General features: G+C 38.3%; 3 protein-coding genes across 4 annotated transcripts in view; 1 reads left to right on the top strand and 2 right to left on the bottom strand.

Annotated features, from left to right (window-relative positions):
- LOC121514421 (AN1-type zinc finger protein 3-like) overlaps nucleotides 1-8,712 on the bottom strand; it is a 24,781-nt gene extending 16,069 nt beyond the window's left edge. Inside the window, exon 1 of the mRNA XM_041794530.1 lies at nucleotides 8,332-8,712. Within this exon, the coding sequence (XP_041650464.1) occupies nucleotides 8,332-8,414 (83 nt within the window). The 5' untranslated portion in view covers nucleotides 8,415-8,712. The remainder of the gene's footprint in view (nucleotides 1-8,331) is intronic.
- A 24,883-nt stretch (nucleotides 8,713-33,595) lies between these two features.
- Nucleotides 33,596-54,689, bottom strand: slc7a9 (solute carrier family 7 member 9). 2 transcript variants are annotated; one of them, XM_041790708.1, is made up of 13 exons: nucleotides 54,566-54,689; nucleotides 47,814-47,936; nucleotides 46,081-46,228; nucleotides 41,699-41,941; nucleotides 40,713-40,838; nucleotides 40,525-40,624; nucleotides 39,765-39,809; nucleotides 39,443-39,566; nucleotides 39,089-39,192; nucleotides 38,898-38,994; nucleotides 37,444-37,593; nucleotides 33,872-34,046; nucleotides 33,596-33,763 (listed from the first exon to the last, which is right to left on the bottom strand). In XM_041790708.1, the coding sequence occupies exons 2-13, from the start codon at nucleotides 47,928-47,930 to the stop codon at nucleotides 33,702-33,704; spliced, it is 1,491 nt and encodes a 496-aa protein (XP_041646642.1). In that variant the 5' UTR covers nucleotides 47,931-47,936; nucleotides 54,566-54,689; the 3' UTR covers nucleotides 33,596-33,701. The 2 variants fall into 2 exon arrangements, with proteins under 2 accessions (XP_041646642.1, XP_041646634.1); XM_041790700.1 differs by lacking the exon at nucleotides 54,566-54,689 and adding an exon at nucleotides 52,687-52,757.
- A 5,159-nt stretch (nucleotides 54,690-59,848) lies between these two features.
- nudt19 (nudix (nucleoside diphosphate linked moiety X)-type motif 19) lies at nucleotides 59,849-71,823 on the top strand. The gene is made up of 4 exons (XM_041792705.1): nucleotides 59,849-60,694; nucleotides 63,548-63,755; nucleotides 64,970-65,176; nucleotides 71,451-71,823. The coding sequence occupies exons 1-4, from the start codon at nucleotides 59,930-59,932 to the stop codon at nucleotides 71,492-71,494; spliced, it is 1,224 nt and encodes a 407-aa protein (XP_041648639.1). The 5' UTR covers nucleotides 59,849-59,929; the 3' UTR covers nucleotides 71,495-71,823.
- The last annotated feature ends 266 nt before the right edge of the window (nucleotides 71,824-72,089 follow it).

Below are 72,089 nucleotides of genomic sequence, written 5' to 3'. Positions count from 1 at the left end.
GTTAGCTAGGCCCGAGAAAGCTCTCCCCTTTATATCCCCTTATAAGCAGCCTTGTTTGCAGAATAGCTATATTCTAGATATCAATATCAGTATTTAAATGTAGTTCAGACCTAAAACGTTAATCCTTAAATCCTTAAAACACACAATTTAAAGTTTGAGGATGAACAAATTAACACATTTCAAAAATGATAAGAAATGATGATTAATCTAAAAATAAAAAAGGTCTCAGCTGACATAGATCTGTTGATCTAGCATTAAACTCCAATGGTTTATTGCACCTGGCAAATAGAGCTGCGAAAGGAAGATTTTTATAGCCATAATATCAGCAGAAATTTATATATAGATACAATAATTCACTTTTGGAGTTAATATCTGATGATTCTGATATACTCATAATATTGGCTTCCCTAATAATAATTGGGAAAATAATAATTGATAAACCAAGAAAGTACCTCCACTCTTTAAAACAAATAATTCTCTATTTTTGGTTTTCTGTGAATTTTTCACAATAGGGAATCATTGCAAAAAGTTATTAACAAATAAGGGCTGAAACGATTCCTTTAATTATCCAAGTGATTCGATTCAAAAAATTCCTCGAGGCAAATTATCTGCCTCGAGGCTTCGCTTACATCACTCATGTATCCATATATGTCCATGCTGTAGGCTTGGACATCGCACGTTATATGGCGTGCTGTTTCTCACAGACGGCTCTCTGTGTGGCACAATGTAGTTTTCCCTTTTACTATAACGTAACATGCATGATACGAGGCATGAAAATCACAAGGGAAGGGAAGTTGATAAAGTGATGTTTACAGGTACTTGTCCTGTGATTTTACGCATCCACTGCCTGTGGCTTCATGGCACATATGGCGCTATGCTTGCACCAGATCTCCGAGGTTACGTGCTGCCTGCATGACTGGCTGGTGTGAGACAGTGCTCAGTTTGTGTCTGCAGACTTCAGGGAATTTCATAAACTTCTCTGATCTAAACTGCAAACAGTTTTGTCGTACCTTGTATATTGGCAATAAATGATTTTAATTCTGATTGACCCGACACTTTCACAGAACACCGTCAGCCTTCACGATTCAGGTCCTGTTTTGCTGCTTTCCCTCTCTCTCGTGCTCTCTCTCTCTGCATGCGCACGTTATACATTTAATGATGAATTACTTACATTCAGCGTACTGACATCTTGATTGCAGCGTATTTTCAAAAAGTTTCAGCATCCCGAATAACTTGATAAGACTTATATTGACAATGAATTGACACTAAAGTAGAAGCTAAATTAGAAATTAGATTCTTGCCACAGTGACTGAGACAGAGACTACATAGGTTAAAGTTCATCATCATACAGTCAGGATTCGACAGGTCACAGAAGCAGCTTTATCCCTTTAAATGTGTTCTCCATGTCAGTGGATGGTCTTAAAGGTTATATTATTATGGTGGATGAACTCACAAACAAAAATGTGCCAAAATTAAAAGTGAACACCCTTTGAAAAATAGATCATATTTCTGTAATCTAAAGGTTCACCTTTCAGACATCATCAGACCACAGTGTGAAAGATGGAGCTTTATTCTTGCTATAATGTGAAATATTAGATTTATCCTTAAAATAGAGGATTTTAAAATGATTAAGTGTCCCTTTACTTTAATGACAAATTGGAAAATAGATATAAACTACAATAGAAGGATTAAAGGTTTAAGCACCAAACATTTCCTGGGAGAGGGATCCCTTAAACCCCAAATATGGCATAATCTAATATCATTATTTCACTTCTTTTCTTTGTAACTTTAAGAAATGTTAATTGCCATCAGAACGTCATTGCACTTTGTAAAATATATTTTCTTTAGAGAATCTGTTAATATTAATTTTTAATGTCGAAGTAGTTTATTTGAGGGGACCAGCTTTTTTTCTCATTTGTCTAGTACTACTTCTCCTGAAAAAGCAAAAGTGAGTGATAAAAAAAAATGCAATATTTCTTATTAGAGTACTCGATTAATCAACAGAAGAATCAATACAATACTCGATTGCAAAAAGAATCTGTTACTGCAGCCTTATAATGAATTAGTTTGTGTTTTATGAATCAATCCTTCACCGCGTGACTGAAAATACATAATATGATAATGGTATATATGGGAACACATTTGGGTACACAATGCAAATGAAACCGTAAATAGTCAAAGATAAATATTAAAATATTGTAACATTAAATTTATCTAAAGGGGATTATTTTTTATCTGATTCAGTGTTGGGGCACAGCAGAGATACAGCACTACCTTGAACTTACTAAACAAAACAGACAAGTCCAAGATAAGCTGCACTTGACAACCCTGACACAGAGCTACACAAATACAATTGCACAACTTACAAAGACCAACACAAATAACCCACACCTGCAATGAAAATGACTATGACAAATTAACACAAATAACCTGAAGTGTACGTGACTAGTCTGGTATCTGTTACAGCATGATGCAATTAAGCCCCTATAAAAACAGAAACCTTACTAAGGCTTAACTTAAAAGATAAAGACAAACAATTTTTTCACTGAGACAAGTTGAAGGTCAGGTTTAGTCTTGATGAAGTCATCTTTTCCTCATAATGAAACAAAGCACTGTAAGTGAACCTCTGTAAATAAGAAAAGTTTTAAATTTCAGTTTCACCACTTTGCAGCAAGCTCAACTTTAAAAACAGAAGAAGAGCTCTCTGATACTAGATTTTGAAAGAGGGATAAAAGGGATTTTTTTGCCTCCTGTCATAGATCATTTTGAGACAATCAAGCGTTCTGCTCCAGTGAAGAAATCACAAAAGGACGTAAAAGCACCAATCTCTTCCTAAATGTCGGATACAATTATGGTTCATGAGCCACAAAGCACCTATCATAATCCTACATGGAGCACCCAAAGGTCTCTCCAGAACAAAGTTTGAGGCAGAAAGACAAATGTGGAAGCCAGGCTGTAACAAAAGGACACATGACAAGTGTGTGCCCTGACACAAGACAACCACCTAAAGGGATGATGTTTAAGTGACATCATATATCTTGCTGACAAATGTGCAAGGATGACCCCCACATAGTCTTGCTTCTCCTGACATGATGGAAAATGGTTCAAGGTCCCCCACACTAGTCACAAAAGAGCCTGTAAGGAGGGGAATCTAATCCAGGGGAAGACTTCTGCACCAAATCAATCATGTCCAAAAAACAAGACCTTTACCAGTCCAAAGATCCAAGAACTACTAAGAAACTAAGAAAATCAGCTCTATCAACCCCAAAAATCAGTTTCAAACTTTGCATTGCTCTCAAGTCACTTGTTAAGTAAGTCAACAATAATCAGCCATTAAAGTTGGAAAATGATGCATCATATTTCTAAGGAATATTCTCAGAGACTCATTCTTGATAGGTCAATTTATCACCGTTTATCAACACTGACGAATGGAAACTGGGTGAGAGGCGCATCCTATAAACTCAAGATTATCAAAAAATGTATAAAAGAAGTTAATACCATGATGACAACCATTACTACTCAGATCTAAAATATGGGAATTTGTCCAAGGCCATCTTATATGATGAAGTCATATGTGAACAAATTTGGACCAACAGTTGGAGATGGAGCAGACTAGATGACTCATATACATCAACAATCCTTGTGTGATAATGCTCGGTGTGCTTTTAGCTGTGGAAAAACAGACTTTTTTTTCACAATAATATAAAAAAGGAAACCAACTGATGACTTTAAAGTGTACTTAAGCACTGTCTTTGCTGTCTTTAGTGGATGTTTCAACCCCACATGAAGCAAATCTAGCATCATCTAATTTGCCCGACAGTGACAATAATAAACAAAATTAAAATCATTATAATAAAGTCCTGTAACTAAAGGTCAAGATCATAAATTACTATATGTTTGAGGTCTGAGCTTACAAAACATCTTTTTGTAAATAGCACAGGCGTGCCCTTTAGACCATTAAAAATAATGCTGATCAATGCACTTACACCATGGCCTTACTTTTCAGACTAAGAGGCTGGGTCCATTTCTTATGAAGTCTGATGAGATCAACTCAGCACTATAACGTGAGCAGCTCTGATAACACTGGTTTCAAAAAGAATTCTAAAAAGTTTCTTGTCATGTCCTTAAGTTTCACCTAAGATCATCTATGATGTCTGTGAGACAAAATAAACTACCAATTTAAGTATTAGAATAGAATTAAATTTACCCACATAAAATGTTTTTAAAGAAAAAAATAAGGGAAGACAGGCTGGTGTGAGTTATGAAAAATAATATGAATAATGATAAAATAATGCAATTAAAAGGTGAAAAATTTAGGCGCAAAAAAATGTTATTCATACTGGTTTGTTGTAAAGATGACAACATTTGAAGAAACATTTTTCATGACTAAAGTGGAACTTAAGCCTCCTCTTGTCTTTGATACGCTAACCAGTCAAAGACCCATTCAGTTTAGTGTCCACTCCACATAAAGTTGAAACCCTTGTAAATTCTGGTTTAATTGGTCTCACTGGCCTGGCTGGTTGCCAAATAGCTTATGCACTTATGTGACTTAGCTTAAGTTAATGTTTTTTAAGTCCAACAATTTAACCATAATGAGCCCTTAAATTGTTACAAAACTTGCAATGTGACTTCAAAAGGCTTCGTAACTTGGCTCAATTCACCACTGAAATTAGAACCCCATATACAAACAGAGGACAAACTGTTAGGTTAGTGGTCGTACCCTGCAATCGAATAAATCAAAACAATAATATGTATGTTTTAGTGCTGTCAAACGATTACAATTTTTAATCAGATTAATCACAGGGTTGCTGTGGATTAATTTCAATTAATCATGATTATATAACATTAATTTTTAATCTAAACTTAAAACAAAAAGTAAGGCAATTATTGTTTGGTACATTATTTCTTTGTTGTAACAATGCTTCTTGGCAATAAATTTTACACCGTTGGAAAGCCTGTTTATTACTCTTTTAAATGATGCTACATTTGTAAGGAACATGCATTTGTGGGATGAGCAGCAGAGCTGAGTATGTGGGTTGCGCCCATGAAAAATGTGCCAAATCTTCTCTGCCAATGCTAAATAGCTTATTTTGTTGTTGCTATTGACTCTTGTTTTGAGCTTCTGGTACCCCCAGGTGCTGCCAATCAGGCATGATTTGGCAGCACCTGTGAGCATGGGCCCTGCTACAGTGGTCAGTAGATGTCTGCTTCAAGAATCGGCATGCCACGTTTGACTGATCTGGATAGGGCCCGTCGGTTGGGCAACTTCAAGCTGATGTTCCGCAAAACCAAGGTGCAGCATTGTGTGATGTCCATGACATTATGTGATGTTTGGTATTGTCAGCCTGAGTATCTGTGTCTGTGGGTGCAGCTCATTGATTGGAGTGATGTCGGACACCTGTGCTTGGAGTGGGAAGGTTATTTAAACTCCTGCATTCACAGTTTCTCTCGCTCTCTGACCTGGCCACCACACAGGTACACCACAATTGGGTTTAGTTATGTTAGATTAGGTTTAGGTTTAGTTAAGTTTGCATTTTACAACATTTACACATATTATCTTTACTCATGCACATCCTACACTACTGACTTTACTGATTTACACACTTTATGCTGTAAATATTCAATTTGATCCTATTTGAAGTAATTTTGAGTAATTTGGTTTAATTTAGTCTAATTTGTCATTTCTGATTCTTTAGTCTGGTTCAATTCAGTTTAATAGTAAACTGCCTAATTTGATTATTTGATTTGAACGCTTAATTTGGTTTAATTTGGTTTGATTTGACAATAAAGACTTTCTTAAAAACTCTGCCATGGTGTTGTCTCCCTCCTTTGTTGTGACCACCTGAGCCAGGTCATGACAATTGTTTGGAGTGAACCCTAGTACCATCTCCAAACTGAAGGCCATGTTCCATATAACGGGGAATGTCAGAGACAGGCCGCGACGTGGGCATCCCAAGAAGACAACACCCCAAGAATACTGTTTTCTCACCCTGTCAGCGAGACCTCTATCCTCCAAGATGACAACACTCGCCCCCACAGAGCGGGGTTTATCAGAGACTTCCTCCAGAATTTGAGAGTGGAGAGGATGGAATGGCCTGCCAGCAGTCCTGACCTTAACCCCACTGAACACTTGTGAGATCAGCTTGGGTGTGCTGTTCGTGCCAGAGTGACCAACACAACCACATTGGCTGACTTGCGACAAATGCTGGTTGAAGAATGGGATGCCATCCCACAGGAGTGTGTGACCAGGCTGGTGACCAGCATGAGGAGGAAGTGCCAGGCTGTTGCGGCTGTGTATGGTGCTTCCACGCGCTACTGAGGCTCCTGTTTGTTAAATGAATAAATTTTAAATTGTCAATATGTCTTGTTTCTTCAATCTTCGATCATCAAATCCACCAAACACCCAACAAGAGTCAATGGCAGAATCAGCTGTTTGGCAGAGAAGATTTGGCACATTTTTCATGGGCGCAACCCACATACTCAGCTCTGCTGCTCATCCCACAAATGCATGTTCCTTACAAATGTGGCATCATTTAAAAGGGTAATAAACAGGCTTTCCAAGGGTATAAGATTTATTACCAAGAAGCATTGTTACAACAAAGAAATAATGTACCAAACACAAATTGCCTTACTTTTTAAGTTTATATTAATTGCGTTTCATTTTGCAAGCCTGGGCAACGCGTTAGCCAGAGTGCTAGCAGAATCCCCGACAAATGTATGCTTCGCGTTAATGTGGTATTTTAAGCTGGAAGTGCTTCGGTGAAAAGAAAACTCCTTCCTGCAGAATGTGCATAATACTTCATGTCCGTCAACCGCTCCATCTTGTTTTTTTTTTGTACTCAAATTTCCCATCGAGAGGGCCAACGTGCTGTTTAGCGTCTTCCATATCGAGTTGGATGGTCACTACTGGATCAACGGCCCATTTGCACATGCGCGGCGGCATGTTCGACGGTAACCCTACTTGAACAAACTGCCCAAAATGCGTTGTCAGTGAGGTTTCAGGGATTTTGAGTCGATCTGCACCGTAGATGGGTTAATTGCTTTAAATTTTTAATCAGATTAATCATGATGATGGATAAATCCGCTTTAACACGCTAATTTCAAAAGCCACAGTATATTTGCAAAACTGCAAAAATCTTCTTAGTAAAGGTCTTACTATAGTAAAGGTCTTTTAGTAAAACCTAAGTGAAGCTTCTTTCCTACTTTACTTCTTTAATTTATTGTTACCATTTTCGACAGTCACAGAGTTACTCTGATGACCACTCAACAGTCACAGAGTTACTCCACAGACCACTCAACAGTCACAGAGCTACTGTGATGATCACTCAACAGTCACACAATTAATGTGATGACCACTCAACAGTCACAGAGTTACTCTGATGATCACTCAGCAGTCATTGCTGTCTTTGTCCATTCCACTAATAGCCTACATCTTTATTTCCCAGACCACTTCATATACCTTACATTATACTGCTATTTAAATATCTTATTCTATTGCACTACAACCAATTTGTTCACTCAGTAATGGCCCATTTTAAATTACCCTGTATATATATTTGTTTTCAATTGAAATGTTTTGTCTCTTTGCACTACACCCATTCTTGGCTTTCAATATTTACTTTAATTGTGTTATTTAGTTAGTGTATAAAACTGCTGCTAATGTCAGTATCTGATACTTATATTTTAAATTATCTGTTTGCTAACCATTTTGTATGCAGACATACATATACTGTATACATTTTTAAAACTTTTCTTTTTTTTTACATATTGTATCTACAGTTGTGATTTATTGTTAGCCTCCTGCTCTCTCCTCTTTTGGAAAGCTGCTGCTCTACGTGCCTTTAAATGAACCCCCTGGAGACAATTTTGTTTTAATTGAATCGAATTACACAAAGAGTTTGTGAGGAAATGATTGACACTATATTTGCATTTCCGGCTTTAACCCGATTTGAATTGATAAAACTAACTGTTGCTAGTCCACTTTGCGGTTAACAACCATTTGTCAGTATAGTGACGATAAACTACTGGTGCCACTGCTAAACTAAACACTTTCAAACTACTCAGTTCATTAAAGCTCTCACACCTGTCACATAACCCCGTGTGCTTGTTATCCCACATCCGTATCCTGCTCTACCTCCTTAGGAGAAGGTTACCGGGGCCAGCTGGTGTTAGCTAGCAGCTAATGCTACAAAACAATGGGGAGGGGGTAATAACAAGAAAAGCAGCTCATCCCTGTTTGAGCTGCTAACGCTAGTGGCTAGCGACTTAGCTAGCTGCTGACAGATAAAGAAAGCATTCAAAGCAACACATTTGCGAGTTTGTTCGTCTTACCCCCAGAATCCACAGGGGCAGCGCGGGGGTATCACGTTAACGTTACTCGGAGGCTTGCTGCCCTCGCTCCCTGTGTCCCCCATGTCGGTCTTCTGTGTGAGGCTCCGCGTAGCAGGTGAATCCGGGGATGGACTAAGGGCCTCGTATTTGCGTTAAAGACCCCTGACTTTGACACGTATAGAGTCAATACCCCCGGCCAGATTACTATCCGTGACAGTTTATCTAAACAATGAGCTTTTGCCGACACGAGCGGCCCCTGAGTCCATTAAATTAGAACTGTTTGGATCAACGGTGAGACACTAAAGCCGTCAAAGCCAGCGACGGACGGAGCCACCGGGGAATCCTGGGCCGATCAGCTGGAGAGTGCGGAGTGAACCACTGCCGGAGAGGGGAGGTGTTTGAGGAACTGGACGACACAAAAGTTAAAGCGATGATGTTCGTCGTAATTAAAAGTGATATCAAATCAAATAAATGATAATTTAATCATTTGAATACTGTAATACGACTTAAATCCATGAAATGGCCAGTCTTAAACGTTTATTTTGAGAAGTCAACTTGGTATGCTCCTTTCAAAGTATCTTCCTACTACAAGAAAGCCCATAACACTGTGGTACAGTATTTGCAGTGCCGTTGCCTGTTGGTACGCCATTTCTCGTAGATTTATGTCTAGACAGTCTTTGGTTGACACAAGAAAAAACTTAGTTTAACTTTACGCTCATTTCAGCTTCAAGCATTCCAGCAAACAAACACATTAAGTAAGTGTTATTAATATTAAGATACATAAATACATATTGTGTGAGTTTTTTTTATTTTCTCTAACAGAGAAATTATATACTACTGCCGACAAAAGAAATTAGCTTTGCAACAGGTAACACATTGAAATATGACATGTTAACATTGCCTAAACCTTTCAAGGTAAGTTTGTAATAAATAAAAAATATATTTATTATTGATAAATAGTTCATTTAGCTGCTTCAGTTTTTGGACCCAGAGGATAAGGGATTCCTGGGACAGTGCTATTATATTTAATATGGCAAACTTTATTAGCACGCTGTGAACCAGCTGATTATATAGCTCTGAATCTAAATATGGCCCTAAAAGACAAAGCTATTTCAGCTTTGTCTTTCGTTGAAGATTCATTATGAACCCATGCCTTTTATTCATTTAATTTCATTCTAGAATGCTTCTTTCTTTCATCAACTTTAAGTTGTCCTTCCTGCTTGCTATAATGCTTCTGTTGAGTGGCCATAGACTTTTACTCTGAACACCATCGCTCTGAGTATGATTCTCCTGATTTAACCATTGGACATAGAGTCCCAGTTCATACCCTGAATAGGGCCTAATGTTTCGTAATGTTATTTGTTTGTGCAGGATTTATTACAGTGGTTCTTAACTGGTCTAGCCCCAGGATCTGCCACCACTTCCTCTTTGAGAAATTGCAACCTAAATTTCCAGAATGTTTTAACAGCTCAAATGCATTTAATGAAAAATGATGCTGTTTGGACTTTACATGAGACAAAACATGCAATTGAACAAAGACACAGGAAAAAAGAAGCATGTTTGAGAAGTATGTCATTACAAAAGCCTTGGGAGGACATGCATGCATATACATTATTGTTGTGGTGATTTTGAGTTACATTTATCTTATTGTGAAAGACTAGTTTCCATTTTGCTACTGCTGTCTCCAACTTTGCTTCATCTGAGGCTTCCCCCTCCTCCTGCAGCGGGGAGCTGAATTTATCACACCTGCAGCAGATCTTCATCAAGCGCCCTTCTTCACTGCTGCAGCCTCTCACCTCAGTGCCAGTGTATTGTCTGCGGTACAAGGCTCCCTGACTACCAGTGACACTCGCTCAAAATCTATTGATTTATCTCCAGTACTTTTTGTGAACTCGTTGACTTACCTGTGTCTCTTTTCCTTCAACGCCTCGCACCAGCCCTGAAACCCAGCAGCAGCACTCTCTCTCTCAATCCCCCTGTGGAAAAACTCTCACTCACCTGGACTCCTGGATCAGCAGCACTCTCCCTCTCAATCCTCCTATGGAAAAGACCCTAACTCACCTGGACACCTGGATTCCTCCCTCCCTCCTGAGCATGTTTCAATAAATCTGAAATAGTAGTAAATCTAGTAATAAATCTTTAAAAAACAATAAATAAGTCAAGATTTCAAGAAAAAAAAAACAAACTTGTTATTACAGCAGCAGATTAAATTAGAATATATGGATGTAAGTCTGCTTAGATACATACAGCACTGTGCATAATTTAAAGGCATGTTTGGACCAAATATCAAGGCCGCAGTAGGGCAAAGCTGTGGTGAGTTAGGAGGATTGACACAACCCAGGTCATGTTCCAGATGTCCTTGCATTTTACCAAGCAAATAGGGACATAATCTGATGAAAAAAAACAAAGTCTACACCTTTAGGGTGGTGTATAGGGTGGATATAGTGAGAAAGCACAGCTTATGGTACCCCCCTTGTTGTGCTGTGGATGTTCCAGGAGCCCGAAAACATGCTGGTGGTCTCCAGGTGTATCACCAGGGGTGAGAAAGGCCCAGACAAAGAAATGCTGTTGAATGACCTTGGCTGCCCAGTGGCAGACGTGTGTGTCATGTGAAGTGTCAAGCTTGACTCCAGCCTCCTCCCCTCTTTCTCCAACTCTGAGTTCTGGCAAATTGGGTCCCTTGATGAATTCTCAGCGCCCTGCATGCCTAAAACATATGCACATGACTGCGTCCTTGATTTTCTGCCTCAAGCATTGCAGGTACACATTTACCGCCCACTAAAAACTGCTCAGCAACCCACTGATTTAATACATCTTCTCATGGTAAAAAAAAATACATGGCTAACTACTTTAACACAGCTGTTACAGCTGTGATTGAAATTTAAATGATTGCCATGACAGAAATCTAAAAACATTCAAGTTCTATTTAACAAATTTATACAGTAGAGCAATAAAGCTATTGGATAAATGGCCTTATAATTGAGCTATGAACTATTAAGCCAGAGTTCAGTGGACCTGGAATAAGTTCAAGTGCCAGTGTTGACCCCTGCCATGTAATAGAGAAGCACCAACTTGACTTTTTTTGTCAAAGTTAATTTGAGCAAATATCTCAAACTAACAGTCAAATTAATTTCAGCCTTTGTATTAAATCTAAAAGCCTGCTTAAATTCAAAGTGATGCTGTACTTCCACTCTCATACGTAGACTTTCTTCCTTTTGAATAATCACACAGTGGTATGATTCTAATGATAAGCTTTATTTAGGAGCACTTCTCTAATTTGAGGTTATACAAAAGCAGCCAAATAAAATGTGCGGGTCATAATATTACAAGCACACTCCAAGGATTGAAGCAGTGGTGTATTGCAAGGTATAGGCAGGTACAGAGTACACCCATCTATTGTTCTGGGTCCATAGAGTATACCCACCTCTTAATTCCATGATAGCAAAGGCAACAAAAAAGTAATTAAATACACAAGTGAATTGCTTTGTAACTTTGGAGGAATATGGAACCAAATGTGCAAACTGAAGTCCCATTTTTAGGAGAACTAAATATACAACATGGTCCTTCTTTTTTTTTTTTTTTTTTGTCTGTTTGCTCTTATTGTTTATTAATTTAAGTTGTGCATTGCTTTGTTTTCTGCACAGAAATTAGCTTTATAAAAAAGTAGTCTTCCTATTATTATAACACAGCACAGTTATCTTTTACTGGGTGGGCTATATATTAAATAGCCCAGTATCTATCTATAGAGTATATCAAATTCTCCAGGCACTACTACACCACTAATTAAAACATTTTAGAGACCCCTCAGTCCACTCCTTGTAAAGCTCCTTTAAATTCTTGAATCTGCTTTGTCTAACAACCGTCTGAAGGCTACACTCATCCCTGTTGCTTGTGCACCTTTTCTTTTTGTCAAGATATATTAATGGGCTATGCCTTTATTTGATAGTGGAGCGTAGTGGATAGAGTCAAAACAGGGATGAGAGAGTGGGGGAAAGACAAGCAAGAAAGAGAGACTTGAAGTGTGTGCATGGAGCAGACAAACCACTTGGCCATCTGGGGCCAGCCTACCCTTTTAGCAGTGACCTTATGTGACTTACCCTCCTTGTGGAGTGTGTCAGTGATTAACAATAGTAGAGTCAGCAGTCTTCCCCATGATTGTGGTTGTGTGTACTGAACCAGAGTAAGAGGATGAAGGCTCAGGAAACCTTTGCAAATTGGACTCTTTTACAATATTCTAATATTTTGCAATAGAGATTTTTTTTATTTTTATGTGCTGTAGGCCATAACCATGAAGATTAAAACCAAACAGAGTCTTGAAATATTTCACTATGTATGAGATGAATCTTGAATGTATGAAAGTTTAACTTTTGAGGTGAATCCCAGGAAAAAAAATGTACTTTTCTATGACATTCAGTTTTTTAAGATACCTGTATACCGTAGAGAGTGCATTTGTAGAGATCCTACCTTCAAAAGTTAGAATTTATGGTCATTTTGAATGTCAACCTTGACCATTTACTACAGAAAGTCCACCTGTAACTTGTTCTCACAGGAGAGACTTTGTTTTTGGTTGTCTGCACTACTGCCAGTTTGGGTTTGTTTGAAATTCACAGATATGGATGGTGCTGTAGACGAAAACAGAAATAGCATCACTGTTTTCACCCACCTCAACATGACTTTCAGAGAATGAACACTTCACTTCAGAGCCAGGAAATTCCCTAAAGCAAAAGACCTACCAAGAAGGAGCTTCTGTCTGCAGGGAAGGACAAATGGGCCCTGGGTGGAATGAAGATAGATAGCTGATAGTTCATTAGCTAGTTATGCACAGTGAGGGGTAAACCACAGAGGATTGCAGTCTCGTTTTTCAGTGCTGCTAAGTGTCCATATTCTTGTGCAGGGGCAAGCAAAGCTGGAAAGACATAGTTATTAGATGCCTCATAGCCTCAGTCAAGGCAAACTTTCAATCTTTTTTCCGTTGATCTTTTGCTGCCAAGACATTACATTTCTGATGGGATGCAATGTTTCAAATAAACAGATAATTTAGCGTAAAAAACATGGTCATGGCGAGCCCCAGTTTCGACCCCTGCAGCTGTAAAGTGGTTGTTGCTTCTCTCCCCACAGTCTGAGTCCAGCCTCGGGCTCTGCCGTCCCCTAGAGATTTGCAGAAAGCACTTCAAAGACGGATCCCCCTCTTCTTACATGCCGTATCCCCTAACCCCCTCCTCTGCTATAAACACAAGAACTTAAGGAATTAATTAGACACTGGATCAAACACGGGTTAGCAAATTCAGCTCACTGAAGAAACCAGGAATTGTGTAATCACATGTTGAGTGTTGTAGCCCTCGTCATGCCAGGTATCTTTGATATGTATGTAGCAGCCTCTATTTCATTTCAGATTCAGCGTGACAGCTTCCATTGGCAGTCTCTTGACCCCTCTCTTATTCACCAAGGGATGTGGGCAGGGATGTTTCACAGGCTTTGCTTCTCACACAGAGGGACAGTACTGCAGCCCCTGTAAAAAATGCAAGGAAAAATTTGCTTAATACAGCAACCTCTACTCCGAGGCCTTATCTTTACAGAACGCTTCTGCCATGAGGACGCCTCCCAAATTAATTTTCCCATGGCTCACATCAAAGAAGAGGAAACTGATCATCTGAGGAACATCAGAATCCTATTTATGCTATATGGTGGAAAGGTGGAGCAGTTTGAATTATGTTTCATTTATGTTGAGAGTAATCTGGTAGTCAAGGTGTTACATCTTCATCCTCCCATGTCCTGTTGCTCCTGTAAAGCCAAAGAAAGCAGTTCGAAATTACATCTGTAATCTAACCTGGTTTTTATTTTTATTTTTACACAAAGATTCTAATTTGGGGTGTATTGTGTGCCCTCTGTTCCTCAGGGATGAAAACCATTGCACATTTATTTCCTGGTTGTTCAGAAACTAAACTGTCTTCATCTGGTGTCTACAGCAGTCTTAAGAGCATATATCGATACAGCCTCTCATTTACATACAGTGCTTAAAAAATTTATTAGACCACCACCCAAAGTAAGGTTTATGCCACAGCTGCATCATGAAGTGCTTTAATGCGGACTCTTTCATTTTCAGTGAGCTCTCCACATTTTACCATTTTGAACAGGAATGAGGAATTTCAAACTGAATTCACCTTTTTATACCCAAATTTGAGCCGGCTCACTGGGCTTCTTTGAGAAATCAGAAATTAATCAAGCATAACATTCAACCACTAAAACTCATTTTTCTGTTCAGGAATGCAAGTAAATAACTATAATTTGACATATTAATCAAGAAATATTAATCTGCTTTACTATTTTTTCAGGAATTTTTTTGTAAATCAGTAAATTTGAATTTATGGAATTTTTTTGATTTTAGCATTAAAAATATCATTTTGATTAAAGAGCTTCTACATATTGGTGTATTAACCATTGCAGAAACATGAAAAATGATTTTGGTAATTACCAGTGCTGTTAATTTAGGGCAGCTATGGCATAACCCTTACTTTGGGTGGGGGTCTAATAAATTTGTTAAGCACTGTATATCATATAACCTATTTCATGGCTAAATTTGATAGAAAATTTTCAGACAATGTTAATTTTTATGATTATTTTCATTATAATGTGCTTTCACTTGAAAGTGGACAGCATCAACCTCGCCCTCTCTGTGCTTCCTGTGAAGGCTGTTGGGGCATTAGGTGAAAATCCACAGGTGGGCCCTCCAACCAGTGTTCATCACCATATATGTTAGATTACTAACCAAAAAACATCCAGAATGTTAACATTTCATTTATTTCAGAAGCCCATATGTATCACATTCAATATATATACATTTTAAATCAAGAACCTTACAACATGTAAATATGAATGACAACAAAAGAGTACAATAGAAACTTAAATAAAGAGCTTACAATTTAAAAAAAAATGGTGAAAATTATGCCCTACACTCTAAGAAATGAAATAGTGATGTTCATATTACTGTAAAACACCAATAGCCTGGGCATTTATTTGTCTCAACCACTGAGCAGACCAGGCGTTTATCTGGGACCAGGCGGCTATTTGGAACAGGCATTTAATTCCTTTCTCACAAAAATCTTGCTCAGCAAAAATTGGAAAAATATGGTAAATTTAATCAAACGATTTATTTACACCAGTATGAATATCACTTTTACATTTTTAAGACAAGATTACAGCACCATAGCTATACTTTTGTCTTCTTCTGTCAACTCAACACTCTCTAAACACTTTAAATACTGGTAAGGAACTAAACAAACACAAAGCTGATGACAGACAGTTTAAAGGTAATGTCGTACTTTTTATTTTTTGGATGCACCGGGGCATGGCGTTGCTATCGCACTTGAGAAAACGAGCAAGGGACGGGGGAGCCCCAGCCAATGAGGAGGCTAGTACTCGCAGCCAATCAGGCTCAGGTCAGAGGGAGCGTTCCTATTGGGCGCTGTAGCTTCTGTATCTCAGCTCAGTGAGAAGTTGATGGCGGCATTACGGCGGTGTTCGGTCCTGTGTAGAATTTGTTCATGATCAGATTAAGTGTTTTCTTTCCTGTGATTCAGCCATTGATTTCAGTGGAAAAGCAGAGCAAAATAACACCACAAGCGCTTTGCCACCGTGAGTATTTAATTCAGAGGACATTCTCACCCGCGAGGACGTACGTAAAGAGAGGGGCGGAGCTATGGAGCTCAAACAGGGAGAAAAACAGGAGGGGGAGTTGGGAGTTGATTCTATACGGTTCTCATCTCAGTCACATATCGGAGCTGTAAATAAATTACACCTGGCATTTATTTGGAACAGGCATTTATTTGTCAAAATGTACTGCCACACCCGGCGGTTAATAGGGACCCGGCGATTATTTGGTGTTTTACGGTATGTAACTTTGTTGTGTTAAGATTACTCTTAACTTTTTAAGTTTTTACAGAAAACTTAACTAGGTTTCATTGGAATAACTTAATAGTAAGAGATTTCAAGGCTACAAAACACAGTTGATTAAAACGAACATAACCATCTCACTTAAATCCAACACACATGCAAAGATACTCTACTATGACGCATTCTCGGACATGCGCAATAACTACGGAGGAAAACAACCATCTCCACTTGCGCGCCATGTAGCAGCGCAAGTGGTGTAACAGTATTTTTTTAATCACATATTGCTTGTTTGTATAAGGTTATAGGTATAGATATCAAGATGTAGCCAACACCTGGTTATTACTCAAATTCTTTGAGTTTTGACAAATCTGCAGTTTTCCCAGAATGTCTTTGGGCACTAAACATTTATGCACTCAGTTTGCTGCTGCTGTCTTGGCCAGGACACCCTTGAAAAAGAGATTTTTAATCTCAGAGAGGTTTTCTCCTGGTTAAATAAAGGTTAAATAAAATATTTAAATAAAGTGCACCATGAGTGAAGTTGCTGTCTCAGTTAACAGGGGGCAATGTTACTGTTGTTAATATCAATGAATGAAAGATGGCACACTGGCTGGTGAAACTTCACCTACTGATTTAGTGGATGACCAACAGTCATTGCTGCAATTGACTGCACAAGTTGGTCCACCTTAGGTGAAGTGGTAATATAAAAAATCGTTTGTGGAATCTAAGAAAATTTCTTTTGTGCAACTGTTAAAATTAATAAAATTAGTAGGATCAACAAAACATTTTTATCAGTGCATCGTGCAGCCCTGCAACTTATATTGTTTTGATTTAATTTTGTCATTTAACCAGTACAACTAAGGTGTTGTATTAACACAAACCTACCACATTAATGATATTTATCTCTGTTAAGTTAGTTCAACTAAATCATATTAAGTAAACTTAATGTAGTGTCAGTAAATCCAGCATAATGTTGTTGTGGTTATGCAATGTAGTAATATCATGAAGCTTTAAAGTAAGATAATTAAGTTAGATTTACTTAATATGTATTGTTCACATTACTCGTGCTTTGCTTTTCCATTTTAAACAACATAGTTATGTGGAACCGGTTGGCATAACTTAGTTAAGTAAAATCAACATTTCATTTCTTAGAGTGTATTGAAAAAGAGACAGTATTCACAACCTGGGTTTTAATCAAAATGTATTTATTGCAGTCATCAAACATCATAATGGAAATCTAGCGGAAGTTAAGTTATTCCACTGTCTGTGCCCCATAGTAAAGGCCAGAGCAGCTTTTAGTCATTTACCATTATACATATGATAATTCATTGTCATAATCTGCTCTGCCTACCTCTTTCTTGCTTTTATCTGCCTCCTAGCGGCCTGATCTGATAACTCATGGTCATCCCTTTGCTTGTGAGCATATCTCGAGAACATTTTAAGGGATTTTCTCCTAACTTGCAAGGCAGATGGATTGGCCAGTTTCTATGTCTTTCATCAGACAAATCCATCTTGCAAAGCTCCAGTCTGTAATGACTGTGCCAGGTCTGTAAATGGATCGAACCAATCAGTGTCATTTAAGAAGAATGTGGTGGTAGCTACAGGAGAGGTTAAGCTGTACTACACCGTTTTCCACATTATTATGCAAATGACATTTTTCTCTGATTTTCCTAAATATTAATGCAAATGACAGAATATTTTTCAAGTCATCAGCCATTACAGCATAATTCAAATGTTTTTGAACAAACTTCATAATGATAACAATTATTTTAAAAAAATAAAAAACCTCAAAATGCACTGTTCCACATTACTAAGCAAAACAGAGTTTTTAAAGATTTTATATACACGTGGACAAAATTGTTGGTACCCCTCTGTTAATGAAAGAAAAACACACAATTGTCACAGAAATAACTTGAATCTGACAAAAGTAATAATAAATAAAAATTCAATGAAAATTAACCAGTGAAAATCAGACATTGCTTTTGAACTGTGGTTCAACAGAATTATTTTAAAAAACAAACTCATGAAATAGGCCTGGAAAAAAATGATGGTACTCCTAGAAAAGATTGAAAATAATGTGACCACAGGGACATGTTCAACCAAGGTGTGTCCTCTAATTAGCATCACGGGTGGCTACAAACTTGTAATCAGTCAGTCGGCCTATTTAAAAGGTGACAAGTAGTCACTGTGCTGTTTGGTGACATGGTGTGTACCACACTAATCATGGACCAGAGGAAGTGAAGGAGAGAGTTGTCTCAGGAGATTAGAAAGAAAATTATAGACGAGCATGTTAAAGGTAAAGGCTATAAGACCATCTCCAAGCAGCTTGATGTTCCTGTGACTACAGTTTCAAAGATTATTCAGAAATTTAAGATCCACGGGACTGTAGCCAACCTCCCTGGATGTGGCCGCAGGAGGAAAATTGATGACAAATTGAAGAGACAGATAATACGAATGGTAACAAAAGAGCCCAGAACAACCTCCACAAGACATTAAAGGTGAACTCCAAGGCCAAGGTACATCAGTGTCAGATTGCACCAGCCATCGTTGCTTGAGCCAAAGTGGACTTCATGGGAGACGACCAAGGAGGACACCACTGTTGAAAACAAATCATAAAAAAGTGAGACTGAAATTTGCCAAACTGCATGTTGACAAGCCATAAAGCTTCTGGGAGAATGTCCTATGGACAGACGAGACAAAACTGGAATTTTTTGGCAAGGCACATCAGCTCCATGTTCACAGGCGCAAAAATGAAGCATACCAAGAAAAGAACACTGTCCCTACTGTGAAACATGGAGGAGGCTCTGTTATGTTCTGGGGCTGCTTTGCTGCATCTGGCACAGGGTGTCTTGAATCTGTGCAGGGTACAATGAAATTTCAAGACTATGAAGGTATTCTAGAGAGAAATGTGCAGCCCAGTGTCAGAAAGCTTGGTCTCAGTCGCAGGTCATGGGTCTTGCAACAGGATAATGACCCAAAACACACAGCTAAAAACACCCAAGAATGGCTAAGAGCAAAACATTGGACTATTCTGAAGTGGCCTTCTATGAGCCCTGATCTAAATCCTATTGAACATCTGTGGAAGGAGCTGAAACATGCCGTCTGGGGAAGGCACCCTTCAAACCTGAGACAACTGGAGCAGTTTGCTCATAAGAAGTGGGCCAAAATACCTGCTGAGAGGTGCAGAAGTCTCACTGAAAGTTACAGAAATCGTTTGATTGCAGTGATTGCCTCAAAACTTTGTGCAACAAAATATTAAATTAAGGGTACCATCATTTTTGTCCAGGCCTGTTTCATGAGTTTGTTTTTTAAAATAATTCTGTTGAACTGCAGTTCAAAAGCAATGTCTGATTTTTATTGGTTAATTTTCATTGAATTTTTAATTTTTTATTACTTTTGTCAGATTCAAGTTATTTCTGTGACCATTGTGGGTTTTTCTTTCATTAACAGAGGGGTACCAACAATTTTGTCCACGTGTGTAGGTTGTAAAGAACTGAAAATGTTCATTTGTTGAATTTGCAGCAGTAGGAGGTCATATTTACTGAAATCAAAAGCTATTTCAATCAAAAACATCTTAACAGGCAAAGTTACATGTTAACATAGGAGCCCTTCTTTGATATCATCTTCACAATTCTGCATCCTTTGAACTTGTGAGTTTTTGGAGAGTTTCTGCTTGAATTTCTTTGCAGGATGTCAGAATAGCCTCTCAGAGCTGCAGTTTTGATGTGAACTGCCTCCCACTTTCATAGATATTTAGTATGAAGATGCTCCAAAGGTTCTCAATAGGGTTGAGGTCAGGGTAGGATGGGACCATACCATGAGTTTCTCTCCTTTTATGCCCATAGCAGCCAATGACACAGAGGTTTTTTGGCACAACCTCAGCTTTATAAAATGAACACCATATTTTTTTTTAATTGAATTTACTGTATTAGATATAGGGCCTCCAAAAAAATGCAACACCCCACAAAAATGGATTTTTAAAATTGTTATGTTAAACAATATATTGTCATTTTAAAAAAGAAATTACAACATGCTGAAGTTGTGAAAAAAATAGTAGTACCAGTCCTGTACAGCATGGTCCGCTGTCCCCTATGTGTAACATTAGTTTTTATGTCAAATTAAAATGATCATATTTCCCGTTTTACTTGGCCTATTGACATCAAACAAAAACTGAATGAAAGTTTAAAGATCACTCTTTTTACATGAAGTGACAATGCAAAATGTGGCTTTGTTTTAATGCTGTCATGTGACAAAAGTAGAGCATGATGAAATCACATCGGCGTGATTGTGGACCCCAAAAGAGCTATGTAAAGAGCAATGAATAGCATTGTAAGCTTTTATAATTGTGCAAACTACAATTAAGCAGTAAAATGTATAGAACAGACAGAAAGGCTAAAGGGTTGTACACATCTTCTTTGGATTATGAACATTTTTGTGTCGTTATCATTTTGTTCTATCACTCAACAGCTGAATACAATATGTTTTTTATTTAACATTTTCTTCCACTGCTTTCTAAATAAGTCATTCATCTTTTTCTGTAACATTTCCCCTACCCGGTTCAGTAATGATGAAGTAGAAATAAAATCTCACAAGCTCCAATGCAACAGCGTAACATCTTCAGGTACAGGCACAGGGAAAAATCACAGCCTGTACTGCACATGCTGATCACTCGGCAACACTTGTATTAGTCCTTGTGTCAATATAGAGAGTTGATTCATGGATGCTAATATGAGAGGTAGGCTCTCCACAACGCGCCGTATATGATTGTATGGGAAATCTATGTGAACACATTTGTCCATAGATGAAAGTGTTTCTCATCTATTAATGTCATCCCCTGATAGGCAGGCTGAATGACATTGACTGGAAGAAAAGCAGCATGTCACAGCTTCTGGGTTTGCTCTGAGGGGGTATGTTAAAAAAAATAGATTACCAAGGTTAGACAAATCAGTGTGAAGTGCATCACTGATGGGATTAGAGGGCTAGTTAAAATCTGGGTTTAGGTTATTCTTGGGGACAGAAGAGAGATGTGTACAAATCTGCAAGATAAAAATATGTAGTTGACGACAGCTGATGCAGTCGTTTTAGTGTTGTTTCAAGAGTCCTCAGTCATTCTTTACACAGGATTTTGGCAAAACTCAGCACTTCAGCTGAGTGTAAATGCCTTTTATCTAAATGTTATTTTCTGCTGTACAGACTCATTGACAGATGTGGAAACAATCTTTGACAAAGGGCTACAGGATCATAACTTGGCTGTGAAGCAGCAGTGGTTGCTGGTAATGTTTGTTAGAAGCACACACTCTCAGGACAAACATCAGAGAGAAGCCTGCCAGGCATCCAGTAAAGGCTGTTTGCACTCCTTCATTACTCCTTCAAATCTGGCTCATTCCCAGCCTAACCTATCTGTAACCTCATTCTCTTTCCTCCCTTTTCTGTTTTTCACCAAATACATTTGTTTTTTATTCACCAAACTTTTATATCTCACCTCCTTTTCTGCCTTTCTTCTGCTATTTTTACACACGCTGTTTGGATAATATGTAGTGGAACCAACCGAGCATCAGGCGGGGAAGCCAGCACTACCAGCTTCCCCACCATCTCACTATCCGCTGATCAAAGAGCCGCTAAACAGCCAGAAACTACAGCCAGTGCAAAAGCGGGAGCATGCACAGCAACACAATTAGCAGGCAGCACTTTTTTATATATATTTTTAAAATTCCGATCCAGTTCACTGACATTTTCACACACAAACACTGGCATGCATATGTGCATACAAATTTGTGAGGTACAGACATAAATATGCAAATAACTGCTCATTTTGAAAAAAATTACACACACACATAGGGGCATATATATGTAAATTTAGATGAACCCAGGTTTCACCTGCGAGTGCCTGTTCACGATGGCATCAGCCACTGATCTCTAAGTTGCTCAATTAAAGTTGGTGAAGAGCCTCAACAGGGCAAGGAGGAGAGGGGAGGAGGAGAGAGATCAAAGGGAATACAGAGAAAATCCTGGCAGGAGGAGGCAGAGGGAGGGGGAGTGTGTGTGAGAGAGAGTGCAGAGAGAAATAGAAGATGTGAGAGAAAGGCAAGGAAGGGGTTAACAAGACAAAGTGAAATGGATCACTTGCTCTAAGAAAAAAGGAGGTGATGGCAGTATAGTCAAAAAGTCACCCTGATGTTCAGGTTTCTGGTCTAATTAATCGTCTCCCCACAAAATGATGCAGGTGTAATTGCAGAAGTCATTTTTGTTGTAAAAAATGTTGCAAGCTGGTGGAATTTTTGAGAAAATAAAGATCAACTTGTGTCATGAAGAATTTATCAACTGCAGAATCCACTGCCCTGGGTTCAGTTTGCCCTTACCTGGAAAAGGCAGAAACATGAAGCAAACAAACAGTTCCACATTTTTAGGAGAGCGGAACTATGACTTATGTGTTTATGTGTTCTATTGAGGGTTTCAATGCAGAAAGAAAGAGACAAAGACAAAAACAGGACCTTCAGGGGTCAAATTGTTAGTTTGTAAGCGATCTCTTAAAGGGATATTTCAGGATTTTTTTAAGTCGGGTCGTATGAGGCGCTTGGCTATAGTAGTGGCATTAGCCTCTGGCAGTTTTTGTGAAAGTTGATCCTGTGGTTATTACAAGCTCAGAGAGATCCGGCACATAGTGGCTGTAGATGGGAACATTTTATCCACGTAGTTAAATGGGTTTTACATAAAAATGGGCCAAAACGATATGTTGACTTGCCTGTACACTGTGTCCAAAATTTACAAAGCACTTCACTGCTCCCAAAAAAACCCCGCTGTGTGTCAGGCACTAATTAACGATGCAGCTTTCGCCATTTTGTCTCCTTCTGCCTCTGACTGATATCCTCTGATCAGGTGTGGGTCCTAGGGCTTCTACAGGAATATTAACACCACACCAAGCTTAAACAAAGATAATAGCTCCAGGTTAGCTGCCAGAGGGTGCTCACGTGTTTATGTTGCAGCAGAAGCACAGTTCAGAGGAGTAATTCCAGGGAGCTGATTGACCCAGATCAGTGATAAGCTAACCTGAAAAACCTTCCATAGACGGCGTTCGGGAAGAGCAGAGCCTTTGAAAAAAAACTCAGAGGGTGATTGGATGAACGTTCTGTCTGTCACATCTTTACTTGCCAATCAGAGCAACATAACACATGACGTCATAGCCCCAAACCGAGGTGTGCCGCTACTAAGGAATCAACTCCATAGAGAACTGCATAACACGAACCATGTCGACTGTAGACATGTCAGTACACGACTTTTGTTGTTTTTGAAAAGAAAACAACACACTGCTGTTCTTTGTTCTTCTTTTAATAAAGAAACGTCTTCAAGTTCTGATAAAACTGGCGCTTTTGCAGCATCCATGCTAATGTCTTCCGTCATAATTGCACCGGCCTCTCTCACTGCTTGCATATGTCACGACTCCGCTGTGCCCAAAAAGTACTGCTCCTCGACGCTGATTGGTCCTGTCACTTTCTGACCTGGCCCAAGCGGTTCAGACGAGAGCTTTTCAAGATGGATTCGCCAGTGAGAAACATGGAAACGGCAAATCCATCTGCTCGACAAGGTTAGTGATAAGCCATATGTCTGACATAAGAGGAGACTTTGTCGTTGAATGTATCATTGGAGGACAGTCCTGTTTGTAAAGAGCTCCAGCTGTGCGCGTAGAGCATCTACGTCCTCATGGACGTGCCAGGCTGCCTGCTGCCTGACTCAATCTGGACTACATCATACCATATTAAAGACTAAAGCAGCTTTGCACTGGATAGAGACAATTATTTATATGGACAAGGAACAAATATTATGGGGATATCATATGGAGGGCTCCCTTTTTCTGCCTCAAAACTCTTCTACCATAGGATACATGTTTTTACAATCAACCACAGTTCAAAAAAATATTGGCTGCAATTTTGCTTGGGGAAATTACATTGCTGGTGTGAAAGCCTGCACTGAACCACTACATGCAAAAAAATGAAATTAGTGTACAAGGGCCTTTAGGCTTACCACGATTACAAGAGTCACTAAAATATATTAACAAATAAAAAAATAAACACCCCTTACAGTTTTGACCAAAAAGGAAATGAGCTCTTGTAAAAGAAAAAACAAACCAAAAAAAAAGCTTTTGAACCAGGCTGTAAACATGTTTAACATGATGAAAATGGACATTTTCATATGGGACCTAATAGGGATTCCTTTGCTTTTGCAGCCAGCCTCAAATGGACACTCAAGGAAGTACACATGGGCGTCATTTTTCAACACAGGCTTCTTGGTCTATCTAAACATATTACAATTGATAAATGCAGGAAAAGTTATACAACTTAAACAGGCTGTATGTTTGGTACAGAAAGGAAAGACAAACAAGCCTCCACGATGGCTGAAAGACTGTCAAAACAGCTATTAAAGAGACTTGTGAGAGAACAGTCATTTGAAACATAATCATTCAAATGAAGAGCATTTTTTCATAATGTTCTTCACACTAAAGGCAAAGCTAGGACATTTCTGGGAGCGATGCCAGGTGGGGGTGAGCCACAAATCTGGGGAACATGTCTGTTTGGAAAGGATGAGAATGCTCTACTGTAAAAGGATCACGGTGTACATGGAAATGGCTCAGGCTCTCTTATCTGCCACTGCTTATTCAAGTGTGCCCTCCAATGGAGGAAAACGGGGCATGTTGACAAAACAGCCTCCTCTTCTAGATGTTGAAGTGCTACTTACTCCCACCTGTGTTTGGAAATCATAATCATTGTGATTTTTTTTATCCTGATTTAATTTTGTCTGCTCCAGGATGCCATAATCAGTGAGCTGAGTGCATTTAAAGTCAAATTACAGGCACTTGTAAACAGTAATAGTTTTACTATAAATAAAAAATACTCATTCAGGCAAATATGGCAAGTTACATATCAATGATGTCAGTTAAATCAAAATTTTAATTAATTGAAATCACATGATACCTTTTACTCTCCTAGCTCTTGCAGCAGTATTTCTGATAAATCAAAAAAAAAAAATCACTGGAACAAGCATGGTCTTCATTTGCACCATACGTTCATTAGTGGAACGTTTGAGCTTTTTGTAAAGGTCGCTGAATGATTGCAAGCGTCTAATCCAAATGCTAATTCAGTTACTGATTGGAAAATTTGAGTAATGTGATGATAATGATATGCAGATGAGTTCTCATCAGAGCCGTCTATCCATTAATGAGATGATATTTGAGCGTACAGTATGTCTGTGAGTGTGTGATTGCTCAAGTGCAGGTAATGCTGCATGCTATTGTACAGAGTAGAGCTCACATTCACTCTCATCAGAATGTTAAAGATATTAATGTTCAATCAATCCACCAGTGCACTGATTCAAGGGTTGATAAGACCTGATACACATGGTAAAAACAAACAGAAGCAACCCCACTTGATTATCGATCACAGATTGATTTTTATCCTTTTTCAGAAAAATTTGTGAATTGACTCCAATAAACTCGTGAGTGACTATGGTCCTTTAATCATTTGTATGTTTAAAACTGGTAGCAGGAAAAGCATGAGCTTTTGATGATATGGCTCTCTGGTCAGAGTGATTAGAGTTCATTTCTCATCTCAGCATGTCCTGTGGGGAGGGTGAATGTTTTCCCTATGGTGCTGCCTTCCGCTTCCAAAATATGCTGCTTAATTGGATGACCATAATGAACTAAACAGCCTGGGTGGAGCAGTATGTGCTGATGGGGATCCAAATAGTTCAACAATACAATCCTAAATACCCTGGTTTTTGTTTTTAAGTGTATGCTTTTTATAGCACTTAATGCTATTCTGTTGCTGTTCTTACAAGTTTGTTAAAACATCTAAAACTGCACATTTTACTGTACTTGAGTCTCCCCATTTTATTTGGTTAATAATTCCCAAGAGTTAGACGTTGCACTGAAATGTTTGCAGATACAATTATTAGGCACTCTTTAGATTGGGACTGTGCATTTTTTGCACCTTGTGGCTCATTTCCAAGTCTCAAATCTTTGAGTGTGACAGTGCCCCTTTAAACCACTGATATTTGCTGATGCCAAACATCAATATTTCAACTAGATCAAAATTGCAATTTCCGCTGAAATTGCGTGGGGATGCTGAGAGCTGAATTGTGGAAGAACTGCTGAAAAAATAGCTGAAAATGGCATTCAATGGCTGAAAAAGCACATAGCTGAAAATAGCATGAAAATAACTGAAAATAGTGGAAAAATAGCTGAAAATAGCATAAAAGCTGAAGAGTGCAATACCTGATTTGTGAAGAATGTGAAATCATTGCACAATATAGAATTTAGTAAACCAAAAAAATGAACACTGCCTCATTGACAGAGTAGCCTCTTGAGTCTAAAGGCCGAAGGTGTGTGGGATTGTGCGAAAGATGGTGGAGATATTGTTTACAGCAGTGTTACTCAACCCCGCTCAACCAAAGAGCCAAATTGTTGAAAAATACCAATGCAAGAGCAACAATCTAAGAGATGAAGCAAAAACAGCCTGAAGTATAATGACAATAAGTTAAAGGTGGTAAAAATGGTCAAAAAGCAACAAAAATGGGTGAAAAGAGTGAGAATGGGGAAGAAAAGTGGAAAGAGGTCAGAAAGTAGCAAAAAAATGGGTGAGAAGTGACAAAAAATCAGTTATACGTAAGCCTTAAAAGTTAAAAGATTTTTAGAGGATTTGAAAAGCTGGCCCATCTGAAATAATGTTATTTTAGTTTTAGAAAAAGCATAATAGTTAAAAAAGTATAAATAGTATAAACAAGTACTGTAAATAGCTGAAAAGAGCACAAACAGCTGCAGAGTATGATGGTAGAATAGTCAAAATAGCACAAGGAGTGCCAAAGTTATGAGGAGTACAAGAAAGTGCAAATTTTCAGAAAAGTCCCTTTCATTTGAATGGGAAAAATTTTGCAGAAAAAGTTAAATACTTTCAAAATTATAAAAGTTAGAAATGAGAGAAGTCATAGATATCGTGTCCTAAAAGAGCTGAAAAGAAAAATGTTAGAATGATGAGTATAGCTCAAACAGTGAAAGAGGAGATACTCAGCATCCCCACTAATTAAAGGATGAAATTAGAATCCCTAAAAAGATTCCTCTGCCAATTTGACACAGCACATCTTTACTATATGACTCGTCACAGCGGCACATATGACATGAATGTGGGAACTGTGAGGAGAAGTTAATAAGCCAAAGAAGAAACTGACAGAGAGGTTTAAAAGGTGAATAAAACCGCAAAATAAAGACATAATTCCTGATATTTTTCCTTTAATGGTATTTTACCAGTTAACTAAATATCGTTATCTATCATATGATTGTCTAGCAATATATCTGTCAAAATCCCTGTATAGTAATATCGTGTATTTCTGTCACCTGTTGTATATCGTATCTTGTCATAGCCTAATTTCTCTCTTATTTATCATGTCAAGATTTCTCAAATTTATCCTGAGTTTTCACTGGACAGAACTCTAACTTACAACACAATTACACTCTACTGACCTTTAAGGTGTTGCACTTGCTGAGGTCCCATCTGGGGGCGGGGGGTTGTGCTAACCCCTGCGCCACCGTGCAGCCCCACTTACTGAGATTGTTCCTGCGTAGCTTTATTCTAACTTAAATCATACACCTATTGCTTAGTAAGTGAAAGTCCTTCATAAATAAAGCATGGTTTATCATTGTCAAAGATGAGATAACTCAAGAGGGGACTGGCTGCAGATCTCAGACATCCTCTCTTGCAGACCACTACTTTAAAATTGGTGCCTGTCAGAATGGAAGTGATGTAATTTGCTGGGACAATGTATTTTCAGTTTTACAGAAATTTTTACCCATTACATTCACAAAATAACCACATTGCAATGATGACAGTCTAATGCCCTGTTTGTGCGGGATAAGCATTACCCAGGGACCTCTGGTAATTTGTGAATTACCCCTGGCGTCAGTGTTTGGTGTGGGGCATTCGCACAGGCTAAGCGAAGATTGTAATACTCAAATTTACAGACTATATAGTAAAGCTTAACAGAGCTACGCTGGCAACATAGTTAACCTTACTACAAAACCAATGTGGCAATGTTGGCTTTAGCAATGTGAGCTTTAGCTAATGTAGCTAATGCTATCATAGCTTTATTAAATAATGTAATGTTTGTAGGTATGTAGCTAACATAGCTTTGTTAGCTTTAGCTTTAGAAATATTAGATATGTAACCATTTGAAATGAATAAAATACTGTAAGCAGACTGTTTACTTGACATCATTGAATATCTTGCAGTAAGGTTTTTCTGGCCAGGTTTTTGATTTTTAACTTTTGGTATCCTAATTCTTACCCATACCCTAACCCTAAAAGAAGTTTAATCCAATTTTATTTTGAAATTTTTAGCGTGTATTTGCATCCTGACAATTCTGCCATCTTGAGTGCTGCTGTCTGCAGCCAGATTATCTTGAGTAACTCAGAGGATTATAGTACCTCATGTTATTGACAGTTAAGCTTGTCATTTTCTCTGTTACATTTGTAGGCTTAAGGCTCATTCATATGCCTTATGCTTGAAATGTATACAGATAAGGACAGAGCTTTCTGCCCGTATTCTGCCTTTATTCCATCCATAATTCTGCTCTTTTTCTGGAAGCTCACAGATGCAGGCCAAATGATGCAATACCACAAGTAAGTATGGGGGCAGTGTTGAGGGATGTAGCCAAAAGTTCAGGCCAGAGCACTAAAACATAACAAAAAAGAATAATTTTAAATGGCAGTACTGTACTTGAACTTTCTCAGGAAAAGTCCCCAATTATTGTGTGAGCTGCTGGAGAGCTCCTTGTCAGACTGCAAACTCTGGTGAATTAATTTCTCTTCTCAAAGTCAACTTTAACCATTGTACCATTTGAAATGCGCAGATCAATTTCTGTACATAAAGGGAGCATGATTTAGCCTTAGGGTGTGGGCTTTAGTTATAACAAAATCTTTATATTACTTTGTTGTTGTTGTTGTTGTTTTCGGCCATTAGTCTGGGACAGTCCTGCATGAGAGACAGCTCTGTCACAAACACTGCATTTAAAAATACTTTTCACTTATCGGTAAGTGAGTGAAAGCATCATATGACAATATTTTGATTATTGTAGACTGTAGATACAGCTTAAGTTACAACTTAACTAGTTTCAATACAGCGTTCAAGGCTGACTTTACATCTTAACTGAAGACATTATTTAGGCATACCTGGTGTGACAGGCCACAGGACCAATGCTGTCATCTACAGCACTTCATCTCAACAAGCTGCCACAGTTTAATTGTCCTTTAATCATCAGTATAAAATGTCATAGCTAATGATAAATCAGTCATTTTACTGCAAAACAGGTTCATTTAGCCAATTACATTTCTGTCCTATTCAAAACCATAATTTAATTGACAAAGTATTGTTTTCACATCATCGAATTATGATTATGTTGTATTCTACTATCACTGCAAAGTAGAAACAAAATGTTAAGAGAGAAGTGCACACGAGGGAGCTGACAATGTCAGTCAGTGAGACACAGTTGGTATGCAGCTGATCAGTTTAGCAGCCTTATATTCATCATGACATTGAAGTAAACTGTTTATCAGTCTGACACCATCAGCAGATAAATAACATCTCATTGTCAAGCACACTTGTTCATAAAATACACACACATCAGGCAAAAGAACCACACAACATTTCTGTGATGCCAAGGAGCTCGCTTTGGACCTCTGAACATGAACACTCACAATTTACAGCCATAAAAGAGTCACTTGATTCATTCTGCAATGGCATTGAATCCCCAAACACTAATGACACTAAATGGAGAGATGTCTTACATCATCTTAAAAGCACACCAACACCACAGACACAACTTCTTTTTTGTAAATTCAGAGCAGTTTTACTTTTTCTTTGCAGGACTGAAATGAAAAATGTTGTTTCTTTCATTAAAGAGTGATGAAACAGAATGTAACTGCTCGTCTCGACTCTAAATTTTAGAAATTCCCAAAATATAGGAGCGGGAGCTATGATGTAAGCTTGGGCATTATGTTATGTTACAGTTATGTGTGCTGAATCATAAGTCAGTCTTAGGGCAGGCCACTGGCAGAGAAGTCCCGCATTTTGTCAACATGTAGTCAGTCTTTGTGTTCAGTTGATTCAGCAGGATAACGGCTTATTTTGACAAAAGCACTGAGCTAAGTTCAACAGAGCCAAACACAACAGACTTCACAGCCGACATGCTGCTTCTCTGCACATTTCCAGTCTCATTTGGCAGAAGTTACTGAGCAGCTTCTCTGCAAATGTCCTTCTATTCAGCACAGCCAGAGCTGATTTACTGCTGCCTCCACCATGGCACAGTGTGACTCTGTGTGCCACTAGAGGGCGGCAAACAAGAAAAAATACACTGCCCTGTGTTTTTAACACACTGTCAGCACACTTGTTAACTGTGTACTGGGCAGAGGCATATACCCTCTGCTAACATGTACTCATCTAAACATGGATGCTGAGACAATTTACTTCACAAAAGTACACTATTCATTAATGGAAATAAATGTGACTCAGCGTCACTCTGTGACTGTCATTATTGTCCCCAGTAAGGCTTTTGATTACAGTTACATTAAGGAAATGCATTGTATTAGTGAATATATTTTCTATACAAAGATCACTACATAATGCGGTTTGAATTTTAAGGGTAAAACTGAATTTTGGGCAATGATTATCAATGCCGTTACAGTCGATTTACAGTTCTATAATGCCATCTGGTGGACAATTTGGATCCAGGTAAAGAAAAGCACATTTTATTCCTAAATACACCCTCCCAGCTCCCCTGAACCTGCATCTCTGGTATGGCACAGAGGAGACCTGGCAGTTTTACAGCTCCCAGAATCCAAGCCTGCAGCACATCCTCTCCAGAGTTAAGGCAGTATTGATGCAGGGCCAGTTCAGATTGAGTGAGGACTATGTTCACAGGCACGATGAAATCCTGGAGGTCAGCAGGCTGGGAGTAAACAGACTGAATCCGTTTTGTGAGGCAGGGGGGCCAGACCCAGACCAGTAACCTTAAGACGTGGTCTCTGATGTCATGAGATGAGTGGAACTTGAAAGTTGACATTGACAGTCTCCTTAGGTTCCCTTGGGAGATCACTGTAACCTCCCTTTGACCTGACATTGTGCTGTGGTCTCGACCACCAAGACAGTAATTAGCATCCAGCTGACCATGCCGTGAGAGGACGCAATGGAGGCTGCCTTTGAGGGAGCTAGCAGCTGTGCCTTCAGGCTGGGTGGAGGGCATTCACTTTCCCAGTGGAGGGGTCAGCTCCAGATGCTACATTGGAGCATCTACCCCAGCGCCTCCTTAAATCCCTGGTCATCAGGGGCACCAGCCTGAAGAGAGCCATCAAAGGCTTGGCTGAGGAAGCAGAACAGGGGAGTTTCTGGCTCTGGCTCCTCAGAAAGGACAAGTCAAGGGAAAAACAAGGGTCCTAAGGCTGGCTGCAGGAGGCAGTAGGGCTGCTCCACCACCCAAAGATTTTCTGAGATCAAAGGGTCAAAATATCAAGGAAAGGTGGCTTCTGGCTGATAACCCTGCAGCTGGCTGAAGGGCATTGTTGGAGGTGTGACAGGCAGAGATGCCAAGCAGGTAGCAGTGCCTGTGCTCCTTTTACTGTATTCTATAATAATAGTCACAATCAAATTAAACAAAGTGTGACAAAATTCCCAATGTTATTTGTCTTAATCATTAGATATAGTCCTTAGTCTTATGAACTGGATAAAATAAATCACTACTTGATCTGAAATGCAAAAACCCCAGACTACTGCGGTGATGAGATCATTATCAAGGTATGTTTTTGTAAAGTTTGAGAAGAAAAAACAGGTGAAAAAAGGGACATGTTTTCTGTGACACCAAAGTTTTACTCTCCTCTGCTAATGTATCTGGAAACCAACATAAACAGTTGGTTTGGGGATTTTGAAACAATCTCACAGTTTAAATAATCCAGTTTCTAGATTTGGGTGGGGGGAAAGCCTCTTTGGGAAAGCATACTCTATGCCTCTCTACTTCAGGAACAATGCGGCTTCCGTCCTAGTCATTGGACAATGGACTAGCTCTTTATTCGCGCAGGGCTTCTTAAGGGAACATGGGAGGTCGCTCCTGGATAGGTGAAACAGTCCATCTGACAGATCTACCATGTAAAAACTAGAATCTAGTCCAGTGTAGTCCAATGATAGACTACAAATGTGACATCTATTTCATGGTTTGTTCTTGTCTTTAAAATGCCTCATTAAGCCACAGATCATTATTTTTAAAGATACAGGAATGATCATCCGATTCCAACCAATAGGCAGTCATAACACTCATAACTGTGTTGTTTTCCAGATGGTATCTGCTGCAAACATCAAAGCCTTCTCATACACAGTTGGTCGATACAGCTGTGACTATGAACTGCAAATGAAAACTTCTGCACTTCACATGGCAATGGCTCACTGGCAATCCATATTTGTATCTAGAATCTGTAGAGATTAGGGGAATATTGAAATAGTGGTTTACTGCCTGAACCATCTGATGTAATTTAATTCATGATGTGATCCTTTACTTATATGTCTTCATTAAGTCACAAAAACATACACCTTCAAGTGAAAGGCAGACACAATTTATGAATTGTAATAGCTACACACTTGAATGCATTTGTGTTTGTGAGTTTAAATCCTGTTACAGACAAGATACAGACAGTGGTTTATAAAAAAGTCTAACCAGAGAAGCACAGACAGAATATTTACCAGAATATTTTTATTTTCCATCTCTTAACTATATGCTCAACACAACACAATGAATCACAGTCTCAGTTTATTCCAGTGTAAAAGACGTGAGAGAGATGGTGGTTAAGAAATATGCAGACAGACTTCTTAAAAAGCTGTTGTCAATGTTTATCAGTGTTTCCGTTTACAACCTCCGCTGTTTCTGCATCTTGATTCATGATCTGCTCATCCTTCATGCTGCTTCTGCATTGCATTTTAAATGTGTATCAGTTCCCTTTACTCACATGCAGATTCATTCTTATCTAAATTCTCTAGCTGCACTACATTACATGACCGTAAGACAAAAAAAAAGAAATGAACTACTTGAAATAAAGATTTAAAGTGTTGCAGACAAGTTTTGCTCTATTAATTTAAAAAGTTTAAGAATTAGAAAAAGACCAACCTAAAATTATAAATTTGATTATTTTCATTTTTGGGCCTTTTCATGCTTTTATTTGATAGAGGAAGGACAGTGGATAGACTCGGTAACAGGGAAGAGAGTGGGGAGAGACATGCGGCAAAGGGCCACAGGCCGGATTCGAACCTGGGCCACCCATGTACATGAGTAGCGCCTTAAACCACTCGACCATTTAAGATGTAATTTGGGGCTTTTACGCCTTTATTGTTGAGAGTGGATAGAGTCAGAAACAGAAGGTGAGTGAAGTCCACAGAAGTGGACTTGGTTTTCAGAGCCAGTGCCTCTCACTCAATTTTCTCAGGAGGAACTACTTCCATCAGCAGCTGAAGATGCATGGTGATGGGACCTGTGAAGGATGGAGGTCATCAGTTCACTAAGAGGTCAGTGCATCATAAGAAACATTTCTCTTGTGTGTTACATCTTCAAAGGGGAACATCCAATACAATAAACTCACTCATTATTTTTCTGGCCCATTTGACCTTCAGATGGACGAGAGGGTAGTAGAGGAGGAGTCCACTAAAGATGAAGACTGCACAGTACAGGTACTCTAGTTCTGGCTTATCAATAATGGGAGCCAACACCAAGTAACCAGACACTAGGACCATTAGGACTGGTATCACGATCGGCACCTTCACGTATAGAAACACACAATTAAACAGGGTCCACTATGGAGGGATAACTTAAAGGAAAATCCCTTTAAAACTGTAATTGTCAGATGGAGTGCTGTGCTTAAGCTGTATGAGGGCCATGGGTAACAGGATAATGAAAATAATAATGATAAAGGGCCCCAGCTGAATGCCATAACTATTTTTGTTGTATTTTTCTAAGTTGTCAGAACACGTTTTTAGTTTAAAGTAAACAGTGCTCCACTACTTTTGTCATGGTACTCAAACTACCAGACAGTCATCTCTCAATCTGCAGAGTTTTCCCCAAATGACTTTGGGCATTAGACACATTTAATCTTTTTTACAGTAATGCTCACTAAAAATAGTATTTGTTAAGGTACTTAGCCATTTTCAGTTATACCATCTCAGTTTTACTTGTACATTTATGTTGGGTTAACTTTACTTTTCCAAGTTAAACTACACTGTGGACATCATCCTACACTTAAAGACCCTTTTAAAGTGAAATCCAAAGTTTTTTTTGCTTAACACTCCAGATATGTTGGAATATGGTTGCTGTAAACATGTGAAAACACTGAGATCTAAATCCGCCCCTCTAACACTACAATATAAAATCACAGAGTGGTTCATCTCAGTACAGTCTGTTGTTAGCTGATGTCACTTCCTTTATTGAAAGTTAGCAGTCAGTCAAATGCTGTTTTTTTTTATTCATTGTGAGGTAAATTTGCCAAATCTATCAGCCACAGAGATCTATGGATCATTTAAAGCACAGGTGTCAAACTCAAGGCCCAGGGGCCAGATCCAGCTCGTGGAACAGTTAAATCAGGCCCGCAAGATTATCTCATATTTCTGTTATAACTGGCCCATTAGTCTGAGGTCTGCAGATTTCCTCAAATATAAAAAAACTTACCCTTGATGATTTAAGATATCCTTGTTAAGTCATAAAACACGAAAAAGTAAGGAGTAAATTTAGATAAGTAGTCAGGAATGTTGGAAAAGAAATTAATTTGTTTTTTAATTTCACATTTTCAATTTAGCATCTCACAATTAGGACTCAAACTTAGGATTCTGACTTTTAATTTCATACTTTGAGCATTTCAACTCATAATTTTGACTTCTCCTATAATATTTTGAGCTTTAAGATTCATAATTCAAATTTTTAAGTGATATTTTGACCTTTTTAACCATTTTGTACCATTTTATCTCATATTTTCAACTCCAAACTTTGACTTCGTAATCCCATGGTTTGACATTTAGAGTCACAATTTAAAATTTTGAATCATATTTTGACCTTTAATTTCATGATTACAATTTTTATTTCATATTTTGACCTTTTAAACTCACAATTTTGACTTCTTTCTAATATATTTGCCATTAAAACATTATTTTTCAATTTCAGTTTCATTTTCTTACCTTTTTGAACTACTACACTTACTTTTCTCCAGATTGTGAGCATTTAAACTTACCTTTTTAACTTTTTAAATGTCAAAATTGTTTATCATCAGTGCTGTTTTTTATTTCATATTCTATTACAAAAGTGAAAATGAGGTTGACAGTTTATGGTTAAAAAGGTGACCCTGTTAGGTCCTAAGGTTAGTCCTGAATCCAGAATCTGGCCCCTGCTGTGATTGAGTTTGACACCCCTGATTTAAAGCATCATAACAGAGATTTGAGCCAGAAAACAGACTTTGTCTCTTCTTCCGAGGTCAACAAAGGTCAAGAGGCAGGAGAATGGTGTGGGTGCTTTCCTCAATTCAGATTTTATCATTTTTTAAATCTGAAAGGATCGTATTTCTCCTGAGTGGGCGTTGCTTCATCTCATTTAACAGACACGACCACACCATCCTGGAGCAGATTTTACTGCCTCATTTTTCATGATTTTTAAGCTTAATTTTATAAACTTAGAGAAGTTTTATTTGACTGAAATTTGACCTGGGGGTTCATACCACAGCGACCTATTATACAACAAACCTAAATACAGATTTACTTTCACTTTACAGGGTCTTTAAAAGCTCTGTTTTAATCCAACTTGTTACAATATGGTAAAGTATATCTGATAAAGCTACTTCATACACTGCAATTTGACCTTCTTTTCTTTTTTTGAACATTCTTACCATGAAAGTCAGGCCAGTTTCAATGATTACAAGTGACAAGGACTGAAAGGTTTACACTCACTCTGAGGTCCTCTTCAGTCATGCACAGTACACCATCCACTCTATTGTCACTCTATTATACTTATTCCGCACAAGTGGGACCTGCCTAATTGAGTCAGTAACCTCACTCATGGTGCAAAACTATCTAATGCCCGAAGACACACTGGAAAAACTCTGCAGATTAAGCAATGATTGTCAAATAATTTGAGGACAATTACAAAAAAAGTTAAGTATTTGATTACTTACTTAAAACTAAAAACTAGTTATATTAACTAAAAAAAAGTGCATTGCATTCTATAACAGAGTGTGTATTCACAACAGGGCTAACTCTAACCCATCAAATAAAGGTGATATGGTAATTTTTTTAGGTGGGCAGAGGGTAACAAAGTTGCAGAAATAGGGCAGTGTTTGAAAGGCTGATACCCACAGTATAGGTTGCATTCAATCATAATAATAAGGCTGAAGTAATAAGGGGTTTGAGTGTCGCCCCCCAGGACATTTTGAGCAGATAGCATCATTTTCATGCAGCAGTTTGTGGTGGAAGTCCAGTTGAGAGAAAAAGAAAAGAAAAAAACAAAGGTGTAAATTAATATTGAAAAAAAAATTGCATCTCCTTCTACATGAAGCTTACATTCTAACAAGATGACAATTTATAGCTGAGTAATTTACTGAAGCATAAGCAAATCATACGAGCACTCTGTGTTAACCCTCAACATTAAATAAGACTTTCCTGAGCGTTAAACTTAGCTCCCAAACATCTAGGACTGAGTGGAGCACAGCTTCAATCATTCATGGTCTTGAATGCCATGGAGAGGGCACTCTATCACATCTTTTTTTTCTATCATAAGGGCATCAGAGAGGGCACTGAACATTTTTAGATTTGTTTCCTTGCAAAAGGCCTGAAGGGGAACTTTCAAAATGCAACTCTGAAAGAATGCAACAGTGAGAAAGAAAATGTTTCATTTGCAAGAAATAAGTGCAGCAATGAAAGATGACTTGGTGTTCTGAAAAGCTTAAAACCTGGCCTGTATTGGGATCTGTTTGTCTGAGCCTGCCAGGCAACTGACAGTGTTGTTGTGATGGATCATTTCAGTAAATATTGTATTCAATGTTGTGCTAATTAAATGATTTTCTCACCATGACAACTCTTGGTTCTGTTATTGGGATAGGCTGAATGTGTAAAGGAAGGGATTCAGAAAAACAAATAAATAGATGATGGATTAAAACACTCTTCACTTTACAAGCCTCACCTTCACGGGTCTATGGAGCTCCTTCCTGGTGAAACGCATGACGATGAGTGCCAGTGCTGCCAGTCCATAAAAGCCCCATGTAGCAAAGCTGAAGTAGTTTATGAGGGTGTTGATGTCTGCTGGGATAATGTAGAAAATTGCCAACATACCCTAAAACAAAGACAGAGTTTAAAGAAATCAAAAGACTAATAATCATTCATGTAGGAGTACACATGTACAGTTCCTATATAAAGTATTCACCCCTTGGAGGTTTTACCCTTTTATTGATTTTATAAATCAATTATGGGAAGTATAATGTGGCTTTTTGACCAAAAAAATACAAAAACTACTCTGTATGTCAAAGTGAAAACTGACTTCTACAAAGTAATGTCAATTACATAAAAACATGTGAGATAAAATAAGTGACTGCATAAATAATCACCCCCTTTAAAGTGACTGACCTAATTAAACAGAGGTCCAGCCAGTTGGTGTTAGTAGTCTCACAATTAGTGAAATGGAAATCACCTGAGTGGAGTGAATGTGTCTCAAGTGATTGTAATATATCTGGAAGGTCCAGTCACTGGTTAATCAGTATCCTTGGCTACCATTGCACCATGAGAACAGAAGGCCACCAAGACACCTATGGCTACTTGGAATTACAAGCTTAAGTAGCTGAGATGGGGGAGACTCTGAATACAACAACTGTTGCCCATTCAAAGCTTTATGGGAGAGTGGCAAAGAGAAAGCTGCTGTTGAAGAAAACTCAAACCAGACTTCACCAAAAGGCATGTGGGAGACTCTGTGGCTAAGTGGCAGAAAGTTCTTTGGTTTGATGAGACCAAAGTTGTTGTTTTTTTGGCCATCAGATAAGATGCCAAACACTGCGCATCACCACAAACACACCATCCCCACTGTGAAGCATTTTGGTGCCAGCATCATGCTGTGGGGATACTTCTCAGCAGCTGGCCCTGGAAGGCTTGTAAAGGTAGAGGGTAAATGAATGCAGTAAATTATAGGAAAATCCTGGAGGACGATCTTATTTGGTTTGCAATAAAAATATGGCTTGGGAGAAGATTTATCTTCCAGCAAAACAAATGGCCCATAGCATACAGTGGAAGCTTCACAGGAATGGTTGAAAGACAACAAGGTAAATGTTCTGGAGGGGCCAAGTCAAAGCCCAGAGCTCAATCAAATAGAGAATTTGTGGCTGGACTTGAAAAGGTTTCTCTTTACACCTGAGCCCAGTGCAACCTCACAGAGCATGAGCAGTTTTGATATAAAAATGGAGTAAAATTGGTTTCAAATTTAATAAACTTCTCTCTTCTAGGAGTTGAATGAAGGTGTCTATTTTTGACCCAGAGGAAAAGGAGAGCGATGCGGAATCTTAAGTCAGCATTTGCCAATGAAATTGTAATCACTGCATCTTTGGTAAGAAGAGAAAAGAATATGAGGTGGTTTGTTAAATCTGCACTCACATTGAATATAAGAGCAGGGGATGGGGTGTAGTGCTTTAGACTGATGTAGGATAAGATTTTCACCATGTGACCCTCTCTGCCAGAGACATAGGCCAATCTGTGAGAAAGGAAAACACGCAAAAACAGTAAAGAAGGGCATTCTTTAATGCCCATTTTAATGCAGTATGTTATGAAGCAGTCATCTCTGTTACCTCCCAGCGGTAAAACAGCTTCCATTTGCAGCTCCAAAAGTAGAAAAGACAACAAAGAGAGGAACGACCCAGGACAAAGGGTACAGGACTCTATCTCCAAAAGTCTAAAGAAGCACAGATACACCTTTAAAAAGACAATTCAGCAAAGTCAATCAATACTGAGGTGTTACTGAGGTTTGATCTGCAACTCCATGAAATAAACAATCACAGTATGTGCATGTGTGGTACATTTTTGTATTTATCCATGTGTTTACATCAACACCACACTCATAAATGATTAAAAACTGTCGTTTTATTCAAAACTCAGTGGCTTTCACTTTCTCTGTAACCATGGCAACCTACTACATTTCTTACCAAGGCAACAGCCGGAGACTGCAGGAGTTCAGTGGTGGTCATGGCGCTGAAATAAGCAATGTTGACCAACACATAACACACAGAGACCAACGGGATCCCGATGATGATAGCCAGAGGCAAGTTCCTGAGATTCATAGAGGAAAATCAGATTGAATATTACATAGATCTAAACAGAATGTAATGCCACACAAACCATCAGTCTAAACACAGAAAATTAATTTTTTATATTATACTGTAAAAGGCCTCATTTTCAGGTGAGTTCAGATTTGACATGTACTGAAAAACTACAATGTATAAAGGACATTTAAAAAGTTTGTCTTACCTGAATGGGTCTTTCAACTCTTCTGTAATACAATTAAGTTGATTCCTAATATTAAAAAATAAAAAATGGAAAATTAGAAAATGGGGAACATATGTGTATTATCATGTGTTAATTCTCTCCAGATGTCTGGTGGAAAATCAAAATGTAAATATTATGGCAAAGGAAGCAAAATTAAATATATACATGTATGTTCTAGGTCATGTGCTGATGCACTTTTTTAACATGCTTGTTTTGCCTCATCTCTTTGCTTTCTTTTTTTATTATCCAAGGTCTAAACAGCAATATGTTCATGAAAAACACTGAATGGTGCACCCTTTAAAGGAGGCAATGGTGGGTCCTGAGGTCAGACCAGTTAAGAATCACCGATATAAAGAATCTTTTGGATTGATGTCTCTTCACGTACTAAAATCAGCATGCACTCAATAACGCAGACATTTAGTTTAGTTGTTCTCACTGTGTGATCACCATACGCCCTTTACCCCTCTTATCTCCAGTGTGAGTGGTATTTAAGTCTCTTTGCTGTCTAATTGGCTTCTTTGAGAGTCTAACAGCCTGACACTTTTGACCTCTGCTTTGATCATAGCATGACCTTAGACTGAAAGTGGGTCACATGAGGCCACCCTTACAGGCCTCCACAGAAAGAGGAACTGGAATGGAGACTGTAAACCTCCAATGACCTCAAGACTAAAGACAACAAAAATACAGAAAGGAGGAATTGATCATTTGTATCATATCAAAATAAAGGTACTGGTACTGTTACCATCCATCGTAAGCCCAAAGCCCGTTGTAAAAGGCAAGTCCAATTGTGCCAAAAGATGTTGATGTGCCCTCAAATGCATTTGACAGATTCTCAGTATTTCCTATAAAAAGGAAGTAGAAATATATATAAAAGTATATGTATATAAATTGTTAGTATTCAGCATTGTAAGATATCTTAGGGATGCCTACCTTGTGATAGCATTATGATGCCAGCAACCACAATGACTAAAATAATGAAGAGCTTGGCTGCAGTGAAGAAGTTCTGCACGTAGTTTGCCAGTTTCACACTTAAACAGTTAACAGTCACGATCAACACTGAGAAGACAGAAACCATTACATAAAATCCATGTACAATCCATAAACTGTGATCATAAATATCCTTCTCCCTTCAACACAAATGTAAAACATAAGTCTATAACACAATTACACAATTAAGACATCAATGAAAGACCTGCCTGCTCTCATAGGGGCCTGGAAAAACTAATCACATGCTTAACATAGTATACAATATTTAAAATATTTTTACAAGGCCAGATTGTATCCCACTACATAAAATGTATGTGACCAAATGTTTACCCCAATTTTTCTTAAACTTTTTCCTGTCAGCCTTGGAGTAAAATGTCTGAACACCATTTGGGTGCTTTGATGTGTGATGTGTGATATGATGTGTATCTCACTAGTCTCCTTCTTTCATTTTCCTTCCATTTCTTGATGATGGATTTTACTGAACTCCAGGGGATATGCAATGCTTTGAAAATGTTTTTGTATCCATCCCCTGACATATACTTTTCAGTAACCTTTTTTTCTCAGTTGCTTGGAGTGTTCTTGTATTATTAACCAGTGACTGGACCTTCCTGACACAGGTGTCGTTAAACTACAACCACTTGAGACACATTCACTGCACTCAGCTAGTTTGCTGGACCTCTGTTGAACTAGGTCAGTCACTTTAAAGGGGGTGAGTATTTATGCAGTCACTTATTTACCCTTACATTGACATTACTTTAGAGAAATCAGTTTTCACTTTGACATTAAAGAGGAGTTTTTTGGTAAAAATCTATCAAATCAATAAAAGGGTAAAACGTTGTAGGGGGTTAATACTTTTTAAAGGCCCTTGATCCCTTGAGTCATACATTGAATTTAACTTTATAATATACTAGGAAAAAAATGGAACATACAAATTGCTGCTGCTGACAGGCACTTTGTGACAATAACTGGAGGAGTACAGCCAGGGTAGAAAGGAGTAGAGGCATATTCTGCAAAGCTCAGAGTGATGATGGCGAAAGCCGAGGGCTTTAACACCATGACCGTGGTCCAGGAGAAAAGGTAAGCCACCACAGAGCCATAAGCCTCCATCAGATATGAATACTCTGCTCCTGATTTGGGGATCATGGTGCCAAGCTCAGCATAGCACAGGGCTCCTGGGTAGACATACATGCAGACACATACACAAGAAACAGAGATTCAAGAAGAGGAAGGTGGATAAATTTATGAATATAATATTAGCTTTAATCGAGCCCTGTTAAACACCAACTAGAACTACAATGTTTTAAAATCTTAAACTTTATTCCTGTTAAACAAAAACATGTGGAAAGAGGTGCAGTCCTATTTGTGAGAACATAGAGCTGAGAACAACAAACCCAGAGAAACTCTGACATCACTCTTTTTTGATGATGTCATTATTCCCAGATAAATAAATAATGGGAATATTTTATTTTTTTCTATATAATATTCAGAATCTGCATGTAGAGGCTATATAAGAAATAATATTCCTAAACTTCGTTGGCAAATAATGTTAAAAAAGGAAGACTACAGTGACCTGAAAACTATGCTAGAAAAAAATGTCATGCAGCTATAAAGTCCTTAAGGGTCAAACTTCTCCAGCTTTGAAGTTTTAATTGTGTTGGGTTTGATTACACTACAATTAGAGCTTACATTTACCTTTTATGCTGCAGATAAAAGTTTATCATCTTCGCTCTAAGACCTAAGTACCCATAAAATAAGTCCTTAAAATACCCCTGGAGAGGAGCTTTGTGGTTAAAATTCTGGCATCTTTCACTGGACTTGTTGTTAATATAAAACCCACAGACTAAACAGTTAGTGACACAATAACTTTTTCTTGCTACATGTGTACTTCTCATGGTGAAGCCGTACAGTGTTAACCTGACACGCCAGATGGGTTTGTTTCACCATCTGGAAAACCTTCAATACTCAGCGTTTGGGAAAGGGCAGAGGCTTTGAAAAAAATTCGGAGTGTGATTGTTGAACATTCTGTCTGTCACATCTCTACGGGCTAATAAGAGCAACAAAACTCGTGACGTATCAGCAACCAAGGTGCACGTGCGTAGCTACTGAGGAATAACATGAACCATGGCGACTGTAGACATGTCAGTACACAACTTGTCGTTTTTGAAAAGAATACAACTCACTGCTGTTCTTAATTCTTCTTTTAACAAAGAAATGTTGTCAAGATCTGATAAAACTTGCACTTTAGCAGCATCCATACTAATGTCTTCCACCATAACTGCACCAGCCTCTTGTTGCTGCTTGCTTACATCATGACTCGCCCGAGCCTTAAAGTACTGCCCCCTGTCGCTGATTGGTCCTGTCACTTTCTAACCGGGCCCAAACGGTTCAGATGAAAGCTTTGCAAGATGGATTCATCAGTGAGAAACAAGGAATGGGTGTATCCATCTGCTTTGCAAAGTTAGTTAATGTGGCACTGAAGTCAAAGCATTAATCCATCCACTCCTCCTCCAGACTCTGGGACCTAGAAGAGTTCAGAGGCACAGAATCCACGTTGCTTGAAGTCCTGTGTGAAGCTTCCACAGTCAGTGATGATTTGGGCTGCCATGGCATCTGCTGGTGTTGGTCCACTGTATTTTCTGAAGTCCACAGTCAACGCAGCCATCTACCAGGACATTTTACAGCACTTCATGCTTCCTTCTGCTGACAAGCTTTATAGAGATGCTGATTTCATTTTCCAGCAGGACTTGGCACCTGCCCACTCTGCCAAAGGTACCAAAAGCTGGTTCAATGACCATGGTGTTACTGTGCTCGGTCTGGCCAGCAAACTGGCTTGACCTGAACCCCATAGAGAATCTATGGGGTATTGTCCAGAGGAAGATGAGAGACACCAGACCCAACAATGCAGATGACCTGAAGGCCGCTATCAAAGCAACCTGGGCTTCCATTACACCTGAGCAGTGCCACAGGCTGATCGCCTCCATGCCACACCGCATTGATACAGTAATTCATGCAAAAGGAGGCCCAACCAAGTATTGAGTGCATAGAAATGAACATACTCTTCAGAAGTCTGACATTTCTGTTTAAAATATCCTTTTTTAAATTGATCTTATGTAATATTCTAATTTTTTGAGAGATTGAATTTTGGGTTTTCATGTGTGTCATGCGTTTTTATGTGTAACAAGTCTATATAATAAATGGGTTTCACTTTCAGAAAAGAGTGACAAAAAATATTGAATTTTTTCATGATATTCTAATTTTTTGAGATGTACCTGTAGAGAGGGAGCAAAGTGCTCCACAATTCGATTCACCGGCGTTCTGTGTGTGCACGCTGCATATGGAAATTCGGGGTAAGGATAATGTGATGTGGATGGTGCCAGGGTCTCATAGAAGAATAGCAAATTAAATGTGAGGAAATATACTTTTAGTTCAAAGATTCAGGGACATTTCAGGGAAAAAAATGCAACTATGTCTTGTATTTTTTCCAAAATGTCCACTTTGATAAAACTCTGTATGGGTCACTATTTCAATGTGATCAATCAATCAATCAAACTTTATTTATATAGCACCTTTCAAACAAATTCAATTGCAGTTCAAAGTGCTTTACAAAGTTGTACAAAAGTGATTGACAAAAAGGTAAAATGGTAAAAAGGTTTGGGGACTAATGCACACAAAGGTAGTTTACTAAAACAATTAAAAAGATGAATCATAAGAAAAGTGACAGAGATAAAAGACAGATCAGAAAAGGGAAGAATTTCTGAAATAAGAAACATTAGAATTTGCATAAAAACAGTAAAGTTCAAATAAAACAATGATAAAAGATGTAACATTCCAAATAATTCAAAGCCTGTGAAACTGGAAATTAAAACATAGATGATCATAACTAGATTTAAATACAAGCCTAAAAACCCTAAAATTAAGATTAAAAATTTCTATAGAAATTGAATAAACCCCAATGAACAATGATTGTGATAACCTATATAGTTATAAAAATTATAAAGTACAACATAAAAGCCAGACTGAATAAATGTGTTTTTAGCTTGCGTTTAAAATCTCAATATTCTCAGCTTCTCTCAGATCCTCCGGCAGGCTGTTCCACCGTCTTGGAGCATAAAAGCTGAAAGAAGAATCACTGTACCTTTTAGTTCTGCTCTGTGGAACAGCCAAGAGAGAAGTACCAGAGGATCTGAGGGTCCGTCCAGGTTTATAAACTAAAACCATCTCTGATAGGTAGTCTGAGGCGAGGCCAAGTAGTGCTTTATAAACTAATAAAAGAATTTTAAAATCAATACGAAAACTAACAGGCAACCAGTGCAAAGACTTGAAAATAGGAGTAATGTGTGCTCTCCTTCTGGTCTTGGTCAGTACTCAATAGCCTGTTAGTGATAAAAGCGTGCATTAGTCTCTCAGTTTGGCTCAGAGAGAGAAATAGTCTGACTTTTGCGAGCCTTAAAATTAAAATCACAATCAAAGATCACCCCAAGGTTTTGTGCTTCTTGACATGGGTTTAATCCTATTTTGTGAAGTTTGGGGGTCAGTTTCTCTCTCTGAGCCTTGGATGCAATAATTAAAACTTCTGTTTTGTCCTAGTTTAGCTGCGAAAAAATTTGTGACATCCAGGCTTTTATATCTAAAACACAGTTAAAAAGAGCATCTATTTCTCTGGTGTCATCAGGAGACATGGCCACATAGAGCTGAGTATCATCAGCATAGCTGTGAAAAGAGATGCCGTGTCTCCTGATGACACCGTGATGTCACCAAAGCTTACAAAGGCCAAAGACCTTGTGAACCAGGAGGCTGATAGGCCCGGCAAATCAATATGTCTGCAGTTTATTGAGTGCTCCAAGGTCGGACTGAAGTCGTGACATTCTTGTTTGTAACACAAAGGCATGCCAGTGACAGCCACCTGAGACATTACAGCACAGTAAGACTAAACTCATCTGCAAAGAGTTTTCCACATCAGCCTCCTTCTGAGGCAGCCAGACCTTTGTGAGACAGGCTGGGCCCCTAGTTTGGCTGGGCCCCAGAGGCCTACCCTCTTGTGGGCAGCCTTGCTGGTCATCCACTCTGCATCCCCGGTAAGAAAGAACTCCTTTAACATTTATTTATTTTTCCAAACTTGCTCACATAAAGGTCAGGATTAGCTGAGACATTTTGTCTGCAGAAATTCTGCTGTTACTGTTTATCTGAGTTCATTTTAGTAATCTCAGTCCATACTGTACATTAAAACCCCGAGCAAGGTGGAAATACTTAATAAACACAAAGATATACAATGCTAATTCAAGTCCTGGACAGGTCTGGACTCTTTTCTCACCCAAAGTGGCTAACACTCCACAGGCTGCCCAGATGACAAGGCAGGGTCCCACAGCTCCAGAGTACAGCAGCACAGATTTAGGAGAAATGAAGATCCCTGAGCCAATCATCGTCCCCACAATCAGACAGATACCGCTGAGCAGACCCACCTGAGCACAAACAGAAAAAGAAATATTAATTGATTTTGATATTCTCTTATTTTTATCCCATAACCATCACCATGATGTGAAAATTTGAGTTCATCCAACTCATTTTTTTCATCAAAAACATTGAATTTTAGTTTTACTCTCATCAGGCACAGCCATACTTTTTGATGATACTTGGTGTATGCTGTTACATGATTTTAACACTCCTTTAACCAAAAGTTTGTAATGCCATCATGTTGGCAGTTGCCAGGGCTGGAGGCGGGTTATTGGGTTCCCTGTCATACATACGTATAGAGGGGAAATTCAAGGGAGCTAGCAGGGAAATTTTAGGGTAAAATCAGGGTGAAAAAAGGTCACTCTAATTTTCTTTATTTTTTCATCTTTTATTCTGCTGTGTATTTCATTTTAGATGCATTTTGTCAGTCTTTTGCTCTTTATGTGATAAATGACCTGTTTTTAACTAAGTAAAGTACTTTTACTCTGTGTATGAACGGTGCTTGATAAATAAATGATCTTTTCCTTAAATATATTTTCTGGGGTATGCTGTGGGTAAATAACCTTGCAAAGCAGATGGATACACCCGTTTCCTTGTTTTTCACTGGCAAATCCATCTTGCAAAGCTCCAATCTGCACCGTTTGGGCCCGGTTAGAAAGTGACAGGACCAATCAGCAATGAGGGGCAGTACTTTCAGGTGCAGCGGAGTCGTGACGTAAACAAGCAGCAGCAAGAGGCTGGTGCAATTATGGCGGAAGAGCTTCATGTGGGTGCTGCTAAAGTGCCAGTTTTATCAGAACTTAATGACATTTCTTCGTTAAAGAAGAACAAAGAACAGCAGTGAGGTTTTTTTTTTCAAAAGTGACAAAAGTCAAGTACTTATATGTCTATAGTCGCCATGTTTCGCGTTATTCCTCGGTAGCTGTGCATACGCAGCTCAATAGCTGCTACGTCACGTATTTTGTTGCTCTGATTGGCCCTTAGAGATGTGACAGACAGAAGGTTCATCTAATCACACTTCGAGTTTTTTTCAAAGCCTCTGCCTTTTCCCAAACGTTTCCTCTTGAAGCTTTCCCAGATGGATGTGTGAAACACATCCATCTGGTGTGTCAGGTTAGTGGGCAAAGGCACTACAAATCTTGTTTGACTGCATTTGTTTGATGGGATTCTCTGCCATTTGGAATTTAAAACTCCTTTAGAGACATCTAAAGTTATTTTCCACACCTGTAATGGTATTATTGATTTTGACAATCTCCTCTTAACAAACCTGATATTTCTCCTGAAATGGGCTTCCTCTCTGAGGGTAAAATAGTGCTAGTAAAATAATAATCCTAACCAACCTGGTGAAACTGGTTCAGTTCCTCTAAACTCACTTAAAGGCTTAGAGGGGGGTTAAAGGGGCCGATGGCACCACTGAGTGGATCACTGTAGAGTTAATATGAAGAGACAGTTGCAGTGGTACCACCTGGTGCTCAGTTCTAGCCCTCAAAGGATGGTGGGATCCTACTGGTGTGAACACCTAATAAGAGTTGTTCTCACACAATATTGAACAGAAGAGCTCAGTCAAACAGGTACACACAAACAGAAACACACATCTTTTTGTAGCACAGTAGCCTTGGCAGGCTGCTGATCCTCGGTCTGAACATCTCTGATGTGGCCGGTGGAGCCATTCTTCGACTCCTTCCTCTTCCTGATGCTGCCGTCATCCATGTCAGGCTGGGACAGATAAGAAAACACATCAAAATTAACACACATTTCACAGAAATACTTAAGGCCTCTCTGCCACAGCTGGAGCCTAACTATGCCACTGCTAAAAACACTTTAAAAGAGAGCAGCTGTAGGCTCAACTCTTTTTATATTGGTTACAACACCCAGTGTTAATCCACCATGAGCACAGCAGTAAACAATTTTCAGGAAAGTCACAGTGGCAAGGAAACTTTTAACATGCAGAAACCTTGAGCAGAACTGGACTCATGTTGAGCAGCCATCTGAAACGAGTAGAGACAAACAAACAGAGCAATAAGATACATTTATGGCTATCCTAGCCATAAATCTACTATAAACTTATTTTCCAATGTATTGCTGTAATGGAAGTAATAGCTATGTTAAATAATAGACAGAACATAGCATTGGCAACTAAAATGAGAAAATGGACAGGACTAATATTTGCAACTGAGCAGCTTAGATTCATTTTAACATTTTAATGACAAGAGATATCAGGCTGATGCTGATATTGGCACAGATGCATACAGGAAGGTCCACAGCAGCATGCCAGTGATGTTTGTAATGTTATGTTGCATAGTGGTTTATCTTATCGGATCTGTGTTGCATATAGCAAAGGTCATCACAGCACATAAGGTTTACAGGTAAGAAAACCTTGTAAACTGCTACTATGCAGTGTTGCAGTTCCCTCTGATCCAAACATGAGGCTCACATCAGTAAAACTACTCAGTAAGAACAGTATATTGTTAATCCTTTACCAATTGTTGTTCTGCTCCTGATCTGTACAGGGGTTGACCTTGTCAAGTGTTTCCATAGGGTTAGTTTTTTATGAATGGGACACTGTGGTGCTATTGTCTTGTACTGCCTTTGTTGTAAAATCTTTACAAGAAAACAGACAGACAATGCATCCTTTAAAACCAGTTAAAGCCAAAGAACCCATGTTAAAGACCAAACTGTAAGTTTATACCCACTGCTGATGCCTTGACATTGTAGTTCATTCTTCCTTTAAATTCACACTTCTCCTCCAACTTTGCATGCATCAATAGATCTATCTACCACATGGTCATTCTCACAGTTAAAGCTTAAAGAAGGCAGTAAGTGCAGTAAATCTGCATCTTTTCTGAAAACAACTAACTTCTTCGTTCTGGTTTTTGACAGGATTTCAAACATGCATTACAATGATGCTCCTTGTACAAAAATAATTGAGAGTAATAAAATCCCTACAAATGTTAGATTAGTAGGATGAAGCCCATTTTAAAGCTTCAAATGTGGGTTTTTAATTGGTTATTAAAGAGACTGAAATTAACACCAAAGCATAGACAGAGCCAAGGAGTGCTCCACAAGGCTTCATCTCTGAATGTTCCCTAAAATGCTCAGATGTTTTATATGTTTCTGCTACAGGTTATAGATAAATTTAAAAGGCAATATATGATATTTTACACACGGACCCTGCTGATCCCAACATGGAAATTTCCTTCTTGTAGTCAAACTGACCAAATCAAAGCATATAACTTATAACACCTACATAAACACTACAGTGTAAATAACTGCAATAAAACATTATATTAAATATTCTGCATTTTCATAAATAAATCTGAGTCTGGAACTACATGTTTTGCTATTCATGCTTACTTTTTTTAGAAACAAATATTCTGATTTTTGACATGTTGGTTACAGAGTGATGAGAAGATTTTCAGAAAAATTAAAAATTAAAATGATGTTAATTCCAAAGGCTGTTTTTGTAAGTGGAACTGTATTTTCATGCCATCATGCTTGGTTTGTTGACACTTTGAATTTATTGATTGATTGATTGATTCTTTAATGACCACACAGCCAAGCTGGTGGAATTTGTTGTCAGTACAGCTGGTACAGGTTCCAACATTTAAACACAAACATAGATATACAGCCAGACAAACACATTCAGACAGTCACAAAGGCCATGCTTAACCCTCCTCTGTGTTCAGAGTTCAGAATATTAATAGCAATTGGGAAGAAACTGTTTTTGAAATGGGTTGTTTTGGAGGCAATTGACCTGTAGCGCCTCCCAGAGGGCAGTAACTGGAATACACAGTGTGCAGGATAAGGGTGACATTTTTATTCAATATAACTCTGAAGTAGTGCATATAACTGCCTGATAAAGCTTGGAACACACTACAGCAGGGGTGTCCAAACTTTTTTCCATTCAGGGCCACATATGGAGATATATAAGGATGGTGGGGCCACTTTCATATACCTCACCTTGATATTCAAGTTACTAAAACCAGTCTAAGATATGCTTTGTGATTGGGCATGCTAAAATGACTATTTAATGACAAGGCAAATAACTAATCATTTTAAGGAGTTTGAGGTGGCTAATCAGATTTCAGGGGGCTCTGGCCAGCCAATGGTGCCACTGGCTCTGTCCCTGGAACATCACTGGTGCTGCTATGTCCTGTCATTATCTATCAGGGTGTTATAAATCAGGATACTGTTATTATGTTGGTTGCCAATATATTTACCATTTACGGTGTTGTCTCAGTTTAGCCATGAAAGAAAACATGAACAAATTCATCTTGTCAAAATGTTTGTTTACAGAATTAGCATGGTATCATTATTTTGTGCTGAAATGAAGAAGAATAATGTAGTTTAGTTCAAGCTTCATGCTCTAATGTGGACCAAATTTCATTTAATTTCAAGACTTTGTTGAGGACCAGTCAAAAATGGCTTGCGGGCCACATTTGGCCTCTGGGCCATAGTTTGGGCACCCTTACACTACAGGATAATTGTGTAAATTCGGAAAAAGATGTCCCCCCTCTGACCAAAGTCAACAAAAGTCAGACTGTTGGATGGTTCTAAAGATTAGAACTTTTTTGTGGTATACGGTGTTTTAAGAATGGTTTCTCTTGAAATCATAAATGTTAAACATATTTAAAATCTATGATCTGAAATCCTGCTGTGGGGCATAGAGGGCAGCCCAGCAGGCATGATCAGAATTGTCACATGGCACTGAACAACGGCCAGTCATCATGAAGCTGACCAAAGACGGAAGAACAACAAACACAGCCATGGCAATGATAGTAGACATGAAGCCTAAAGTTAGATGGATGTAAGAAATGAATGAACAACTTCTTGATTTGTAGCTACAACACAAGTGTTGACACGTCCTGTAAAACATTACACAATTGTGAGAATCGACACTCTGTTGGTCAACAGAATCTGTTTAGCCCCAAACACTCAGGTGCCATACTCCTGCGTTATGCCATCTGTCATGACTCAATTGCCGTCCCCAACACACACCGACACCTGCATGTCAATGTGGGTCTGGACCTGAGTTTCCCTTAGCTGCTATTTACTGGTGTTTGGCCGGCAGATGAAAATCATTAACAGCCAAAATACCCACCTGAAAAATATGCCAGTACCAAATACTTAAATGGTAAGTAGCTAGTTAGTTATTTGTTTAGACAATTTGTTGGTGTTTTTAGTGGAGGATAGTATTTGGCTGTTGTAAGCTGCTAAGGGCGCACTTACACACGCCAGCGTGCCATTTTCTTACCGTGCTAAAGCCCATTTGACCCCTTCCCCTGTCTCCCCTTTGGCCTGCACTCACACTGCTCAACGCATCCAGGCCTGAGCACAGATATGTCATGCAAGACCGTAAAATATTTCACCTGACCTGAGATCAGTAGGCTACGTTGACTATAAAGATCCCAGTGAGGAGGGAGAGAGAGAGAGAGAGAGAGAGGTTCGTAGCGGAGAGTTATTGCTCACAGCATATAATCTTCAGCTTGATCAGTGTTCCAAGCATTTCTGCTGAATAAAACCTGGACTTTTTAACTTGTACGAGCCCCTACAGTCATTCCTCTGGGTGTTCGTACACTATCTAAATCCCCCTGGCATTCCTTTAAGTGCCATAAACTGTGCCATCTTACTGCGTAATTTTGGATGCCTTTCAGTGTTGCACCTAACAAGCTCTCATGTCATAGGACACCCTGTGTCCAGAGCACGATTAAATGTTCAGTTAAGAGTTTTTTTACCGTGACAAGAGCAATTTTAATTAACTAACAATGTTCTGTTCAAACATTAGTGATCAAAACCATAATTTCTCTTTTTGATGACATGAAATAGAATCATAGGTAATTAATTCAGTGGATAATAGTTTGGCATTTTGATTTTATAATAATGAGAGGTCAAATCAGCCATGAGATTAACCCCGGCACACGCTTGCGTATTTGGCGGACTCTCTTTTACTCAAGGAAGATAAAAGGTGTTTTTTATCACGTGAGCTGCTGCTCAATCAAGGGAAGAAGCTTTATTTCACACACTAAAAAAAAACCCTACCTCTCACAGTCGCTAAAGCCTGACTTTGCAAGAAACTGGTCAGAAATATGGACTGGGCTGGGATCCATTAGAACGAGGTCATATGGAGCTATGCAAAGTTAAATTCTCCAGCTCTGATAAAATCTCTGTAACTTGTTGAAATACAATAAGACAAAATATACAGTTCTCTCTTCATCTCTCTAGAAAAAATCCTGCCGTCTACACTAACCTCTCTTTGGGACTTGAGGCTGGCTGCAGGAACACCAGAAGTCCCGTCTCAACACCTGCTGAACAGCCAGTTTTTACACTAGAAATAAACTGGTTTACAGCCTGGTTCAAAAAACCAAACGTGTCTCATTAGCTAATGTCTTTATGCGCTCTCACTGTACAAGTGATGATTTTTTTTTGTACCACAATCATTTCGATTATATTGAGGAAATAAACTCACTGCGTCTCTTTTGATTGACAGACAGCTCGACAGGCAGAAGCTAACTTTCTGTCAACCAGAATGCTAGCTAGCTAGCTGACAGGAAATCCAGCTTAGTGGGCGGGCCGTGAGGTTGATCCAAAGTTCAGTTGAGACCATGATTTTAATATGGAAGCCGCCGCGGATTGGCTTCAAGAGCTGTTTGAGTCTGCCTATTGTTACCAGACAGCTTACATCACACAGGGTTTGTCCAATTCTTCCTACAGTCTATGGTTACGTCACATTTCCATGTTTGGGCTTCTTCATTTGCATTCATGCCGTGCCAAGGCCCACCTCGTCCTTCCATGCCGGGGCTGTGAAGCGTGCCGCGCCCAAACATGGAACGAATGCACTCAAACGTACTGGACGTTAGGCACAAACAAGCCCAGGCACAGTACGGATGGCCTAGTCTAAGTGCGCCATAAGCTATGGTAGCTAACAAACTAACTTGGAGCTACAATGCTAAAGTGAAGCTAAGCTTTTATGTGTTAAACATAGATGTTTATTGTAGAACTGGCTGCATATGTGTAAGGAAACGCTTATAATTTACATTAGATTTGATTAAAAAACTGACAAAATGACAGTAGAGAATGTCTTTTCACAGTCATTACCGAGGTCTAGTCATGTGAAATACGTGTCAAGTAGGCAGTAATGACAGGGTTAAAAGAACTCAGGCACTGTGATGAACTAGGATCAGTTTCAGACAGAAACATGTCTTCCTCAGTCCTCTTTTAGTGCAGAGATAAAGCTATATCACATAGGGCTGGGCAGTTTATCAAAATAAGGTTAAATCGCAATATGACCCACTGCAATTTTCAAATCGCAAAAGGTGCAATATTTCTTTGACCTGAAATTTGTGTCAAAATACCAGTTTTTAATTTTTTCTTGCAGAAGACATTACGCATGGCATATCATGCAATTATTCAGATGCCAACGGTCTACAGAAAATCCTACCTTCTTCATTTTTGTACTTTTTTTCTTTTTTTAATATAAGAATGACAAAAACCCTTCAATGCAACAATTCCTATCCAATTTACAATACGGGTTAAAATCATCAGAATTAGACACTTTTAAAGAATTGTTCAGCCCTTGTTTGGGAATAAAAGAAAGTTAAGGAATAATCGTGTATCAAATCGCAACTGCAATATTAGGGGAAAAAATTGCAACTATATTATTATCCAAAATCGTTCAGCCCAAATATCACAGTGTTTCTGTTTTTTATGTTTTATTGCTGTTAAATGCAGATCATTGGTCTCGTAGTCACAAACTATATGCCCAGTAGTTGTTCTCAAAGGCTGGAAGTCTTGAGGACAACAAAGTCTAGAAGAAACTCTGGTCCAGACCCTTGTAAGTTTAGGCAATGCCCCAACTATTTAACATATTTGGCTCTGGCTCTGAACTAATGAACAAAAAGCAAATAAAATCATCAGTGACAAATTTGACCGTTTTTCTAAGGTCATCTTGAATGCCAATATAAGTGTTTCTCAAGGCAAAGATGCATGCTATGTTATACATCTTTGTTTTGCTTTGTTAAACACATGGCTTGTACATGGACAGGACAAAACACAGCAAAGCAATAAGAGGTACCACAGGGAGGTGCCAAAATCAAGTGAAGATAGATAGACTGACAGGAAAAGAGAACAGCCCTCTCCCACTCAGCATGCACAGAAATGTTTAACTTTAAATTTCTGTTAATAAGAAATCTGACAAGGCCACATGGTGGTAAAGAGACTCTGTAAAAAGAGGAATGTGTCAGCTGAAATTTAACATTACAACTGTCTGCCTTGCTCAGGTAAAAACTTAAACCAGTACATAAATTAGGGCATTTTTATCACACTTACTCAAACAAATTGTCACTTACATTTGACTGCCAAAAACCCTTAGTAATGCTCCATGATCTTTGTTATTTTTTCCAGCACAGGCACAGTGATATAAAGCAACAGAAGATAATGAGCCAAATTTAATGAGGGAGAGCAGGAATGTCTGATGCAAAAGAAAACCTTGGGCTCCTCCAGTCTGAGCACACTCCTTCAGTGGGAGGGTCCCCCGTCTCATTGGACACCATGGACAGCACAGGACGAAAGGGAGGGTAATGACAGGGAGGCAGATTGTGTCTTGTTGTTCAAAGTTAATAAAAAATCCACAGATTTAAGCTTAAACAGAGAGGTTTGGTTGGCGTGCCAAAGACAACAGAAATCCACTTTTGGAGAAGTTTTTAAAGAACTGTGTGTGTGTGTGTTTTTTTTAAGATAAATATGATAAGATAGGAATAAAAAAAATAAGCATACATTTTCTGACTTGGAGACTTTAGGGTTATGACTGGGGTTACAGTGTTTCTGTGATTGTTATTTTTTCAGCTTTGTAATTGCTTAGGCGTGACTACATGAAGATGCTTCACAGGCTCATAAACTCTGATGTAACTGGTCTGATACAAATGACCAAATAATTATCCATTTTCAACAGAAAGCTCTGAAACACTCTCTCCTCTCTGACCTTACAATACCTGACTTCCCTCACAATGCCTCTTTGATACGGATACATGATACCTCAGTGTGTGTGTTTGTACGAGAGAGAGAGAGTGAAGAAAACATTCCCTTTTTTCTACCTTTCTCTCTACTTTCTTGTTGTTAAAAGTCTCTCAGTGTTAAAGCTGTAGAGTCTCACTCTAATAATAAAGAATTTTCAGTGTTGTGTGTATTGATCTTTTTGGAGCAGAAATCAGAGAGGATAAGAACTCCTATGTTTGCTCCTCCATGTAATCTCATTTTCTTGATTCTATCTGATCCACTTCAGTCTTTTTACCAAGAAAAATCTGTGTTGAATATACTGTATAACTTTAAGACATGTGATCCATACCAGTGTTACATTTCTTAAAACAGCATAGAGTCACAACAGAGTCTTCTCTTTTTTCATACTAAGCTAAAAGTGTTATTTTTATCCAAAAGTCACAGAACATTGATTCTACTTTGGCTATGTTCCTCTTTGTTTTATCATCCTCTGATGTCAGGTTTGATCAGACATATAAGAGTGGTTAAAAGTCAAGCAACGTCTGTGTTGGCCCCATTATCCCCCTCTGGGTCTGCGTGTGTTTAAGCTCCAGCTTAAGCTGCAGACTATTTTATCCTTTGAAATGAGAGGGGGTTGAGAAAAATATGAAAAGAATTTGTTCTATTAGGACAATTTAAAAAAAAAGATGTATACCACAATCTGCAACACTGATGATTTCTCTATAGCGCATGTGAAGCTTTAATAAGCTTTGATACGCATGGAACTTTATGATCACTTTCTTATTTTAACTTCAAATTGAGAAATAAAGGCAAAATTAGATTTTTGTTGGTAGAAATAATAAAGAATAAATTACAAATAGAGGTAGGTAAAGTGTCAGGACTATTTCAAAAGTTGTCAAAACAGGAAAAATAGCCTAACCTTTACTCATTCTCCTAGTCGTTCTATTCCTTTGTTACAATGAACCTCAAAAATGACCTCCACAACCAAAAGCATGTGAACTACTACATTGCATATAAAAAGTATTCATCCCCTCAGATGTTTTACCCTTTTATTGATATTATAAATCAATCATGGTCAATATAATTTGGCTTTTTGATTTAAAAAAAATACAAAAAGGACTTCTTAATGTCAAAGTTAAAACAGATTTCTACATAGTAATACCAATTCAATAAGAATATGTAATATAAAATAAGTAATTGCATAAATATTCACCTCCTTTAAAGTGAATGACCTAATTCAACAGAGGTCCAGCCAGTTGGTGCTAGTAGTCCCTCAGTTGTGAAAGGGGATGACCTGAGTGTCGTGAATGTGTCTCAAGTTATTGTAGTATAAAGCCACATGTGTCTTGAAGGTCCAGTCACTGGTTAAACAGTTTTTCCGGCCACCATTACACCATGAAAAAAAAAACAATCCAAGCAACTCAGAGAAAAGGTTATTGAAAAATATAAGTCCTTGAGCTCAGTTAAATTCATCATCAAGGAATGAAAGGATTTTGGCTCATGTGTAAATCTACCTAGATCAGACCGTCCTCACAAACTGACTGACCATGAAAGAGACTAGTGAGGGAGGTTAGCAAGAGATCTATTACTACTCTGAAGGAATTACAAGCTTCAGCAGCTGAGATGGGAGAGATTCTGCATACAATTGTTGCCTGGGTTCTTCACCAGTCAAAGCTTTATGGGAGAGTGGTAAAGGGAAAGCCACTGTTGAAGAAAACTCAGATTAAATCTCAACTGGAGTTCACCAAAAGGTATTTGGGAGACTCCATGGCTGAGTGGGTGAAAGTTCTTTGGTCTGATGAGACCAAAATTGTGCTTTTTGGCCATCAGGATGAGATATTTGGCAGACACCAAACACTGCACATCCCCACTGTGAAGCACAGAGGTGGCAGCATCATGCTGTGGGGATGCTTCTTGGCAGCCAGCCCTGGGAGGCTTATAAAGGTAGATTGTAAAATAAAAGCGGCAAAATATAGGAAAATCCTGGGGGGTGAGCTTCTTATTCAGTCTGCAAGAGAACTACGCCTTGAGAGAAGATTTATTTTCAGCTAGACAATGACCTAAAGCATACAGAGAAAGCATCACAGAAATAGTTGAAAGACAACAAGGTGAATGTTCTGGAGTGGCCGAGTCAAAGCCCAGACCTCAATCCAACAGAGAATTTGTGGCTGGACTTGAAAATGGCTTTTCATGTTTGATCCCTGTGCAACCTGACAGAGCATAAGTAGTTCTGCAAAGCAGAATGGAGTAAAATTGCAGTGTTGAGCTTCGCAAGCCTGAGTGAGAGCCATCCACACAGACTCAATGCTGTGATTGAAGCCAAAGGTGCATCTTCTTATACTGACTTGAAGGGGTGAATATATATGCAGTCACCTATTCTACATTACATATTCTTTTTAGGACTGATATTACTTCATAGAAATCTGTTTTCACTTTGACATTAAAGAATCTTTTTGTATTTTTTTGGTCAAAAAAGCCAAATTGTATTGTCCATGATTGATTTTAAATCAATAAAAGGGTGAGACATCCAAGAGGGTGAATAATTGTTATAAGCACTGTAAGTACAGTCTAATCCAAAACTGGCACCAGTTCTAAATCAGCTAAAATCATCAGCCTCGCCACCTTGTAGCATTCTGCTTTAACAGGAAACAACATTTGGCTTATTTGAGCTCAGAAACTCAAACTCTGTGAACTCCAGACCGGTAACCATTTAAGTGCATTTACATACACAATTATTCATCATTGATTATTAGTTTTCTGCAGTAAGGGTCTGTGAAAAGTTAGGCAGGTTTTTTGGTGGGAGAACTGTATTAACTGTTAGAAATAGCACAAATGGAGATTAAAGTAGCACAAAGAATGATTGCCATCTCTGAGAAATCCAACTTGTCATTGTTGCATAAGATACTTTAGAAAGTCTTTTAATCCAGTGAAGTGAGTCTGTGCACAACAATAATGTTTTAGTGGTTTTTACGTTGGAGCTCTTCATACAGAAACTGTCCTTGTGATGGTAGCTAAAGCCCTTTTTTATTATCTGATAAGAGGTGTTTTCTGTTCTCTTCAGTTAATTCTGAATGCTCCTTTTGATACTGTTTTTTTTCTTTCCTGCAACAGTGCCTTCAAAAGACATGCTTTATAACTCCTGCAATCATACTTGTCCGATAAAACCTTTTCATTTGCTATAACAAATATATCAATACATTTTTTGCTGGTTTTAACAATGGCATTCCTAAAACATCCATTCTCTGCTCTCTCCTGTTCTCCATCTTTGCTTCCTCTTTGCCAAATAATACAGAACCAATCAAAAAAAAAAAGGCTTCTTTCACTCAAAAGTGACCTTGGACTGAAAGTCTCAGTCCTTCAGTAAAGAACTTGACCAAGCCTTGATTTTTTTTCTTACATACATTACTTAAATAAGATCACTCATGACTCCCAGTGATTTGTATTAGTTAGCTGGAAAATGCAGCTGCTCAAATTCTAACAAGCAAACACCAAAACATCACCGCTGGCCTACCACAGAAAAAATATCTGACCATCACATTTATAATAAATAAATAAAAACATTTAATACAGCACCCCACAAGAGTTATACTTTGATTAAAAAAAAAAAAAAGTAACAAGTATGATGTTTTAAAGAATTTGTTGTCATGATAAGTTATGTTTGGTCTTATCAACATTTACCAGAGTTAAGTAATAATTTTAAAATGTTGCAAAGTTTCTAGGTTTTATTAAGGCCATTGTGCAAGTAGTATGCTGGTAAACTATAAACACTGTACAGGCTAAACAGACTGTTTTGGTTTGTCAGGAAGCCTATTTCTGCCACTTTCTGCAAAGTTAGGCAATTTTTTAAGCCCTAAAATAAAAATAAAAAAAAGAAAGTTAACATTTTGTGATTGAGAACTTGTTATGAGATAAAAATTTGAGATTTTGAGATAGTAAGACATAATTATGAGATAAAAATTCAAAAGAATAAGACAGTAAATTACTATCCGTCTTAAAATCAGGATTTTTTTAGCACGTAATTTCAACTTATTTATTATAATAAATACTTTTCATCAAATAATTCTGACTTACTTTACTATTATTATGACTTTTCATCCACCAATTCTGACTTATCATCTCACATTTATGACTTTTCATCAAATAATTATGACTTATTATCTTATAATTATAACTTTTCATCAACTAATTCAGGCTTATTATTTCAAAATTATGACTTATTATCCCATAATTATTACTTTTTAGAAAATAATTTTGTCTTATGATCTTATAGTTATTACTTTTTATGAACTACATCTGACTTATTATTCCATAACTATGACATTTCATCAAATAATTCTGACTAATTATACCATAATCACATTTATAACTTGTCATCAAATAATTCTGACTTATTACCTAATAGTTATTACTTTTCATCAATAATCCTGAACTTCTATCTCACTTTTTTATTTGTATTTATTTTTTATTTTAGTGGCGGAAAAGGGCTTCCATACAATAGAGTTGAAACCATCATTTCCTAAAAAAACTCCAGATACCTGTTGAGGAATGACTGAAAAAGCCTGTAGGGGGCGATAGAAGCTCGAGACCGCTCTACCCCGGTTTTTCCGGTGCTACGTCACTTCCGCCAAAACAAACGTCTCTGTGCAGCTGTCCTAACCGCCCAGGCTGTAACTTTGAAGAGGCGTAAATAGAATAGAAAAACTTCTGGTGGATGAAAAATGAACACCACACTGAAGCACTGGAGGGAGGCAGCTACTCTCATTTTAGCCGCCGGCCACAAGCTGGGACCGGGCCCTTTACTGTCAAGGACACCGCTGAGCAGCGGCGATGGATGGTCACATTTACCTCTCAAGTCCTGCTTTGATTACGACGTTTTAATGCTCAAACGGAGCAGTAAAAGCAGATTCATGCCCAACGCTTACGTGTTTCCTGGTGGTGTGTTGGACTCCTCGGACTTCTCCAGTGAATGGTTGGACATTTTTGAATCTTTTAGGAACTGTCCTAATTTTGGTTTGAGGAGGGTCAAACAACCCCCAGAGACCAGACCACCTATCTTCGCCACAGACCGGCTCAAACTGGGCTCTCCTGTCCCCGGGGAGGTCGCCTTCAGGATATGCGCCCTCAGGGAGACGTTTGAGGAGTCTGGTGTGCTCTTGGTCGTGTCTAAAGTGGAGGAGAAACGTTTGTTAAAAAGCATGGAGGGCAGCTGTGACACGGATAAAGTGCTCCACAACAAAACGAGTTCACTGAGCAGGAGTGAACTCACTAAATGGAGAGCTCTGGTGAACCAAAACCCCTCCAACTTTATCAGGATGTGCAGAGAGCTGGAGGTGCTGCCCAACATCTGGGCACTGCATGAGTGGAGCAACTGGCTCACTCCTAAAGGACGACGAGCAGCTAGATATGATACCGTTTTCTTCATCTGCTGTCTGCAGGATATCCCTCACACACTGCAGGACGAAAAAGAGATAGTGCACTTTAAGGTAGAGACACATCAAATCCTTTGTAATTTGGAGTCAGACATTTATTAAAATGCCTAACCAGGGTCAATAGTGTGTGTAGAATCGTAGCCTCATTTTATTCTTTATGTGTTAATACGTTTTTTCTGTGTGGCCAAAACAATCAACCCCAGGAGACTCAATATTGGGACTTTTTTTTTTTAATGCACCAAAAATGCAGGGGAACTCTTACACATTACAACAACTTGGTACTGAAAGGTACCAATGATGTTCCCATACAGTACTATGCACAGCTTTTCAGGTTCAGAACCACATTTTTTTTTTGTTTGAACACGCTGGCTGGTTCAAAATTAGGTTCAGGAACTGGAACCGGCACGGAGCCCTGTCAGTCTGAAAGGCCTAAGATTGAATCTGAGTCTTGCCATCTCTTCCCCCTCTCTAGCACCAGGTTGTGGCACCAGACCTGTGATGAATCCTCAGTGCCCTATATGCCTAAAACATATGCACACATCTGTATTTGTGCAGTACAGCCCTGATTTTTGTGTTTTGAAGCAGCGGTAGGTTGAAGTATGACTGAAGATCTTTTCTTTAAAGCACTGGTACGTCTCAGGGCCATGAATCATCAAAGCAAAGGTGACTTTGTCCTTTTTTATGCATATGGGAAGTGTTGTTACTTGAACATTATGACAACCATAGTCCCTTGTTTAACATGTGATCCTGAGAGCTTGTATTATCATGTCTTTTGAAGTCATTAGGATCCATTTAATATGTTTGTTTAAACTATGTTAACTTCATATAGCAAGGCCAATCACTGATAAATGTGTTTGTTTCAGCCATGTAGTTTAATACCCAGGGAGGCTTTATTGCTGTTGTAAAAACTATTTGTGTTAAAGGTCAACAGCTGTCCAATGTTCATTGCAAAGATAACAGTTAAGGCTGAAATATAGGTTGTGATTCTAGAGAAAATGAATTAAAACATTTTTCGGCAAGTCTTTAAAATCAAAGCATGTAATAGTTAATCACACATCAAGTATATTTAATCATTATGTGTCATAATATCATGACATGACCACATGAAGTGAGGTGCTCCTCAAATGGACTCCAGATCCTCGTAAGATTTAACTCAGGCCCTCTGAAAAATTGCATTGTATGACCTGATGTGGGCTATTTAATTCAGATGGGCATAATACTGATCTGTCTCAGTCATGTCTCATTCACCATACTTACAAAATATTCATATACAGACACAGAAGGTGTTTGTTCTAAGAATAATGGTTCACTGAACATTAAAGTAGAGGAACATGATTTTCTACATTCCCCTTTTCCTCTTTGAGAACATTTTAAGTGGTTCTGAAACAGTCTCAGGCCACTATGCAGTTATGGAGAAAGAACATGTTTTATCTTTAGCGCTCTCGATACCTACCACTGGACCAATTTCACTTGGAACTGGATTAAAATATCATTGCATGTGGACTGAATTAACCTTATTTTTAGAGGAAAAACACAGCAATAGACATTTTTCTTGTATTGTATCTTGTATTTATTTCTTAAGACCTGAACACAATATACTCTGTGCAAGGCTGCCCCTAAGGGGGAATAAAGGGGAGAGCCTTCTGGGGCCCAGCAAGCCAAATGGGGGACCCATGAAGGTCAGCAAAATCTTGGTCCCTTGTAAAGTTGAGCTGTGTTAAACATATTTTATCTTTAACCAGAAGAATAACAACTCTTATCAAGCAACAACATGTGTGGTTATATTTATTTATGCTGTAGTACAATATAGCATTTTTCTAAATGTAAACCCCTTTTCTTAACACAGAATTAGCCTATCTTTTTTGGTAATGTTAACAATGTAGATGGGCACACTGAACTAAACCATTTGGAAAGGAATGTCAAACTTCATAGTTAAGCCAAAATGGGTGAAGAGGCAAAAATGTCCAGATAAAGTAGAGTTAAAGGGTTACGAGTGGCAAAAAATGATTAAATTGGCAGAGAAAGTGGTGAAAATGGGTCAAACAGTGGAAAATGGTTCTAAAGAGGTAAAAGTAAGTTACAAAATGCAAAAATGACAAAAGAAATGGTGATAAGGGGCTAAAAAGTGGCAAAAATTGCTTAAAAGTGGCCAGAAATGGGGTAAACAGGCAATAAATTGGCAAAAAGGTGGCAAAAATTGCCAGATAAAGAAGTGGAAAGGGGTTAAAAGTGGTAAAAATAAATTGGCTGGAAAAGTGGTCAAACAGTGGCAAAAATGGGTTTCAAAATGAAAAAAAGGGGCAAAATTGGATGGAAAAAAATGTGAAAAGGGGTTAAAAAGAGGCAAACTGATCAAAAATTGGCAAAAAGGATTAAAGAGGCAAAAAGCATCAAGAAATTGCAAATGTTAAGTGCTGTTTAAGTGTTACAAGTGGCAAAAATCAACAAAAGCAACTCAGTGTTTTTGTTGAAGGCATTATTTTGTGTTTGAACAGCAATCAGACGAAATTAAACGTTTCAGTGCCTTCATTTTAAAGTTACTAACTTAAAGCCATGGATGATTTCCTTAGCTGTTGGTCCTGCAAACAATATTTTGACAAGTGAGTTTTATTTATTTATTTTTTTTAAGTATGTTTCCCTACCTAACTTCAGTAAAAAATGCACATCATATGTTCAATAGCTTCTCCACACCAGATGTTCCTCTTCTGTCAACAGGGACCTCCAAAATCTTCATCAAATTCACCGAAGTTCCTAATAGTTGCATCAAATAAGTCACCACAGTAGATTTTATCATGCATCAGTTGCTGGCTCCTGCTGGTGTCCTTTTTATTTACACCTCAGCTTTCACAGTATTTTGCCTCATTGCATGTGCCAAACTAAAAAAAGACTTATCTCTGCTTGTTTCAGTGGTCCACACCCTCAGAGGTCTTGCAGAGCTACCAGGCAAAGGAGTTTTGGATTGCCCCACCACAGTTCTACGAGCTCAGCCGCATGTGCCGTCTACCCCTGCTGAATGACCTCCATAACTTCTCCAGCAAGCGTGCCACAGAGGGCTTAGAGCAATGGCTGCCTGTGGTTTCCTCAAAAGATGGACAGCACATATCACTGCTGCCAGGTGCTTAAATCTACATTCTCTCATCTTTATACAAACCATTAGCAAAGCAGCAAAAAAATGTCGTACCATTGAGTAAATTATTTATTTACTATGGCTTCATATTATGATAAATTAATGTGTCTATTGACATTATATTCCTTACTGTCAGTAGGCATTTATGACACCAATAATAAAATGATGATACCCAATGAGCACTGGCCAGCATTGGTTAAGTTGAAACTTGATTTAAATCAGATTGACATAAGGTGTGAACATCTAAAATTGGACAAATTATGGTTATAACGTCATGTGTGATACACAGCTCTATTTTATACAACGATGGATGCTATTGTTGATAGCTGTCAGAAACAGTTAATCCTGGAAATTTCAGAGACTGATGGTGGAGAGCATTGGACTCAGAAACTGGAAGTTGCGAGGCTGAAAATCAGGTCTACTCCTGTATGCATTTACTTAGTTGGTGACTGTGATGCACTGTTTAGTTACGCAATCATTTTAGTTGCTGCAAATATGAAATTTATCTTCAGAAGGAATCTTGTGACAGAAGCATATTCCCTGGTAAAGATCTGGTCAAAAAGCAGACCTACTTAAACCTACTCTGATTGTCATTTTAATGGTGTCCATAGACATTTTTTAATGTTTTGTCAAAATAAAATGCTCCCTGGGTACAAAGTAGTGTTATCTGGGTAGCTGGAGCCGTACAGCTCCAGTGTTGTCAAAACACTAATGGAAACACTATATTTAGCTACACTGTTGCTTGTAATGAGTGACATAATGCTACATAAGAATAAACACAGGCAGTTTATTGTGGGTCAATCCCATTTCTTCTATTCTCAATAAAACAGCTCACAAGAATTATGTACCTAAAAATAGTCTAAAAAAATTCACAGAAAAAAAATGTACTACTGAAGTACTGCATTTTTAACCTTCATTTCTACAGCATTGGAGTTTACACTATGATCTGTTTTTTAGAGCAGAAGGGCTTTTTATTGATACTGAATGGATTCTAACTAGTGTTAAACTGCTGTTTAGTGTTTATTTCTCGCACATCCAGATGTTACACCTGGCAGAAATCTGCTTTCTATTACTTAATCAAACATGCTCTAGCGTTATAATTATTATGTGTGATCAAACAGTATCAGTTCGCAGGATTTACCTGTTGTTTTTTATTTCTATCTGCTCCTATCCCTCACTCTCCTGTGCTCTACTCTTTCTAGGTGACAGAAGTTACCCATTGGACCTTTCAGAAGACGCTCAGGAGGATTTAAGTTCAGACTCTGAGCAAGAGGATCCACAAGATGCTCCTTCTCTGCACAGAAGTTTGATTATAGATCCGTACACTATCAATCTACAGATCACCATCACGCCAAAATACAACCATCTGCTTCCTGTGGTGGAGCAAGCTGCTTCTCCGGACTCAAAAAGTCAGTTGTGACTCACCTTATCTGCTGTTTAAGCCCCATGACCTCTGTTTGCACACTTAATGAACAGGACAGGCAGCAGTCTGAATCACTGGAGATCATGTCAGGTGGACTAAGATATTTGGAGTTTATGTTCCAAGAAAACATCAGTATGTAGCATGAAGCTGCAGTCTTCACAGGACTAAGATCAGTCAGTCATAAAAACTAAACTTAGGACAAAAAGCAAGAAACTTTGTGTTTGGTAGATTATTTCTTTGCCGCAACAGTGCTCCTTGGCAAATAAAATAATCGTATACCATTTGAAAGCCCGTTCAAACAAGAGTCAATGGCAGAATAAGCTGTTTGGTATTGGCAGAAAATATTTGGCAAATTTTTCATGGGCACAACCCACATACTCAGCTCTGCTGCTCATCCCACAAATGCATGTTCTTTACAAATGTAGCACCATTTTAAAGAATAATAAACAGGCTTCCCAAGGATATAAGATTTATTGCCAAGAAGTATTGTTACAACAAAGAAATAATTTAAAAACACACATTATCTATTAATTTCTTATTTAAGTTGTCAAACAGGCAAAGATATCACAGTTTTTGAAAGTGTATTTGTACCCTCTATTATACCTACAAATGGCATCTCTTAACTCCATCAAAGGAGTGTTGATAGAGGTGAGATGGACAAACAACTGACATGCTATCATGATTTTCATTTTTAATCCTCTCAATCTCCACTTCTTCTGAGAACAGCACAGTCAAGGCCACAAAAGGAGCTGATTTATGAGTTCACAAAGGATGCAGAGCATTCAGAGTGATTCTTTTCAGCTCTCCAAGCCAGTCCTCTGATTGTAATCCTATTTTTATTGATTTTACCTCATTAGTTGACATCTCCAGAATCAGGTTTTTCCAAGCCTTCAGCTGTGACAGGAAGGCAGCTTGCTCAAATCATTGCACAATGTCTTTGTTTTGTTTATTAGTGCATTTGTGACCGTGGTAAACATGTTTTAAAGGTGCTGTATCAATAAAGGATAGCACTTTATATGATGGGGTATGCTTTAAATTGTCATGAAACTGTCATAATCATGGCATGACGCCTGTCATTCACACAAAGTAGGCTTTATGAGTGTTGGCATTAAGTGTCATTCGGTCAGTTATGTCACCCTTAATGCAATAAATTAAGAGCATACTCACTTCTGCATACAACTACACCGTTGGCCATCCCAAATCAAGGGGGGAAGTTTTCAGTGTAGCTTTCACTCTGTCTGATTTTCCTGCAGCTTTTTTTTTCCTTTCCTCAAGAGCCACATAAGTAAACACTGGACTTACCCCACTCTCTCCCTTTGTCTCCAGTCTTCTTGCTGTCTAGCAAGTAAAGTTGACATGAATGACCGAATGAAACTTAATGAGAACATTCATAACTGTTCATAAAGCCTGCTTCATGTGAATGACAAGTGTCATATGACGACGATTTTCATTTCAGTCTTACACATACCCCTTCAAAACAAAGTGTTAGCCAGTAACAATCACTATAAATTATTATTTTTTCTTATTATTATTATTATTAAAGCAGCTAAATGGGTTTCTGCCGCTGTTTATTATTTACAATGGTACATGTTTTGACCTTGTGAATGTCATAGGCTATTTGATTGAACGACTGTAAAGCTTATGTCTGTTTTTTTTTACCTCAGACATATATAATTACCAGACTTAAATAGACTAAAATGATTCTTTATGATCAATTATGCTCCCAGCTTTCATTGTTTTTATACAGTACTGTCCAAATGTCTTAGGTCATCACCAGCCTTTTTGTTTTAATCAAGTTTATTGATGATCCATTATATTAGGTTTTTTTGTTTGTTTGTTTGTTTGTTTTTTGTCAGAATACATTTGCACACAGAATTGGACAAAAGACTTCTACAGACAAAGGCCAACACTGGGTCTGACTTTCCTTTTTTACTGAGGACATCTTCAGCTCTTTTAGGAAGACCGTCTTTTAGATTTTAATTCATCTGGTGGTATATTAAACCAGACTTCTTTATTATATCAGTATATTCCCAGAGATTATCTTTATATTTCTGAATTTTAGAAAAAAATCTTTCTCTGTACACATCCTTGAAAATTCTTATATTGGATTTTTGAAATCTAAGGCCTTAATAAGTATTAAAAAGTCATATTTTTATCAGTGAGAGGCCTTACATTTTAAAGGAAATTTTTACTAAGACATGCCTTTATCCAGTCTTTGTTTTCTGGCTAAATTTATGTATTTGAATCATTTTTGATATTGTTTAGATTCATCTTAGCAAACTTGCAAAAATTTGTTATGATGTCTTACACTATTTGACATAAAAAGTGAATAAAATCAGGAAATTTAGTCCTGGTCTGGTGTACTGAAAAATCTTGCATGCCTTTCATTTTTGACCTTTGGTGTGCACAAAATGGTACTAATTTTTCTCAGTTCAGTATTAAAAAGTCTTTTTTTTTTGTTCTAAGCGTGTCAGAACACTGATATTATTCCAAACTCTCTACCTATCCACCAAAATAACAGTGTTTTTTAATATCAGCTGTTTTTTCTACAGAAATGATTTCACTACAGTAGCAGTCTGCAACGGATCGCAGTCATGCTTGAAAATAAACACAAAGGCTTTTTTCCAGAAGGAATGGACAATAATGGTGGCCTAAGACTTTTGCACTGTACTGTATATGTTCTCTATAATATAAAGGAAATAACAAGAATATCTTGATGTCTTGTAACCATAGTTACAGACTAAAAAACAAAAATATCAAAAGGGGAAAGGGAAGACACCCGCAGCTGATGAGCCTTCTCTCAGCAGGAGTTCATATGTCAATGATGGAGGCTCTGCAGGAGAGCCACTCTGTCTCCTTTGGGTGTCTTCCTTGCTCACAGCGGTGCCCTTTAAGGCAAATTGATAACTCATAAGGCATAATCTCTGCTAAAGGGTTGTACCCATGTGTCTGCCATTTATGAATTCATTTATTATTTAATGAATTAATGTATTCATTATTAATTTGATGTTTTTACTCATGCTGTATCACTGCATTTAGGTCATCTGCTAATGATGACATGTAAGTGCATGTCAGTATATCAGAGTCTAATTTGGAATAAATAAATAATTTCAAATGCATGCTCTTAAAAGACAAATTATATCAAATGCATGCAGGGGTTTTTATTAACTGTATAGATGTAGTCTTAGTGCTGCACTCTAAACCAGTTCTTTAATTTTTATCATCTGGGCTTTGTGGTTTTTAAATGGTAAAATGGAGTAATGCAGGTCAAGTCTGTGTGTCTTTTCTGAACTCAGAATAAGTATGTAAAGAAGAAACTTTGTGGGTGTTTTTTGCTCAGGTTTTTGGCACAGAAACACTAAGTGCACTTAAGAAGTGACCAACCTGCTGGCTTTCTGCAAACTTAGCAGAACGTGACTAAATCAGAAAAAGTGCTGAATAATCAGCATGATAAAAGTATTAAAAGAAAGCCTGTGAAATTTTAATTTAGGTTATAACTTTGTGATTAAAATGTTATTATAATGTTGCTCTATTTAGCCCGAAAATGTCCCCTTCCATCACTTTAACCTGATTGAAACATTTTCTTCTGAAGCACTGCAGCGCAACAGAACAGGTCAGCACCTCTCAATCTCATTTTCATCTTCTCGTCACATTTGCTCTCCCAGCGTGGGGGGATTGGAGAGGAAGCTGAGGTTTAGTCCCTGGTTATAACACCACCACCACCACCAACCCCCCCATCCTAACAGCTCTTCTCCTTCTGACTCTGAGTGCTACATGTGTAGGATGGTGATGGCACAAAGGGGAGTTGAAATAACACAGCTCAACCTTCTGTGCTGTTTTGCCGTTTAGAGTCTGTTGAGGGGTTTCTATAGCAACCCACAGCCTTGGAAACCCACCATCTTCGTCCAGATGAGGTGATGATGCAGTGGTCTGTCTCTGCCAAGCTGTTAGCTCTCCTCTCTGTGAACCAGTCTGCTCACTATATTTGTTTCCAAGCGACGCAGAGAAGTGAATAAAATGTTCTAATGAAATGAAACACCTCCAGACAAATTTGACTCACCTGTTAGACATCACTTTTTATACCTAATGAAGCAAATATTCTAAAACTTTGATGCTGCTGCTGCTATTTTGGGAAGCAGATTACATAACAAGGCTGCAACAAAAATCATTTCGGCAGACCTAAAAAGGTCTTAGAAAGTTGCATCAAAGAAGACTTTTTGCACGAGCATTCCTCCTCTTAAAACACGAGGGACTCAAAAGAAAAAGAGTGCAGCTTTTCAGGAGGTTTTATCTCGTCACTATTTAAATCCCCACCCCTTTCTTCCCCATGTTTAATTAATTGGCTTTATATTTTTGGATCACCGGATGACAATGTGAGTCTGTCGTGAATTTCAAGGGGTTCCTGTCTCACTTGGAGCTTGGTGCCTGTGTGAGGACGACAAGGATAAACAAGATTTCACAGATCTAACCGTGAGTCAGGTGTGAGCTTAGCATGCTGCTCATTTTTTTCTATCAAAGCCCTGCCAAAAAATTACCTCTGCACTGCAGACTCTGAGCTTTTAGAAGGCAAATGATCATGCAGTTTGGCTTTCTTCCCCCACATTTTATGTTTGTCCACAAGTTTGGAGTGAAATGCGGGGAAAAGCTCAATCAAGAAGTAAAACACAGTTGGAAACATAAGAAAGGCACCTGAATAGTCTACTGAATAAACATTTAACGCCACAAGTATTATGCTGTAGCTTGTAGGTTTTACACTTTATAGGTTTTAATGTAAGAAAAATGGAAAAGCATTCGGCTGCAGACCTCTATGGTGGAGCGACCTCAACCCTTGGGTGGGGAGTGCGACGAACAATTGTTGTTGTTTTTCCTTAGTTTGTATGTGTAATTATTTATTTTATCCCCCTTATCTATAACCCTAAGGGTTCAGGTGAATTTAAATGTATCCCCCTCAGTAAATTTTAGATTTTTATTTATAAAATTCTGCTGTTGTGAAAAAAATAGCCACTTACCATAACCTCTGACAGTGAGTGGAAAATATATGTCATTCTGGTTCCCGCTTGGGTAATGTACAATCACTTCCCACCCCACAGTCAAGGTTGCCCCATTGTAGAACCCAGAATACTCCACCATAGAGGTCTGCAGCCAGATCCTCTTGGATAATGTATATTTTTTTTGCAATCTATAAGTCCCACAGAGAGTGAGGCCTCTGCTCACGAGTAGAATTGTTGTATTTAAACACAGTCTTTTAAAGCAGTGGTCCTCAACGCTGGAGTCACCAAATGCCTTCCAAAAAAATAAAAAATACTTTTAATAACTTTAAGTTTTTTATGTTACCCTTAAGAAATAATAAACATACACATTTTAAATGAGTCAAATGTAAAATAATTGTCATTTGGTTAGATTAATGCTGAAATCAAATTAATGATTAAAAATCCTTTAAATGTAAGTCTGCACACAGCTTTTCTTGAAAGTGCACATCTTCAACTATGCTTCAACCACCCTCAGGAATAGTGGGGGTCTCTGGCACCTTTATTTTGGGGGTCATGGGCTCAAAAGTTTGCTGCCTTAAAGTACATACTCCAACCACCTGAAACTAATATCTGAATGCTCTATAAATGCCACCGGTCTATTCACAGGATTCAATTATCTCTAAATTTTAATCTTCAACCAATAACAGACCTTTTATTAGAAGTCACATTGAAACAATTAGCATTTCCGTAATGCAAATAAGAACAGCTGTGGATGGGTCATCCCCCGGTCACTACATGTTTGCTAACTGCAGCAAGTGACAGACAAGCTTATGTCAAAGACAGAAAAAGAGACAGATCTGCGGTAGCCTCTTGACATCAGTCATTAAACACTTCTCCATAATAGGATTTGTTAGCATCATCTGTTTTAGCCTCATGTTCATGTTTTCACTGCAAGATTCTCAACAGTCTTCTGTTGTCATTTTTATTGACCTTGTAAAAGATGTAGCTTTTTTGCCAAATTTAGAACAATAACCTTATGACAAAATGTTCAGTGAATTGAGGAGAACTTAATGTATTTGCCGTCTTCTTTTCCTAGTTCTCAAGGTTTTGATCTCAACCATTAATAGGAATGTAACAGAGTTGTCTTAAAAAGGAAAAATCGATGGCTTTTGTGTGGAAATTTCAATTGGTGGTCAGTTTAATCTTTTTGCTGATCATCTTCTGTAGATGCAAACTGCTGGTGCCATTCAAAAACTTTGCATCTCAATTTTTCATGATTTTTTTTCACAGATCAGTGCTGTTGGTTACCCTTCACATCTGGCAGTGGGTTTTAACAATTTTTAAAACAATACAAGTTGTTAAAGAAGCTGACTACGACCAGCATATTTTTCATTCCCTGGAAAGTTGGAGATAAGAAGTTTTGGCCCGACGCCAAATGTACCTTTTTACTACAGGATCTCATCCTGCAGTCAAACATACTGCATCAATTGTAAGTTTTGCTGCCATTTGTCTGACACCTACCCCCCTGGCAGCGGTTTTAGACATTAAAAGCAACTTTGGAGAAGTAATCTGTCTTCATATGGATGGTCCTGTTTGCTTTTTGGCTCTTAAAGAAACAGCTGAATGTATTTTAGTGGGTTTCATGTCCAGCTAAAACTCTTCACAAGAGCTCTAATGAATGAATTTTTGAAAAGGAAATAAAATCTTACACTTTGGACTTTTAAAATGGTCTGGACTCTGTGTAAAGTAGGCCTTTGTTTTCTTTCCAGTAATGCTGTACATATATATTTAATAGAAGAAAATGTTTACTTTCCCATAGACGAGCTAAAACAACAATGAGAAAACCTGTGCTCTCCACTTGTGTTTCACTTTTCTCACATCATAAAAGCATTAGAGTTACTTGCTGTTAGATTGCAGCATAACACCTCA

The sequence above is a fragment of the Cheilinus undulatus genome, linkage group 1, assembly GCF_018320785.1.
Source record: "Cheilinus undulatus linkage group 1, ASM1832078v1, whole genome shotgun sequence".
NCBI lineage: Eukaryota > Metazoa > Chordata > Actinopteri > Labriformes > Labridae > Cheilinus > Cheilinus undulatus.
Note: the sequence above shows the minus strand (reverse complement) of the source record. Positions and strands in the feature narration are given on the sequence as shown.

Excerpts from the sequence above, each read along its gene's own strand:
- slc7a9 (XM_041790708.1), bottom strand. The coding sequence starts at position 47,930 with ATGGATGACGGCAGCATCAGGAAGAGGAAGGAGTCGAAGAATGGCTCC. Across the intron at positions 41,942-46,080 it reads TGGAGTGTTAGCCACTTTGG|GAGCCCTGTGCTATGCTGAG; the intron begins GTGAGAAAAGAG and ends ATGTCTACCCAG. Across the intron at positions 39,567-39,764 it reads GAGTTGAAAGACCCATTCAG|GAACTTGCCTCTGGCTATCA; the intron begins GTAAGACAAACT and ends TATGAATCTCAG.
- nudt19 (XM_041792705.1), top strand. The coding sequence starts at position 59,930 with ATGAACACCACACTGAAGCACTGGAGGGAGGCAGCTACTCTCATTTTA. Across the intron at positions 60,695-63,547 it reads AAGAGATAGTGCACTTTAAG|TGGTCCACACCCTCAGAGGT; the intron begins GTAGAGACACAT and ends TGCTTGTTTCAG. Across the intron at positions 65,177-71,450 it reads TGCTTCTCCGGACTCAAAAA|ATCAGTGCTGTTGGTTACCC; the intron begins GTCAGTTGTGAC and ends TTTTTTTCACAG.